At 44.2% G+C, this 72089-nt stretch overlaps 1 protein-coding gene and 1 long non-coding RNA gene across 2 annotated transcripts; one reads left to right on the forward strand and one right to left on the reverse strand.

The window, feature by feature from the left end:
• Window positions 1-461: 461 nt before the first annotated feature.
• Window positions 462-50273, reverse strand: LOC142829947 (uncharacterized). Its single transcript, XR_012904904.1, has 3 exons — window positions 49981-50273; window positions 42281-42435; window positions 462-547 (listed from the first exon to the last, which is right to left on the reverse strand). It is a non-coding gene; the product is annotated as an uncharacterized LOC142829947 (long non-coding RNA).
• ACTBL2 (actin beta like 2) lies at window positions 13186-14296 on the forward strand. The gene is given in 8 exon segments (XM_014580007.2): window positions 13186-13249; window positions 13252-13377; window positions 13380-13578; window positions 13580-13655; window positions 13657-13738; window positions 13741-13960; window positions 13962-14072; window positions 14074-14296. Coding segments are annotated over 8 exon segments (1101 nt in total).
• Window positions 50274-72089: the final 21816 nt, after the last annotated feature.

The following is a 72089-nucleotide window of genomic DNA, read 5'->3' on the forward strand; positions in this document are numbered from 1 at the left end:
TCTGTTTGCAAGGATGATGTGTATGCAGTAGAAATGAAGATATTGCTCTGTAAATTGGATGTTTGTTAGAACTGAGAACGCGGATTCTATACACAAAGAAAGGAAGTGATTTTTCCCCAGTGCCGTACAGAGTATAATTTACCTAGTGATCAGAACACCTTCCACATTTAATACCAAACCTTACATGATAGCGGGATGAATGTTTTGCTATGATTTGCTCATCTAGCAGATCTTGGATGAGCAACTGCTGGTTGAAGCTGAACCTGAGTGAGACAAGCAATGTTGATGGGCAGAGGGAAGTATCTTGAAGAGTTTACAGTTTCCTCTTGTTAAAGGGACACGCATGCACACTCATATTTCCCAAAGTCAAAATGGCACACAGTCCCATTAGTCCAAGCGCCCCACCATGCACGGCTGGACTGAGTTCTACCCCCCTTTCCCAGGCAGGGCTGGCATTGCTGCTTACCCAAGATATGTCTGTCCTCCACACAAGGCTAGGGATGCCAGGTGTCCAGTTTTGAATCGGACAGTCCAGTATTTGAGCTTTCTGTTCGGGAAACAAATTGAGAAAATCTAAATGAGAAAATATAAATTGCCAGTATTTTCTAAATAAGATGTAATGTAGTTTGTGATGTAATGTCCAGTATTTTTGTTGAAACCCAACTGGCAACCCTGCACAAGGCTGGCATCCCGGCTTCTCTGATCAAGTTGACAAGAGCAAATAGGACAAATGCCCACTTTTGCCAGAAAGTCAGGATGGCCAGGACAGGGCTTAAAAAAGGGACTGTCCCAGCCAAAATGGGACATATGGTATCCTTATTCATGGCCAGCAATAGTCTGGCTCACCTAAAAGTCACTGGAGAATAGAAGACACTGACTCAACCTGTGCAAGTCTGTGCTGTGGAAATCTACTGGTTTGGGAAACATTTATTAGTATTCAGACTTGTTCAGGTGACTGAGCTAAATCTCTTAACTACTCTGTGCCTTTATTTCCCCATCAGTACAATGGAGATGTACAATTAATCTTCACAGGGACGTATTGAGGATTCATTGGTTAATGTCCTGACAGTACTTGGATGATTAATATCTCTAGGTAGGGGCTTATTGACTCAAATACCATGAATAAGAATACTTTGCAGTGTATTATCTTATATGCATCCCCTCTGCCAAATTACCTGCATTTTGTGCTTTTTTTTTTTAAGTGCTTTTCTTTTCTTTCTAAAGCCAGAGGCCAGCCATGCAGAGACATTCCTGCTAGTATATGTTTTATTTATTTATTTTTGCTCCTTGCACAGAGATATCTAAAAGGGGATGAGGCGGAGCATGGATGTATTTGAAATAATCAGGAACAAAAAGCTGCTCTATGCTGCCCCTGGGAGAACAGCTAGGGGAAAACACACTGTGGCATAAAGCCATCTGCATTCCCTCCACGAGAATGGTACTGGGCAGTTTGTCAAGGCTATAGGATAGATGTGCTTATGTCTTGTAATAATTTTACATTCATTTTTATTAATCGCATAGTGCCACGTAATGTAGTGTTTAGGGAAGGGGAGTTCTGAGCTGTATTCCCTACTTGGCCATGGAGCTTCTGTGGCCTTTCTGCCTCAGTTCACTCACCCATAAACCAAGTGACTTAGCTACTTCCTTCTATGGCTGTTATGAAAAATAATTAATGTGTCTTTGCAAAGGCCTGCAGATGCAAGGTACCATCAGTGTAGGAATTATCAGGTACACAGAAGAAAATAAAGGTAGTAAACCAGACACATAAACAACATTAAAAACCAGACACCAAAAGTCTGTGCACAAGTACTAGCAGTAACTTTTGATCATGAACTCCTATTGTACTGGCTTTTTTCCTGTCTGCTACTACTCAGGTACTAGGAAAGGGGGAGTGTTTGTGCCATCTAGTGGATACTAACAATCACATGGACTGAAACAGCAGCTTAGGTTACAGCTTATTCTTTAAAATGTCATGTCTTACACATACACTCGTTCTCTCAACATTTGTGTTTACACTAGCAGTACTCAGCCTTTTGGAGCTGGAGAGCTATAAAGGCAGTTCAAGGAGCTGTATACAAACACAGAGGCAGAGTTCTGACATCACAGTGCAAAATTAAGTCAACATGAATTTGCCTAGATGCAACACAACTAGGGTGCTAGGATGGAATCATAGAATTGCAGCGTCAAGACATCATGCCCTGAATGTGGTGGTGTTTCTCTGCAAACCCATTCAGCCTCTCTCCTCTTTCTCGCCTCCTCTTCTGGCTGCTGGGAAGGGGTGTGTAGTTCCCCTTGTCTGCCTCTCACCCTCATGCACACTTTCTGGGTGCTTGCAGGGATAGGAGGGAATCACAATAGAACTGTGTGTTTGCAGAGCCCCATCTGCACTTCACTGAATCATCAGACACTGCTCTGCAGATCTGCACACTGCCTAAAAACAAGCAGCGTGAGTGAAAATGTGAAATGCTGATCAAATTCCTAAAGTGCAAGAGAGCGGCATGTGGATGAAATGCCATTGGTGCAGACATTGCAAATGTTGTCCATATATATTGTACACTAAATGTGTGAGAGAGCTGTGACTCCACATTACACCCCTTTTCCTAATGTGCTATAAAATGCACAACCCCCACTTTTTTCTTGTGCTCTCTGTACAATGGCATCAAACAGAAGTAATGCTAGGATTCAGAGCCAGGGGAACAAAATGTTTTAGAAGTGTGTAAAAGACACAGAGTGAGCGCAATGGTCAGAACTATTTATTTTAGACAGGTGACAAATTATAAAATTCCAAATAGAGCAGAGCTGGTAAATCCTATTCATCCTCCAATGATGCTGTGAGTTAAAGTTGCCAACCCTCCAGCATCAGCCTGGGGTCTTCAGGAATTAGATTAATCTTTAATTTAAGATCATGTCATGTGATTAAATCTCCAGGAATATATCCAACCAAAATTGGCAACCCTGCTATAATTTCAACAGGGCTTCAGCTGGGCACAGGATTCCTGCCCACAGAGCAGCCTGCAATTTCAGGGCAACGGAGGGCTTACAGGACTTATATGGTGCTTAAGGTTTGTTCCAGCCCTCTCTGCTCAGAATAAATTCCACTGCTAGTGAAGGAGTAGAGGATTGTGACTCTCATCCAGCAAGTTGCTGCCAAACTGACTTGCGCCCAAAACTTCTCCCCATCTTACAAATTGCCTTGACACAAATATGCTGGAGAAAGAGAGGCTTGAGCATGAACATTATTGGCTAGGCTCAGGGTCGGAAAAGTTCCCAGATGATCAAAGAGCCAAAGAACCCCCTCCACATGTAGACCAGCCCACTGCTCTCAGCAGCCATCTAGCTCCGAGGTTCCCAAAACTTCATTACACCACAACCGTCTTCTGAAAACACAAACTACATCACAACCCCAGGAGAGGGGCCGAAGCCAGAGCCTGCCCAAGCTCCAATGCCCTGGGTGGGGGTGCCAAAGCCCACGGCCTTCAGTTCCAGGCAGAGGACCTGTACCCTGAGCCCCACTGCCCAGGGCTGCAGCCTTCAGGCTGTGGGTCCTGGGCAGTGGGGATTGAGCTTTGGCTTCAACTCCAGGTAGCCGGACTCAGGCTTTGGCTCTGGCCCCAGACCCTGGCAAGTCTAAGCCAGCCATGGCAATACCATTAAAATGGGGCTGTGGCCCATTTGTGGTCCCAACCCATAGTTTGACAACCACTGATCTAGTGCTTAGCCTATCCAGCCCCAGCTGTGCTTAAAGGGATCCGAATCAAAGTTATAGGATGTAAAGTATTGGTCCCTATGCTCAGGGCTGGCTTGTTGTATGGACCCGGGTGCCTATGCTCCACCAATGTCAGGGCAGGGCTCTCCCCCTGGCCCCACCTGCTGGCCCCCTCACCTAACCTGGGTCCTGGGCAATGAGCCGCTGCCCTGAGCCCTCTGCACTCCCTGAACAACTGTTGCACTACAACTTGGCGACAAGGGAGTAGTGAGGACAGCAGACTGATTGCTGCATCTGCAGAGGGAGGAGACATCTGGCAGCCCCTGTCCCCTGGTAGATGACTGAGTGGATTCCTTCTAGGGTTTGGGTGAATGCCTGCCTGCTGCATCCCAGTGTTTGAGTTCCTAATCCCCAGCCCAGAGCCCTCACCCCGAACCCTCTGCCCAAGCCCTGAGTCCTTTCCACACTCCAAACCCCTCATCCCCACCCCAGAACCCACAGAGGCTTCACCTTCTCCTCAGTCCTTACAAGGCAGTTATGTGGGGTGGGGGGTGCAGGACTTGCACCCAATCTGGGCACCACCAAAAATTATACAAACCTGCCACCCCTGCCTATAACTCTAACGTTATTCATGGATGCACTGTGAGCGCTTGTTAACACTGAAAACCATCTACATAAATGCTAAGGATTATTACTCCTCCTATTGACATTTTTCTTCTTTTACATTAGTCCCAGAATAGGTATACAGGAGAGATGGCAAAAGAATACAGAACCAAGAAAATAGACATCTGTGCAGGAGATGGCTAGATGACTCTAGTCCAAGTAATACTGTAATTTAATTATATTGTGGTATAAACACCCACCAAGACTGGGATTAATCAACTCATTCTCCTTTGGTGCCTTAAGGCGCATTTTAAATCTATCCTCTCTTTACTGGAAATCAGTGCAGCAAGTAACACACTATGTAGCCCTAACCCGCTACCTAGCCAGAACCATGACTTTGAAAAGCAAGAATTCTACCCTGCATTACATGTTTCTGCTAACTAAAAAGCTGTCTGGAGTTTTTAGTCCTATTTCTCCTGATTAGGAACTTTATTTCTGGTTTACGCTATCAAGAGTATGAATTGTCTCCCATAACATTACTATTTTGAATGGTCATTAACAGTTCTGATGCAGTCCAAATTTCATGTATACCCGCAAATACAGGAGTGGGGAACCTAAGGCCCGGGGGAAGGATGTGATTCCCAGCTTGCCTGGATCCAACTTCTGAGGCTCAGGGCTCCTTCCAGCATTGTGGATCCTGCACTAGTATTCCTTCTCTCCACCCACCCACCCACCCCCACACCCACCCGCACACACACAGCTGGAGCACACAAAATCTACTAGGCTGAGCCCCCGGACTCTGGTGTGCAAGGGAATGCAAGGACTGTCTTTCTCCTCCTCAGTCAGGAGCCAGGTTTTTTTTGGTGAGGGGGGTTCCTTTTTGCTTCTCACTTGTATGCAACCCTCAACTGATTTTTCTGTGGGTCAATGGCTCCCAACCCTAAAAACATTCCCTACCCCAGCACTAATAAAATAAAAACAGCTCAGAACTAACATAAAATAATCAATAACCCACATAACTTCATGACAGGATTCATGCCAATGCATTGGACTGCACTATAATACAAAGGGAAGAGATTGCTCAGCAAGGTATCATCTGTTGGGAATCACTGGTAAGTAGGGGGAGGGATTATGCAAATGAAACTGGGTTGCTTTCAGGTATCTGCTGCTGTGGAGGACAGCAAGTTAAACTATATCACCTTGATTGGCCTGTGGTTAGCAATGCCTTAAGGGGAGGGAAAGGAATGATTCAAGTTTTTTGGCCAAGCTGTTGTTTTTCCAATAAAATCAGCACAGTTTACAAATACGGGATAGCATCAGTCTTTGGGGGGGAAGGGAGGAGGAAAGTTTCTTCTGGCTAGTATAATGAGCAGCATTTGAATGTCTCCATAGGTGTGCCCACGGGGTGTGCCGGGTGAGCCCAGGTACACCCTAACATCTCGGGCCGGCTAGCAGCTGCTGGAGGAAGAGGGGGATTCGTGATGGGGTGCTGCAGCCCATCACTTTAAATTCCCCGCAGCCATTTACGGGGCACTGTGGAGCAGAGAGAGTGTATGCGCAGCGTCCTCAAACACCACGCAACAGGTGAGAGGGGAGACGCCCGAGCATGGCATGACGTCATGGCCCGGGACTTTAAAACCGTGCGGCCCAGCTCCAGAAGCAGCTGGGGCCCGATTACAGACGCCAGCCTGAGCCATTTTTGCGGCCCAGGCCCTGCTCAGCCCGGCAGCACTGCATGGTGCTCCTGAGGCTCCCCTGCCCCGGGCCAGCCTGTAGCTTGGGCCAGCTCTGACTCCAGCCCCACAAACTGGAAGGCAAAAGCCGAAGGCAAAGGAGGGGATGGGAAAGGGGGGGAAAAGGAAGGGGTGGGAGAGGAAGGGGCTTGTCTGAGGGGAGGGGGGCAGGTCAGGAGAAGAAAGGGGAAGGCACCAAGGGACAGGGTAGAGGAGACACAAATGCCAGGGGGCCAAGCGGAAACAATGAGGAAAAGGGTAGGAGGGGAGGTGTCAGTGGGAGGGAGGACAGGTTGATGCTGGGAGAGAAGAAGGTAAGGGCATTGAGGGTTGGAGGGGGAGGTGCTGAGAGAAGGCTTGAAAGAAGGGGTGGGCATGAAGAAAGTGGGGATGCAGCAAGTCATATGTGAGGGCACAGAGGCATGAGGGGAATGGGGGCAGAGGGTGGTGAGGGAGTGGGCATCAAGGGAAAAGAGGGCAAAGGGGGAGGCACCAGGAGGGTGCAGGAGTAAGAGAAGGTTCAGGTGCCAGGGGATTCTGGGGGTGAAGCAGAAGGGCAGACACCTGCAGAGGAGGGACCAGCACCAGAGGAGAGAGGCAGGGCAGGTGTGTAGAGGGAGGTGTTAGGAGAGGGGATGAGGAGGGGTAGCTCACATGATCAGAGTGGGGCTACTGGAGGAGTGGGCACAGTGGGGAGAGAAGGGCTGGTGGAGAGTGGCAGGACTCAGCAAGGCTGAGGGCAGTGAGAAGGGCAGGAGTCAGGACAGCAGAGGAGGGTGAGGGGTTGGGGGGAAGCAGGCACCAGGGGAGCTGATGGAGCAAGGGGAGGAGACATGGCAGCAGAGGGAAAAGGCAGAGATTTATGAGCTATTTATTAATAACTTGGGTGCCGCAGTGGCACATCTAAACAAGCCACATGAACTAAGTACTGGTGCACAACACAAAATTCATTCTGCTCATGGGAGGAAACTCTTAGAGGGAACACTTCCCCCAGCCTCTCTGCCCCCGAGTTAATGTCACACACATTGGGTTAATGCAATTGCAGGATAGTTGCATGAGGGGGTTTGTTGAGGGCCAAACTAATCCCTATTGGTAGGAGGATGGTGGGAAAAAGTCCTTATGGGGGGGGGGGTCACATGACACCTTTTACTTCTGGTCATGTGTCCATCTTGCTCCGAGAGTCTTACCACCAGAGGTGTGGCCAATGGGGGTCAGGGGCGTGGTTAACAGGGGTGTGGCTAATGGGAGTCAAAGTACATTTTAAAAAAATTCTTTGGGTGCAAACCCTAATGAAATGTGCTGTGCGCACCTATGATTGGGACCGTGTGTCTAAAGATACACAGCATACATTTTTATGTTTCACACAATATATTTTTAAAAGGTGTGGTCCTGTTCTGGCATGCCCTAGGTGAGGCCCAACTTAATTTCTCCCAAGTACCATATCAATAAAGCATCTTTAAAGTCAAGGAAATGCCAAAACAATCTAACAAAATAGCATATCCCCTGAGACTTATCAGGCCTGTACTCCGGGGAGGGGATGCTCAAAGGGTGTGAACGCATCCCCCCATGTTCCCCAAAGTCAGCCAGAAGGGGCTCCGCAGCCCCCTTCCTACTGGTCTGTGGCTCGAGCTCAGCTCTCTTCCTTCCCCCCACAGCGGGGAGCCCACGTTAGTGCTGCAGCCTTGCCCTCCCCGCCACTCCACAATAGTGGAGGAGTGGGGGAAGAGAAAGCCGCAAGCTTCACTACAGGATCTGACTCAAGGGGAAGAAATATTCCTCCTCCACTCCCCCAGCTGGTGGAACAGCAGCGTGTCAGTGCACTGCCTGGAGACTTTCCCCGCTGTTCCCATTGCCAGAATCCAGCTCTCTTTTGCAGCTTCCTCTTCAGCAGCAGTTTCTCCCTGAATGGCCTTGGAGCACCCTTTTCTGTTCCATGCCCAATCATTTGTAAGGCTTCTAAGACATTTTAAATATTATACAATTAGTCAATCTTCTTAATGTTTACTGAATATAGTACCATGCAATATAGTATAGTTTAGGGGAGCATGGGCCAATAAACAGAGCACAGAATGCTCACTTACCTACAGTATAACCTAAAGCAAGTCACTTCATCTCTCTGTCCTTTTGCATCCTCCCCTACCCTCTTTTTCTTTCTTTCTAGATGTAAGGTTCTTTGGGGAAAGAAGTCTCTCTTACAAACACTAGAGCCATAAACTGAACTGTGGCTTCTAGGTACTCCTGCAATGACAACAGTAATTACTTTTACTTACACACACACACACACACACACACACTGTTAAGAGAACGTGATTATGGTTGCCAAGTTAAGGACACGGACACACACACACACACACACACACACACACACACACACACACACACACACACACACAGTTAAGAGAACGTGATTATGGTTGCCAAGTTAAGGACACACACACACACACACACACACACACACACACACACACACACACACACACACAGTTAAGAGAACGTGATTATGGTTGCCAAGTTAAGGACACAAGAATTAAGAAATGCACAAACTTAGATTATTTGGATAACCTTAATTCTGACCCCTTGGGCATACTCATTATGATACAATCTTAAATTACATGATCACACACTATTTTTTTCCTCAGAATTCCATGGAGTGTTGAGTGAGCTCAATGAGAACAGAGTCTTCAGAGACTTTGTCTGCTACAATCAAAGAAGTCTTTACTGGGCATGTTCAAACTGTGATTTTTCATTTATTTATAATTTTGCCAAATCGGCAGATTTTCAGAGAGATGGCAAAAAGCACATCTTGACACAAAGGCCACCCCCTTATCAAATTCTGAGTCCTTGGTCCAAAGCTTGGGGGAATTAAACCTGATCAAAGAAGGTTTTTAGAATGTTTTAATCTGAGTAAAACAAAATTTTCTCTATCCTTGTTCTTGAAAACAACTGCTCCATTTTGGCTAAAATCCTAAATTTCAGACCAAATAATAAAAGTCTGGCAACGCTGTAAATTGAAAGCAGTCTTATAATGGGAAGTATAAGGCAACCTTAATAAAAGGGACTTTCTCTACCCTGTGTTTAGTAAATACAAGACACTACAGCAGTATGTTCTACACAAGAGTTGCAAACATTTTCCCCCAGGTATAAAATTGATGAATTAGAGTTCAGACAAATCAACGTGTCCAGAAAATAACAGTAAAATTCAGGGGTCCTGAGTCTTCATTGTCTTACACCGTGCATAGCTATTGAAATCTGTTCTAGTGGGTCTCGTCAGAGTCAGCCATTCATACAAGTGGCAATATTCTACACTTCCTTGGTTCAGGGGTAACTGACTACAGAAGGTGAATTATATTGGAGAATCAGAACTGTTCAACATACATACACACAGACATGCGCCTTTTACCCCTAAGAAGGGCTAGAGAGGGGTTCACGATGAAAAATACTCTCACTCTAGCACAGAGCCAGCCCAAGCTACGGGCTGACCAGGCTACTGCCCGGGGCGCCCCATTGTAGGGGGCGCCGCACGGGGGGTGCCAGACCGGGCAGGGTCGGGGCCGCGCATGCACCAGGCACCCGAGGGTGGGGCCACGCATGCGCCGCACTCCCAGGGCCCGGGGTGCATGAATGGCTCTGGCCGGCCCTGCTCTAGCAGCAATCAGATGGCAAGCACTCCCAATACATCTAGCCAAAGTGAATTTTCTTCCTTTTTCTATGAACTGGTACTTCTCTTGCACCTGTCAAAGTTCTAGTGGTCTGATCAGTATTGCTTTTTAAATGCTTCCTCTTCCAGCAGAATTCACTTGCCCACTGACATTCAAAGATCTTTGCTTTTACTGGGCCAGCAATAAAGCAAATATTAACCACTTAATTTCCAGCCCACAGACTGCTGTTGAATTTCAGGATCTTAATCAATGGCGCATTGAAGGGATTAAAGTAAGAAAACTACACCTTATACTCTCCTTGGTTTTCTTGGCACATTCGGTACGTAAAATCCCGAAGACCAATACTTCAAACTTCTTCCTTAAAGTGGCAAATAATAGTATGAATTGCACCTCAGTCTTGTGTGGAATTTTCTATAGCGTGGGGTCCCTAATTAAAGGGACTTGTGTTTTGTGGTGTTCTAAATTTACAGAGGAACACACCATTCTTTTCATGTCAAGATATATTCTGTCTACATTAGCTCTCTGCCAGTCTGAATAGTCTGGCAAATACATATTTAAAAGGTAAATTAATTGTAGATTAAACTTTCCCCTACACTTATAAATAAATACATAAACACGCAAGCAAGCCTCATGAGCTACCAGTCAAGGCCTGCACAAAGCCCTTTCTTAAGCCAAAAAGAAGCCAGCCTCAAAAGATGCCCTAAGAAATTAGCATCTTGAACAGCTGTTTCACATTTTAAAAACAGCTTTTTGGAAGATATAAATTGTCCCTATTCAAAAGCTGAAAGTATGTGACATCGCTAAAGGCTTCAGTTATTAATAAGACAGTTTTCTTTAGGTCAGCAATAAATAATAACCTGAAACCTCTACTTTCTCTCTTGCAGGCTTTTATTTGCCCAAGTCTATAACACAGAAAAGTTCTTCCTTCTATACACATACATTTTAACACACTGTCAGTGTTTGGGGAGCAGGACTAAACAATTTCAAGGTCAAAAGTGCCTCCCAGCCATTAGCTTCCTAGAGAGCACAAAACTGCCTATCTTCCTGCAAAGCTTTAGGCTGTAAAGTAAGAGAAAGATTTCACTAGTGTTAAGAATTCAGTCTCTTCTCCTGACCCGATTGACTTTAATGGGAATGGAATCTAGCTCTCATTAAGTTCCTTAAGGTCAACCTTATGGATGTAATTATCAAGCACTATGCTAACATCAATTATATCATCTGAAGAAGTGGGTTGTGCCCATGAAAGCTCATGATACCATTTTCCTTTTTTTTTTAATCTTTAAGGTGCTACTAGATTTTTTTTTAAGTATTTACTGTTACAGACTAACTCGGTTACCCCTCTGAAGCTTATGCAGTTAGTGTCCGTCTATACCAGCGGTTCCCAATCTTTTCCAGATGGGGACCCATTTTGACAATTCAGGAAGACTTGGTGACCCAAGGCAATTCAAAAACAGGAGGGGTGGGGGCAGGGAGGGCAGAGCCACCTGGGGAGACACTTGGTGACCCCTTTGAAATGTAATAGCAACTCATATTTGGGTCCTGACCCATAGGTTGGGAAACCCTGGTCTATACCTTTTCTCCCTTACTACTATGAATTCACATCACTTCCTTCCTCTACTCATTCCAGGAAGATGGTGTACTTACTTCTTAAGCCAGTAGTCTCCAACCTTTTTACACCCAAGATCACGTTTTAAATGTCAGGACAAGCCAAGATCTACCCCATTTTTTTAAGACCCTTTCCCTTCCTTGAGGCCCCACCCTCTCTGTTCCCCTCCTCTCCATCACTTGCTATCCCCAGCCCTTATACACCCTCACTGAGTTGAGACAGGAGGTGCGGGCTCGGGGGTGGGAGTGAGGGATTTGGGTATGGGAAGGGGTGAGTGGTACAAGATCTGGGAGGGAATTTGGGTGCAGGAGGAGGTGATGGGGCTGCAGACTGGGGAGTGTTGGGGCCAGGTGGAAGGTTGGGGTGCTGAGCAAGACACAGGCTTGTGGATGTGAGGGTGCAGGAGTTTGGGTGAGGGGCTCAGGGCAGGGAGGTTGGGAGTGTGATGGGCTCAGGACACAGATTTGCAGTGTGTGGATGGTGCAGGAGTGTTGTGGCAGAAGACTGTGAACGTGGGGGTGCAAGAGTTTGGGGATGTGAAAGGCTCAGGACAGGGGGTTCCAGTGTATGATAGGCTTAGATTTGGGGTTGGGGTGGTGCAGGAGTGTTATGATGCTGCGGCCAGATGGGGGCTTGGCCCCAATTGGGGGCTTGTTGGCCAGGCTTCATTTTTAAATAAAATATTATGTCAAACACAAAAGGTTTCAGCATTGTCTTTCTTCATGAGAGGAGCAGAAAAGTCAGTCAGAGCCACACAAGTGAGATGCAAAAAACAACCCCACCAAAAAAAACCCAAGCCTCACTAATGTGGCCCTAGCTGTGCTGGTGGAGGCAGGGTGCTGGGTCAGGGTGCTGAGGCACACTGCTCAGGAAGTTTGCTGGGGCGGGGCACACGGTGCTACGGCAGGGAACAGGGTGCTCTTTGCGGGGGGGGGGGAGGATTGGCCAGGGGGAGGGAACAGGGACACCTCAGTACCTCAGGGTCCCGCAGCTGTGCGCCACGTCTGGGATTCAGGAAGCACGTGAGCCGCCCCCCCCCCCAAAAAGCCAGAGGATTTCCTAAAATTCCAGGTCTGTCATCTGCCAGCGACTTCCTTCCCCCTGCTGCCTTCCTACATGTGTGGGGGGCGGGGGGCGGGTAAGAGTCCTGGGACTGCGCCAGCTCCAACTGCTCAGGAAGCGCGCAACAGCAGTCCTGGGAATCTCACTCCCCACATGCAGGCAGGCAGCAGGGGGAAGTCGCTGGCTGGTGACGGACTTGGTGTTTCAGGAAATGCACTGGCTGTTTGGGGGGGAGGGGAGCAGCGCATGTGCTTCCTGAAACCCCGGACATGGCGTGCAGCTGTGAGACTTCTACTCTCTACCCCGCAGGAAGCTGGCACTACCTCCATTGTCACTAGAGGTAGCATCCGTGGGGGCTTCTTCTTGGGGGGAAAAATGGGAGGGCCCAAATGCCTCACAATCGACTGGTTGAGTCCCCAACACACATCGACCAGTCGACCATGATCAATGGGTTGGTGACCATGGTCTTAAGCCCTTTTGTGCAGAGAGAATTGCAAGTGGCTACAGTTCAGAAGAAGAGGTTCAGTTATCCTATTGAGGCCAATAATATTTGAATTGCTACCGCTGATAGTGAAGAAGCTGTTCAAATAGGAGCACAAGCTGCAGCCTACAGAACAATGAACCAGTGGGACAATGATTTCTCAAAAAGATGCCTCCTATAAGGAGAAGTGGGGGAGATTGGTGGGCAGGTTCTTGCTCAAAACCAGCTGCCTTTAAATAGGGGTCATACTCATCCTATTACTTCTTCAGCAGCACTGAATGTGAAAACTCCGTCCTGCACATCACTGACCTGCTTCCTCTGTCCTATTAATAGCAATGGGTGATGATGAGATTGCTGCTCTAGTTGTAGACAATAGCTCTAGTATGTGCAAGGCTGGGTTTCTGGGGATGATGCCCCTCGTGCTGTGTTCCCCTCCATTGTGGGGCATCGTGGGCACCAGAACGTGATGGAGGCAGATGAGCCACAAGGACAGCTATGTTGGGACGAAGCCCAGAATAAGCAGGGCATCCTACACTGAAGTACCTTACTGAGCATAGCATTGTTACTAACTGGGATGACATGGAGAAGAGCTGGTATCACACCTTTTACAATGAATTGTGGGTGGCTCCTAAGGAGCACTCTGTATTGCTTAGTGAGGCTTGCCTCTACCCTCAGCCTAAGAGGGAGAAGATCGCTAAGATCATGTTTAAGACTTTCAGTGCACCAGCTATACGTGGCTATCCTGATTGTGCTGTCCAGCTATGCCTCTGGCTGCACCACATGCATTGTAATGGACTCTGATGCTGGGAGTTACCCTCAAAGCCCCCATCTATGAGGGCTATGCCCTGCCCCATGCTATCCTCCAGCTGGACTTGGTTGGCCAGAATCTAACTACTTCATGAAAATCCTGACAGAGCGGGGCTCCAGCTTCACTGCCACAGCTGGGAGGGAGATTTTGAGTGACATCAAGGAGAAGCTGTGCTATGTTGCCTTAGATTTTGAGCAGGAAATGGCCACATCTGCCTCTTCCTCCTCACTAGAGAAGAGCTATGAGCTCCCTGATGAGCAGGTGATCACCTTGGGTAATAAGAGGTTCTACTGCCCTGAGGCCTTTTCCAGCAGCCTTCCTGGACATGGAGCCCTGCAGCATCCTTGAGACCAACTTCAACTCTATCATGAAACGTGATGTGGATATCTGCAGGGATCTGCATGCTAATATGGTGCAGCACCATGTAGGCAGCCATTACTGATTGTATGCAGAAAGGGCTTGCTTACCTATCACCAAATACCATGAAAATCAGAATCATTGCCTCTCCTGTGTGTAAATTTTCTGTCTGGATTGGTGGCTCTATCCTGCCTTCTTTCTCCACCTTCTAACAGATGTGGATCAGCAAACTGGAGTACGATGAGTCCAGGCCATCCATTATTCACAGCAAATGTTGCTAGTCAATAAGTGCATGAGAGAAAGGTATCGTCCTTTTTAAGGGCTTTCCTCAAGACTCGGTATCCTCTACTACTTTACCAAAGAAAACAGCTTATTTAGTATTAATTCTAGAACAGTGACTAACTCTGATTTGGGGGAGAGGAATTATATCAGGTAGGAGCTCTTCTTTTGTGAGGCTTGGGTGAATTATGCCACTATCTTTGCAGTTCAAAATTCTCCAGCCAGGGATCAAAGCGAATATGCAAGAAGTCAGTTATCCTGACCCAAAGCTGCATGGCCTAATACCATCTGTAAACTGGCACTTGTCTGGGTCTTAGAACATCTGGGTTTTATAGACAAATTCCCAAGTGCCAAGATAGTGAGTTAATGTTGCATATTTGGAGCTGCTAAATGTGCTGTAAGAGTTATGAACTATAATCTTGAGATAACTGGAACAAACCAACACCCTTAGCAGTGGGACTGTGTACTGTAGCAAAATCTTCTAGCTCCTAAACACCATTACATGAAAAAATTGCAAATGGATTCTCAAATGTGAACAATAAAAGGACTAATCTCTAATGTTGTCAAGACCACTTATTTTAGACTCTAAAAACCCACATTTCCTTTGGATGCCATTTCTTACAATACGCAAGAAGTTATATTATGGTAGACGGACTCATCAATCTTTAAGTAGGGTTTTGCAATTCCTCCTACAAAGCAAATGCAGCTGGAGTCTATTAAAACCTTTAACAATCATGTAATTAACTACTTACTGTGTACCTCTATGCTTTTAAAAATCAGAACTTAAAGTGGCTCTTATAATTGTCTGCCTTTTAAAAAGATACTTAGAGTTTGACCTCGAGAATTAGCCCATTCTTCTGCATAGAAACTGTTCAAAGAACAAGCAGAATAATGGAGCTGAAGTTTCCATTCTTCTGTTCCTGGAATGGAGGCTAACGTCCCTAGCATACTGCTCTTCTTTAGGATACAAAATAGTGAGACTCTCTTCCTCTCTAGGAAAAAAGATCACCAATACCTGCTCATTTCTAAAATGAAACCTTCCAGATATTAAATACTTCTGCCCTGCCTAGCTGACTTAGCAAAGATGAGGTGCCCACTGGGACTTGCCATTTCACTTAAACCAAAAAGCAGTTAGCATTCTGGAGAAAGATATGTGGCAATGAGGTGCTGACAGCTGCGAAAGGATGGTTTCTGCCATGACTTACAGATGTCATGGTTTTAAACTTGGTACACCAACTAAAACTAGTTGCTTGCATGACTCCTACACCATGCTGGGTTGATGGGAGACTCTCTCCCATCAACTTGCCTTACTCTTCTTCTCCAGGGTAAAGTGTTGGGGTCAACAGTCAATTTGGCAGGTCTTCACTAGACCCACTAAATCAACCACTAGTACATCTCTCTCAGTTCCATCAATTCCAGATGTAGCTTAGTTTAAATGCCTTCTTTCAGCTGTCCAGCCTGTGAGTTATTGGTAACTACTTGGGTGAGTCATTCAATCAAAATATTTGACAAAAACGGCCTCTTTTCAAAACAAACCTGTTGCAAAAAAAGCTTTCTGGAGAAACCAAAAATGGAATCTGCCCTTTTCTTCTTTTCTTTCTGCAATAGAACTGTGGAGGTTATTTTCACTTTGCTTCTATGTATCTCTTTAAAACTTCCTTGCTTCTTGCAAAGAATAACAGAACTCTGACACTCCTTGAAAGTTGAAGGGCTTCAGAAATTCTGAGTAGTATAAAGTAGACATGCTATTCACTTTGCTGTCATCATGTTGCAAATATGAGAAAATAGGAAGCCACATTCATGACATTTGGGGGAGTACCTCAACTCCCCCTTCCCCCACAAAAATGTTCCATTTCAAATCCTCTGCCATGGAAATCTTCTAGCACTTAAGATTTTCTTTACATTGCCTTTTGCTTTTGAGTTGTTCCAGTAATAATGTCTCCTGCCTGAACATCCAGTCTTCATCCCAGTATTGCAGATGCCTATCGCCACCAAGAATAGAGGACGTAAATGCAGAAGGCTTTAAAATCTCAGAAAAAGCAATATTATGGATTGATATGAGAATCATAATATTGATCGGCTTGAAGTGAGAATGTTTTCCTTTATTAGATATATACCCAGCCTTGCTCTCTGATAAATGCAGCTTAACCATAGCTAAACATTACATGCTACCTTGCTTGAGTCGAAAGGTCTAGACCACTTTTTTTTTATCATTGGAAAGGTTTTTTTTCTTTGTTTGTTTTAAAAACCCTGAAAATTATTGAAAAACTTAGGGGTTTTAAAATTTCCTTTTTCTCCCCTTTTTGTCAGTTTTTCTTCCCTCCTTCCCCTCAAAAAAGGGGCAGGGAAGAGGGACTAGAGTGGAAGAGGGGAAGCTACGTTTTGGTCTTTTAAACCCTACAAAAAATGTAAAACTCTTGTCTGAAACCTACAGAATAAAAATGACACTCCTTTCACAGACTTCCCTTCTTTTTTTCTTTTTGAGCAGTTGTAGGCCTACTCTACAGACTTTTTATAACAATTTAAATTTTTGTTGAGGTTTTTAATTTCTGTCCAAAATAGCTAAACAAGGGGGGAAAAAAACCTTCCTTGAATGGATATAGTTATATTGGTATAACCTTTGCATGTGCCTTATAGTCGTATAACTTATTCCTCTTCCCTTTCTGTACAAGAGACCTTGCATCCTCACAAGGAAGAAGAGAAGGTTGAATTTCTATAACTACAGCACCATAGTTACAGCATGAAAATGTGTGTAGAAAAGCTCCTAATCTTGTTTAATATCCTTAAAGTTCTGAGGAAAATGTGATTCTCGTGCTTGCAAACAGAAGTACTTAGCTGACCAACATTATTTTTAATGTATATTTTCCAATGTTGAGTTCAAAGAAGCACTTTTTTGTGCCTCTAAAATGACAATACATACCTAACAAGAGTGTGAGTATTTATAGCTGATCCCTTGATGATTGTGTTGGTCTGCTCTGATGGGAAGCCCTATATGACTTGCAGTTCTACCACCACAAGCTAAACTTCATGCGCGGTTAGACAGAAGACCTCAAAGGAACAAGATGTTGCTGAAGCCAATAGGAATAGAAGTGAGCACTGCAGCTACCTTTCCTCCCTTCTATGGGAAGTACCATCTTACAAAGAAGATATAAAACAAAAGACCTGCTCACCTATGGCTAATAAATAATCAATGTCACTTTTTGGTAAGACTAACTTTGCCACCACTAATAGGTTTGCGAGGTGTCTGGCATTGAACTGGACAGCCTGGTATTTGCACCTTCCGTCTGGTTAAAAAAAAATCAGAAAATACCAGAGACCTAAAATGTCCAGTATTTTCTGTTTTTCTCAAGGCCCAGATCAGGTGCCCGACGGAAGGCCGCTTGGGACATGCTGGAGTGGAGGGAGGGAGGAGCGACCTGGGAATTAAAGGGGCCACGATTGCATTTGGGCCTTTTTTTTTTTTTTCTTTTGCTCAACAACTTATCCTGCGGCCTTTTTTTCGCTATTTTTTGTGAAACTAGCTGGCAGCCCTATACGCTGAAAACATGTAAACCGAGTAACTGCTTCCCTAAAATTTCCCCTTTTATTTTTGACTGCATCCATTATTTATATTTGCTTTCAAAGACTTATGTACCTCTTGGCTGCATCTAGACTGGCATGATTTTCTGCAAATGCTTTTAACGGAAAAGTTTTTCCGTTAAAAGCATTTGCGGAAAAGAGCATCTAGATTGGCACGGATGCTTCTGTGCAAAAGCACTTTTTGCAGAAAAGCGTCCGTGCCAATCTAGACACAGTTTTGCACAAGAAAGCCCCAATCGCCATTTTCGCCATCGGGGCTTTTTTGCGCAAAACAGTTTTTACCTGTCTACACTGGCCCTCTTGCGCAAAAGCATTTGCGCAAGAGGGCTTTTTCCCCGAGTGGGAGCATCATAGTATTTGCGCAAGAACACTGACAATCTTACATTAGATCGTCAGTGTTCTTGCGCAAATTCAAGCAGCCAGTGTAGACAGCTAGTAAGTTTTTCCGCAAAAGCAGTCGCTTTTGCAGAAAAACTTGCCAGTCTAGACTCATCCAAAATGAGTCCCCAGAAATGTGTACATGTTTGAATACTGGCCCATGAAGTATATATCACATAGCCAAAATTACATGTTTTGATGGAGAGTCCAGAACGCCAGTTGTTTTTGTACCGCTACATTTATGAGGGTATCTGTCTGTGTTTTTTACAAAACTAACGGAATCATCTTGCTAATCACAGATGCTGACAAGCCAGACTGATCTGTTCTGATGCAATATGTCTATCTGCCAGGAGATGTGATTTCCATTTCTTCAGCTGGAATACTGAAGAGGGAAATTATGCATTTCTTGTGGTTTCATGACTTCAGATACCCACACTGCTTTATAGCAAGCTTTGTCCGTTCTTGGTATGCTGACATTTCATAGCCATAGGAAATCTTTAAAAAAAAAAAAAAGATTCCAACTTACTTTAAAAACATGGAACACTCATTTCTCATACTTTAGTGTGATCGTAAACAAACAAGTTAGCAGCAGGATGCATTCCAAGGTGGGAGGCAGGGCTCAAGTGTGACGGAAGGGTAGAAGCACATCAAGGTGGGATGGGTGCGGGCAGTGTGAGAGCAAGGCGGCGGGGAGTACAAAGGGAGGAGAGGAACGTGTTAGGGGGAGGCTGGGAGGTTGAGCGCGTACTGGAGCGTAGGAACTAGTGAAGGGAGCCTGAGCAAGGTTGGTGGGGATAGGAAGCAGCCCAGGGCAGAGCTCACTGCTTACAGCCAGTGGGCTGGTGCATTTTGGCAAGAGCCCCACCAGCCAGACCAAACCGTGACGGTACTGGTCCTTAGAGCCCTGGGCTGGGACCCGTGAGAGAGCGCGGTTCCAGGTCCCCCTATCCCCCACCTGGGAAATCCTCCTGAAGGGAGGGAACAACCATGTCGGCCCTTTATATAACTGAATATGTGGCAGTTTTCTCCATCATTAACTTAGATTTAAGGTAAAGGAAAAATGTTACAACCTGCTGAAACAAGCAAAGAAAACAAAAACTACAAAGAAAACAACTAGAGACCAATTCAGTTATATAAATATGAGTGGACCCAGCAAGAGTTGAAGAGATTAAAACAAAATAATGGAACACCAAAAGGCAAAGCCACATCACTTTTGTAACCAGCTGCAAGAGAAGAAGACAGATCCTGGTAAGGACAATTTGTGCCACTAACTTCATTTCAAAAGATACCACACTGTAGCCTCATTTTCAATCAGACCTACATGATTTCTTCAGTCCTGCAACCACCATATCACTGCCCCAGATTGAATAATTAGTGAGACACAACAGCATGTGGAAGATGGGTGTAGGAAAGGGAAGGCAAATAGTAAATGCTCTTTTAAACAAAAAGTTTACACCCTTTATAACAGCTAGTGAATAACCTTCAGCGCCACCTCATTCCAACTCAGTACTTCTTGCATTGATCCCTGGGAATTAATTATACGCATCTTTTCCATCTCAGGAGTCTACGTGCTATCAAAGGATTTAAATTACATCATTTTATAAATTGCAGTTTGAGCCTTTCAAAAACACAATTCCCCATGCACAGCCAAGAAATTTCAATAAAGGCAATTGATTTTTTCAGTTCAGTCTTAATAACAGAGGGCATTGAGTTGGCTCTGTAGAAGAAAAAAGGCTATTAGGTAGCTAATCACAGTGCTAATATTCTTTAATAGTTTTTTGCTAGTGCTTAGAACCCCAGGTCATAGACCAGGACCCCACTCTCGTAGGTGCAGCACAAACAAACCAAAATGATGACCTTGCTCCCAAAGAGCTAAGAATCTAATCAAGACACTTAGTATTATTTATTATCCTAATAATCCAAGTAAGATATTTGTCAACATTCTCCTCTTTGCACATTAAAAGTCATGGATGGGAAATGGCTGGTCTGTGACTCCTGAAGCACTGCCCTTTTTCACATCATCCTTGCTGAGAAGTGGGGTTGGTGGCAGGCCAGATTTTCAAGAGAGATTTTGCCTCTTGTCCGCAATGTGATGCTGTGATCCTGCCCATCCCCCTCCTGGGAGTAGACAAGCTATAGGGAGAGTTCTTGCTGTTCAGAAGAGCAATGAGTTTGAAGGATTTAGGGGAGCGCACAGAGCAGCAATTCCCCAGTTCTTCCAACCTGGGCTTGGGGATACACCCAATCAGCCAACGGAGTTCATAGCCTATACCAGTGGTGCGCAACCTTTCTTCCACCATGACCCCCATATATTTTTGTCGCGACCCCCCAAGATAATTTGAGCAGCGCGGCGTTTAGATCTGGCCGGCCAGCGGGTGGGCCCGGCCATTGGTGGCCCCCGAGGAAGACATCCGTGACCCCCTTGGGGGTTACGACCCACAGGTTGTGCACCACTGGCCTACACTGTAGAAAGAAGGAAGGCAGTTATGCTGGAGTGGTAGGCCAGCATCTTTCATTAGGAATAGCCTTCCCTTCTTCATTTGGTCACAGTGCGTCATCTCCACCCCATTGTTCCTTCTCTTTATGAGAAGCAGCAATTCCTTTCCTATATGCATTTGAATTCACTCAATACTCACTGTGCATTTGCACTCTTGAGTTGTTGTGGCTCTGCATGCTTGTCTTGGCTAAAGCCAATTGTAGAAAAATCAAAATAGTAGGAGAAAAGGTATGTACATTGCATTTCAAACATTGCTGACACCTAGAACTACCAAAAAGCTTGCTAGAAAGCCTGTTCACATGAGATAGCCTGTCCAGAGTCTAGACCTAGAAAATTCAGATGAGTATTGGATAAAATTGTGAATGTTTATCTGAACAAATCTGAGGTTCTTTCTGCATTAATTACAATGTGGGGCCTGATTCACTACTGTAGTGCCTACTCCTTTACTACACTTACTTGTGCAAAATACCCATCTTTGTAAAGGTGGGTGAAAGGTGCTACTGAAGTGTAAAGTGCTATTGCTTTTTATCCGATAGCTCCATTACTATGTGCTCTGGAAATTCCCATTAATAGAAAACTTTCAGTAACTGGGCCCTTCAGTTTATTAGAGCGGTTTACCCTCATTATGCTGCCCAAACTGAAGCATGTTGGTTTGGATCACTTTCATGAAAGGTCTGGAGCTTCTGATTAGGCCGCAATTAGATATTTCAAGTCCCTACAAATACCAGCGTTTTAACATTTGTAATATCTTCAAGTCACAAATGGAAATGCTGAATACGAAGGGATTTCCTAGCCACAAAAATGAGCAAGCAGTTACTCTAATCTGTTCTGAAGTCAGAAACAGTTCATGGACTGTAAAAAAAGCCACTTGGAGCAAATAAATCATTATTTAGTTTTCTTTAATATAAAATTATCAGCATGACTCAACACTAGCGTGGTTGTGGTACAAATGCAAGAATACCACTGGAAACCTTTAAAAGTAGACAAAATTCATTAGTTCTCAGTTTTCTAGTGGGTCTCAGCTTCCAGGAGAAAAGGGTAACAAAGCTCAGAGGGCCAGGGTGGGTATGTGTGAATACAGGGATTGTTAGACCCACAGTATTCTCTTCCAGACTCACCTGAGCTCCACCATAAATGCTCTGCACCAAACAAAGTCCATGAGAGGGTAGTTAGGAGACATTAGCAGTGGAGGCAGGAGTTAGAGTGGCCTGCCATGGCCCTTCCCTTCCACTAAACCCAGAGGCCAAACCCCTGAAAGTGTAGTACAATTTATTCTCAGTTGTGTCTACAGTGTGCTAGGCATTTTTGAAGCAGAAATGGATTGTCTTATTGTTTGAATAACACCTAACACATTGTATGACAGCTAACACCTAACCCTTCCCTCAAAAATGCTTCACCAACATGTCATTTGCAATGTTTGCCTATTACAATGTAAGTTCTTCAGGGTAGGAACTATCTGTTACTTCAGGTTTGTGCAGTGCCTACTACAATGGAGCTCCATTTTCAGTTGGTCTTAATTTTATCTCATCTACCATCTTTAACTGGAAGAGTTTATGTTCCATCTGTCACAGATCTGGTTCAGCTCCCTTTGCTGGACAGTCACCAGCCTGCTCTGAGGGGATCCAAACACTAAATCCCACTTTCCCTTAGCTCACTGAGGCTGGATAGAGTTCAGACACTATCCCTGGTTTTGGATCTGTAGAAACACACTCCAGGTGTAGCCCTTAAGTTTCCTCTGAATGGATAATAACACAACACTACTGCCAACTCAATGCCCAGGACAAGTTGGTTTAGGTCCAATGTGTATATGCTAAACTTGAACGCTCTCTTTCAGAATAAAGTATCAATGAACAAAGTCCAGTTTTAAAATATAATTAAGTGCATATACATTGCCCCAAGCTTGTCCTGAATCCTGTAGCAAGCTACTTAGATTCTATAGCTCTCTAGTGCAGCAGATTTGAAACCCATAGATAAAAATATTGGTATTTATTTAATATTAAAATGATGATACAAGTGCAATATTCTTTGCATTATTTCATTTGCTATTATATTTAGTTTTACAATGCTCAAAACTTCACTTTCCATATGCTGCAGGATTTTGTAATGCAAATACAGATTTACATTGTAGTAGCTGTCAGGGGGAAATTGGAAATATTTTGGCAAATGGGATGTGGACATTTTGGGCTTTACACAAACTTGGAATCCCGGACGACCCATCATCTCAAGCATTGGCACACTTACAACAGGATTATCTCGCTATACAGACTCTCTCCTCAGACCCTATGCAACCTGTACCCCCAGCTACCTTCGTAACACCACCGACTTCCTAAGGAAACTACAAATCATCAGTAATCTTCCTGAAAATACCATTCTGGCTACCATAGACGTAAAAGTTCTTTACACCAACGTTCCACATGAAGACAGATTACAGGCCATCAGGAACACAATCCCCGATGACACCACTGAATACCTGGTTACAGAGCTCTTCAACTTTGTCCTCACCCACAACCACTTCCAATTTGGAAACTATTTGTATCTTCAAGTCAGCGGCACAGCCATGGGCACCCACATGGCACCACAATATGCCAACATCTTTATGGCGGACCTTGAACAATGTTTCCTCAGCTCTTGCCACCTAACACCTTTACTCTACTTACACTACATCGATGACTTCTTCATCATATGGACCCACAGGAAAGACCCTTGAAGAATTTCACAAGGATTTCACCAACTTCTACCCTACCATCATCCTCAGCCTGGATCAGTCCACATGAGCAATCCTTGATATTATAGTACAATTAAATGATGGACAAATTTCCAACACCCTATACCGGAAACCCACCAACCGCTCCACTTACCTTCATGCCTCTAGCTTCCATCCCAGACACAGTTCTCAATCTATTGTATACAGCCAAGCCCTAAGATACAACCGGATTTGCTTCAATCCCACAGACAGAGACAAAAACCTACAGGATCTATATAGAGCATTCTTAAAATTGAAATACCCACCTGGAGATAGCCAAGAAAGTACACAGACATGAACTCCTTCAAGAAAGGCCCAAAAGAGAAAACAACAGAATTCCACTTGTCATCACCTACAGTACACAACTTAAACCCCTCCAATGCATTATCAAAAATCAATAACCTATCCTGGAAAATGACCCCTCACTCTCAGAGGCCTTGGGGGAAAGGCCAATTCTTGCTTACAGACAACCCCCTAAACTGAAACAAATTCTTTCCAGTAACCACGCAACACAGCTACATGATAATCATCCAGGAACCCACCCCTGCAATCAGCCCCAGTGCCAAATCTGCACACACATCTACACAAGCGCTTTCATCACTGGACCCAACCACATCATCCACCAAATCAGAGGCTCATTTTACTACACATCTATGCCATCAAATGCCAGCAATATCCCCTCTGCAATTTATATTGGCCAAATTGGAAAGTCTCTAGGGGAAGAATTAATGGACACAAATCAGATATCCGAAAAGGCAACAGACAAAAATCTGTTGGAGAACATTTTAATCTTCCTGGACACTCATGAATGGATCTCCAAATTGCTGTTTTGTTTCAAACCAATTCTACAAACAAAGTACACAGAGAAGGATTGGAGCTTAACTTCATTCAAAAGTTTAATTCTCATGCCTATGGTTTGAACTTTCCAAGTGCTAACTAATGGTTCGTATCAGCCTCTTGTAACTACAGTAGACTTCCGATAATCCGGAACCTATGGGACCTAGGTGGTGCCGGATTATCAAATATGCCAGACTATCAGGAGGTACTATAAAATGGTTATATATATACTGTATACATTATATACTGCATATAAAGTGTTCTTAACCCTTTTTATTGTACATACTGTATACAGTATACTGTAATGTTTTAGTTTTTTAAAGCCTTTTTTACCCTTTTTGCTCAGTTCAGCTGCTGCCGCTGTTACCTTGTGACTCATTTTTTGCCGAAGCTCACTCACTAGGCTCTTGTCATTTTGATGCCAGACTATCAGGAGTGCCAGACTATTGGATGCCGGACTATTGGAGTTTTACTGTATTTAGTCTTTAAGATACTACTAGACTGTTTATTGTTTTTTAAGTTTTTCCTGTTACAGACTCACTCAGCTATCCCTCTGAAGCTTATCTACTCAGTCTTTTTTTTCTTCCTCCCCTTCAATTTTTTTTCATTCTTCCCTCCCATCCCCCATTCCCTTATTTATTCTTGGATCTGGACTTCCAACACGCCAGTCATCTGAAGAAGTGGGTTGTGCCCATGAAAGCTCATAATACCATCTATATGTTTTGTTAGTCTTTAAGTGTTACTAAACTACCTATTTTTTAAAAGTTTTTCCTGTTACAGACTAACTCTGCTACCCCTCTGAAGCTTTTGAATTATACAGACACATTCTACAGAAAATTACAGATATGGCAAATTCAAAAATGCATTGCTTCAAAATGGAATGCAGTTTTGTGAAACAACTATTTTTAAAGCAGTTCTGAATATTTAAAAGAATGATTTTGTGTTAGTTCCAGAGACTTTCCAATTTTATATATCAAGTCCCAGTGGTAAAAATAATCTGATGGCAAGCATCCTGGGCAAAATATTGTTTATCTGACCAGCAAGAATAGTTTTTGCTATATATAGATAAAGAACGAGTCTTTAAAAATTGATCCAAGATAGAATAAAAATAAGTTAGGTTGAAATACGTCCAAGAAGGATTTGGGCCAGAACTAACTTATGAAACATGCACAGGGGAAGAGCTCTATTTTGTACATGTAAGGGGACTGTTACCCCTTACTAAAACTCTGTGGTCGAGCTTTTGGGGACTGCTTGACAGTGGAAATAACCATAGCAGGGGTGAGGACCCGCTGTTTGATAGACACTGGCTCAGAAGTCACCACTATTCCTGAATCATATTTCCAAAACTGCTTAAAAGAGAGAGATCTGACCATGCATAATACCCGGTTTGTACAGCTAACAGCAGCTAATGGACTAGCTATCCCTATTGTGGGGTGCCTTGAAGCTGATGTAGGGTATATGGGTCGGATAATCCCGGGAAAATGCATCTTTATCCTAAAGGATCCAGCTTCGGAAAAGACTTTGATGGGGAACAGAGTACCAGGAATTCTCGGGATGAATATAAGAAGAGAGCTGAAAGAATTACTATTAGTGGGGGAAGGAACCCAAGAAATGAACCGGCATGGGGAGCCTAGGATGGAGCCTGCATTGAAGTGGGTACTGGCCCAAGTGGAGAGACAAGGATGTTTTCCGGGTCCCACAGGTTGGCTATGTTAAGGTGGCAGGGAGACAGAAGGTAGTTATACCTCCCTGGAGTGAGAAGATTGTTGATGGACGCTGCCAGGTACTAAGCGGATTCGATGGATACCGGGTGCTTGTTGAGCCAACATGAGGGGCCAGTCTACCTCATGGACTACTGGTCGCGAACGTACTTGCTAATGCTAGCAAGGGAAAAGTGCCAGTCAGGCTGCTAAACTCAAGTAAGAAGGCCATAAAGCTGTACCCCCGCACTAGAGTGGCAGAGGTACACAGACCCGAAGAAGTAGTACCCCCAGGAGGAGTAGTCCTGGAAGAAAAGGGAGATGAGCTGCGAGTGACAAGGTTGGAGAAGGGAGCACAGGTTACCACACCTCAAGAAGCACCTGATGGAGAGTTACTCATTCCAGTTCAAGTGGCTCTCCAACAGTTAACTCCTATGCAGGTCGGCCATTTACGGGCACTGCTGGAGAAACATCAAGAGGTCTTTTCCAGGGATGACCGAGACTTTGGTTACACCACCACAGTGACACACCGAATATCCACTGGAGACGCTGTCCCAATAAAACAGAGACACCGGCGGATTTTACCACAAGTGTTCCAGGAGGTAAAAAGGCATATCCTGGACCTAGTGGCTCAAGGTGTTCTTAAAGAAAGCCACAGCCCCTGGGCATCACCTGCAGTGATTGTAATAAAAAAGGATGGTGGGGTGCGATTCTGCTGTGATTACAGGACACTGAATGAAGTAACACACAAGGATGCTTACCCGCAACCCCGGATGGAAGAGTCCCTGGATGCATTAGGAAGTGCCAGAGTGTTTTCAACTCTTGATTTGACTTCTGGCTATTTCCAGGTTGCAATGGAAGAACAGGACCAGGAAAAGACAACAGTGACAACTCCGTTTGGGCTGTTTGAATAGAGGCATATGCCATTCGGCTTGTGCAATGCTCCTGCTACGTTCCAGAGACTAATGGAAGGGGTGTTGGGAGACTACATCCTAGACACTTTACTAATATACTTGGATGATGTTATTGTGTTTTCCAAAGATTTCGAGAGTCATATAGAAAAACTGGATGTAGTCTTCACACGACTGAAGGAACATGGGTTGAAGCTGAAGCCAAGCAAGTGCTGCCTCTTACGTGAGAGTCAAATTTTGGGGCCATGTGATTTCGAAGGATGGAATCCAGGTAGATGAGGAGAAGACCAGGGCTCTGGAAAACTGGGCAGTCCCGAAGAATGCCAAGCAAGTGCGGCAAGCTCTGGGTTTCATGAGCTATTATAGACTATTTGTTCCAAAGTTCGCACACATTGCTGCACCACTATATGGATTGGTGGGCCAACCAACTGAAAGGAAGAAAAAGGACCAATGCTTTGTAAGGGATGATGCCTGTCAGGCAGCTTTTGATGAACTAAGACACCGGCTGATGACACCACCTGTGCTTGCATATCCTGACTTTAGCCTGCCATTTATGGTGATGACAGATGGAAGCCTACATGGCCTGGGTGCAGTGCTCAGCCAGAAGCAGGAGGGGGTTGAACGTGTGATCGCATATGCGAGCCGAGGGCTGAGGAGGTCAAAAAGAAATGACAAAAACTACAGTGCTTTTAAGCTAGAATTGCTGGCCTTGAAGTGGGCTATTACTGAAAAATTTAAGGATTATCTAATGTACTCTAAATTCACTATAATCTCAGACCACAATCCTCTCCGATACCTGTCCACTGCTAATTTAGGTGCGATTGAACACCGGTGGATGGCCCAACTTGCTGAATTCACTTTTGAAGTACAGTATAAACCTGGAAGACAGAATATCAGTGCTGACATCCTGTCTAGATTGCCTTTGGAAGAGGAATTAGAAGAGGGTGAAGACCCTGAAAAGGACTAACTGGTCATTCCTGCAGACGTTGTGTGGGCCTGTTTGTGGCTAGAGATTCTGAAGCCAGAGGGTGAAGTGATGGTAAAAGAGGTATCACAAAACCTGGTAGAAGGGGAGGATGCAATAATCTCAGGGTATTCATGGGAAGAGATTCGCACCCTGCAAAAAGAAGGGGACCTTGGGCCGGTCTTAGACGCAGTCATGAACAGGATGAGGCCAGACCGGAGCTTTGGGGCCAAATACCCTCAGTCTAAGAAGCTGACCAGACAGTGGGAGCGACTTAGGTTGCACCGTGGAGTGCTGTTCCATGTAATCTGTCATCCTCGTGATGGCAAAGAAGTGTGGCAGTTAGTGGTGCCAGTGTCACTTCGCCAACAAGTTTATGAAGCCAGGCATGACCATGGAGGGCATTTTGGAGACAGAAGCACTCTTGAGGCGATGAGGAAGAACTATTACTGGCCTACAATGGCTAGTGATGTAACAGCATGGATCTGTCAGTGCAATCGGTGTGCCCTAGCCAAGGATGTGTTTCCGCCCACTCGGGCCCCTTTGACCTGCACTAACGTGACTGCCCCAATGGAGGTCTTAGCAATGGACTACACTCGGCTAGAGAAATCTTCCGAGGGGTTTGAGAACGTACTGGTTCTCACAGATATGTTTACCCGATTCACTGTTGCAGTTCCAACTAGAAACCAGACAGCGCAGACAACGGCTGAAGCCCTCCTAAAACACTGGTTTATGTATTATGGTTGTCCAGCACGGTTACACTCAGACCAGGGGAGGAATTTTGAGTCAGGGGTGATATCAGCATTGTGTAAACTGTATGGCATAGCCAAAAGCCGAACAACACCCTATCACCTGCAAGGAAATGCTCAGTGCGAGAGGTTTAACCGGACAATGCATGACATGCTCAGAACACTCCCGCCTGAAAAGAAACAAGCCTGGCAGGAACATCTCCCTGAGCTGGTGATGGCCTATAATAGTCACATCCATTCGTCGACAGGTTATTCTCCTTTTTATCTCATGTTTGCTAGAGATCCCAGGTTGCCATTGGATATTCTGGACAGAGAGGGCCCTGAGGAAGATTATGTGACCAATCTGGATGATTGGGTCAAAAGTCACCATGACAGGCTGAAGAGAGCCTGTGAAGTTGCTCTCAGTACGTCTAAACAGGCAGCCCTAAGCAGGAAGAGGACTTATGATCGCAAGTCCAGGGGGGCTCTCATCAGGCCTCGTGATCGTGTACTAGTTCGTAATCATAGACACCGGGGGCGTAATAAAATACAGGACAAATGGGAGTCGAGTCCTCACATTGTAGTTGCTCATAACAATCCTGACCTACCAGTTTACACCATTCGACCTGAACGGGGAGGTCATGAGAGAACAGTTCATAGAGATCAGCTAAAACATTGCACCTTTAATTCAGTCAGGAATCCTAGGAGGTGTAGATCAGGACGGCCTGAAGAGACTGAAAGGAGTTGGGGAATGGTTCTAGTCCCACAAACTGAATACCAACGGGAACAGAGGGTAGCAACCCCAGACCATAACGAGGATGACCAGATCCCTCAGGCTGACCCAGTATTACCCAAAGACGGGGAAATAGAAAATATGGGTAATGAACCACCTGTTGTAAGAAGGTCCCAGAGAACTAATAAGGGTGTATTGCCTGTTAAACTTAGAGATGATTATGTTATTGGTTCTATGTAATAGCTTAATGAGTGTTCGCATGTCCAGTAGAAATAAGATGTTAAGTATGTGAAATTTTTTTTGTTAATTGTTAATGTTTTTTTATATGGTGTGAACTTTGTGGCTGTGGTAGAATTCTAGCAAGGGGGAATGTAAGGGGACTGTTACCCCTTACTAAAACTCTGGGAGTTTTTTGGTTTGCCAGCTCCCCGTTTCAGAAGGGGAAGGGTTCATGAGACTGACAGACCCCAGAGACAATGGAAAGCAGCCAACACTCCAGCTCAGCCTGATTGACAGGTTGGACAGGCCAGTGAGGAACAGGAGAGGCCAGGCCCCATCCTCCCTGTGAGCTGGGATTGTTCTGGCTCTCTCTGAGCAAACAGAGAGCTGAGACACAGCCCAAGGAGTGCAAGCTGTGTGCAGAAGAAATCCTGCAAAAGGAACAGAGAGCTGAGAGACAGCCCAAGGAGTGCAAGCTGTGTGCTGAGGGGCAGTTTTTGCAGCAGCTGAGCCTGACACACACAGCTCAAGGAGCACAGACCCTGTGTTGAGCAGCAGACTGGCAGTGCTCAGAGAGCCAAAAGGAACAGAGAAGCAATGCAAGAAGCTAGAGACCGGCCAAGCAGCACCCTGCAGCTGGATGTGGTGAGCAGCTGGAAACTGCAAAGTGTGGGGAGAGGCTCTGGACTGGGAGAGGGGTCTGGCCACTTAGAGCTTGAGGCTGTGTGGTCACTGCCAGATCAAGCGTGTCCAGCCTGCAGCCCCCCCCCCTCTCCCCCGCAGCACATCCAAGGCCTCTAAGGGGCCTCTAAGGAAGAGACTGTGGACCGTCCTTACACTCTGCAGGCTGCTGTTTTGATGTCCCTGTGCTACAGAGCAGGGCTGTGTGTTCTCATTTAACCATTCTCATTTTTTCTTATTCTATTCTTTTTAATGAGTTGATGTTTAATAAATTGTATTTGCTTTGAACCTTATGAAGTGATCACTGGGCCAAGAAGGCCTGCAGTGTAAAGAGAGCACCTCGGAGTGGAGACACCCTAACTCCTGCCCCTAGTGACTACAAGGTCGGGGATTAAGCCCCAGGAAACCTGGGCCCAGCCTTGTTGGGGTTTCAAGGGCTCTGCTACTCAGGAGAGTGGAGGGGGAGCCCTCAGGAACAGGGGAGCCGTGGGGTAAAGGAAGTGGGAGCGGGGACTCAGATCCTTTCGCTGGTTCATTTCACCGGGGTGGTATAGAAGCCAGGAAAGTTCCCCACAATAGCGGGATCATTCCCCCGCTTACATACAGAAGGCCTCTGCAAGGAAAGCAGTCTGGTGGTGATGAAGCCAGTAAATAACAAGGCCTCATATGCATTCCCCATGTCTGTTTCAAAATGGAGATCATCTTTCTTTTCTAAATGACATTATCCTGGATAGCACTTCATAAGTATATGTAAATGTAAGTGTATTGCCAATTGCTAACCAGTCTGATTTAAAATAAACAATATGATCCCTTAATAATCCAAGCAGTTAACTATTGATAGATTTGGTGAACAGTTAACAGAAAGAGACACATTGCTGCTGGTCCAGTAACATAACATACATCTGATTCTGCAGTATGCTATTTATGCTCCTGACCTACCTCCTTCTCCAGATTGAGTTTATTTATATTACAAAGATGCACATCAGAGTTTCTTTTTGTTAGATTATTCCATCGTGTATTTATTATTTGAGACAAAGGAGAATTGCAGCATCTAAGTCTGGGGTTTTATATTCCTGGCCAAGCCAATTCAAAAAATAACAGTGTTCAAAAGACAGAGTGAGTGTAAAATGAAATATTTAAAGAGCATCATACTGAGCCTTTGTAAAGGACCTTAATATCTTCCATCTGCAGCTTCCACAACTAGAGAAAGATAGTGGAATATAACTCTGGGTTGGCTTTACATTTGAAAGGAAGAGACACTGCACATTGAGGACAAAGATGGAATTCTCAATAGTACTTAAAGAATTCACATGCACTTGTCTGATTGAAAGTCAGTGGGGTTAGTGCTTCTAATTCACTGAGGTATTTCTGAAAACCTCACCACTGAACCAACCCTATCTGGCCACTGGAATAATCCACCTTGGTGAAAATCCCTTTCAGCCTGAAGTATGGCCATGGGAAGGAATGTGACCTGGACTTCCTCATTTCCCACCAATCACAAGCTGCCAGAAATGGAACAAAGAAACTTACCCAAAATTCCAACAAAGCTCTATGAATTCAATCTTGAGAAGGCCTGAGACTGGGAAATGGGGCAGAGGCAACAAGGAAAATCCAATATAGGAGATCTCTGGAATGTAAGACACTGAGGGGTATTTTTAAAGACACATGAAGAAAAATAGTTTAAATGTCACCTTGCCAGGAAGAAGTGTATATTAGATGGCAATGTATTTATTAAAGCCAGCTTTCTGAGCAATATTGAATTGGCTACGTTATAGTAGAGTATGTCTGGAAAAACAATCAAAAAGAGCCTTGAAGAATGCAGGTAATAGTGGGCCAAACCTCAGGTGAGATTAACATGTGCATGCTATGTACATAAAGCAAGCAAGAGCCCACTCACAGTAACATGTGCTAAATCAGGAGTAACTTGGGGTCAATTGTTGTGCCAGTGTAGAACAACTGAGGCTGAATTACGCTTTGTGTGTAGCCTTCCATGGGGTTATATAAATTGTTCAGCTGCAGCAGGGCTACTCACTTTGGAAGCCCTGGGGGCCACAGTGATACTCACAGCACATGCTGAGGGCTGCAACTTAAGTGGTTGCATGTACATGCAAATACATATGCAGATAGCTTCTTTCACACTGACGGGCATGAATACAAAGATTAAGCCTTAAGTCGCGGTGCCAGACCCAAATGTGGCCAGTGTGAGCCACTCAGCATCTCTAAGGCTCTGCCCACAAGGCTAAGCAGCCAGCACTTCCCACAATGCCCCGACATTCCCAGCACCTCCTTCCTGGGGTCTAGAAATGACACCTTGCACCCGTCTGTTCCAGCCAGCCAGTCTGCTTGCGTCTTTTAATGCTCACCCCCACCTGGGAAATGCCTTGCTGTTGTGGAGCATGTTCCCAGTGGAGACCATGTTCAGAGAATCCTACTAGCGGGCCGCGTGTTGAGTCTCATGTAAACCCAAACTGTACAGTGGGCCACAAACAAATGGGCCATGGGCCGCAGCTACAGTATAATGTATGTATCTAAATTTGCCATCCATAATAAAGCAGAATAGTGGTGGGTGGGATACAGGGACAGAAATAGTGTGACAACAAAGGAGTCAACCCTCTTCTACACTGATCAGTAGATTAATAACCTCTGTGTTGCCCTCAGCAGCTTCATTAGCAGGAGACCTAGAAGACTAGAGACTTGCACACTTCAGATGGAGTATTCAATGGTTAGATTACAGACAGAAAGCCAGACAAATACCAGCAAGATAAGTGTAGGGCAGTGGTCCCCAATGCAGTGCCCGCGGGCGTCATGGCACCTGCCGGGCCATTTCTGTGCACTCATCGAGTGATCAGGGCCAGCCCTGGGCGCACAGCACATGGGCAGCCCTACCCCCGGGCATGCAGAGTATGGGCGTCTGCACCCCTGGGCACTCGGCACAGGAGCGGCGCGCTGGCCCCAGGCATGTGGCGTATGGGCAGTCCTGCCCCTGGACGCCCAGAAGCCCCAAAAGTTTGGGGACCACTGGTGTAGGGCCTGACGTCACTCAGTCAACAAGGCACAGCCAGCCACTGGCAACTCATGCAGAGCTGCTTTGGACAAGTTTATAGGACACTGTAATTAGGAGATTGGTGGCCAGTCTCCACTACTGTTCCCGATACTGGAGCCATCCATTTTTTCTGACAACTCTGGCTTCTTTCTAACAGAATGATCAATGTAGACACTCCTGCAGGGGGTTCATACCCTGGCATATGGCTATATTTTCTTTTGCAGCTGTTGGATCATAAAAGAGTCCTTTATGCTCCTACTAAAACCCTCAAATTCATTTGCAGTTCCAAAAATACATCTTCATTACAGTCAGTGTGGTAGGCACAGTTGCTCTTTGCAGAGTGCTGCACTTCCACGAGGGCTAGGAATCCACAGTACATCTGTCTAGCTTGGGTGCAAAGAAGTCACATTACATAGTTACACAGAGGAAAGAAGGGAGTCAGTTATAGGCAGAACCATCAGAAATTGGCTTGGAGGTCGAGGATAACTTTGCAGTTGAAACAAGAATGATAAATGAGGCAGCACTTACGCCAGCTGGTTCTGGATGCAACAGATTCTATGTTGTTTTGATTATCCGTGATGTTTGACAGTTAGGGAGGGTTGTGTGGGTGTGATGGTAAACACAGCTGAATGAGGGGCCTGATCCTGCTCCCACTCAAGTCAGTGAGGAGATTTCAAGAGGAGCTGGATCCAGCCCCCAAGAAAAATTAGTAACCATATTTAGCAGGCACATAGCTGGGTGTAGTAGACCAACTCTCAAGTTGGCCTTCACCACAGATCTCTGAGTCTCTCCCCTCCTCCCCCATAAAACCCTCCCACTGCTGGGCAATATCTGCTCCCAGAGGTAATTCCTCTCACTCCCAGATTCTAATTATGTCTAGTCCCTGGTGATGCTTCCCAAGTCCCACCACAGCTCATTGGCTGAGAGCAGCCTTCTAAGGTTTGAGTCAGGCTTGTGGTATCAGTCTATCCCCAAACACGGGGGAGCAGGGAGGGAAGGAAAGGCTAACCATACCTCAGGCTCATCTACTCTTGCTACTGGAGCCCACTAGCAGCACAGCTCTTCTCCTGGGAAAATTTACCCCTACTCCAGGGCAAGTCTCACCTTTTTAAGCTCCCCTTCTCCAAGTGGAACATGTTCTGCACATGCACCTAAGGGGAGTAGCATGAATGCTTGTCAGCCTTTCCATCAGTGGGATGGGCTTATGACCCATCACACACAGGTGCAGCTGTGGTAATACTACTGGAGTATAAATATTTCTTATGCTGTGTCAAATTCAGGCCTGAGCCAAAATAAGTTGCTTATGAGAAGGGAGATGAAGAGTTAGTTACTTACTTGGAAGCAGGAAAGAGATGAAGGCCTGAGAAAGAAAAGGGGACAGTTTAAATTGCCTCCTCCCCTAAAGATAAGCTGCTCTTGCAGCAGCCGTGTACATGCAGCCATTTTCAACCTGCTTTCTAGTATAAAAACTGAACTGGGAGCTGCTACATAGGCCAAACTATTTTTATAAAAGACAGTCAGTGGAAAATGGCTGTTAGGCCATAAACTGCTTCTGAAAGGAAATCTGAGTTTGTGGAAAACAAGGAGGAGTGTCAGAGGATCTCTTCAGGCCAACAAAGAAAACAAAAGGTGAAAAAGCAACAACAAATATATATGAGTTGAGAAAAGATCTTTGTGCAAGGATTCTGGAATATATGGTATGGGATGAAATGGCTTTATATCGTATAACTGCATTTACAGATACATTTGATTATTATTTGAATATTCATTATATTGCTGGATTTTTGTTAACCACCGAAATGGGAACTGTCTCTTTAAGAACAAGCTGACACATTTGGTTATAGCCTGTGTTTGCAGAAACCCAGAGAGCAGTGCATATATTTCCAGAATATAGAAGACCAGTCTGTTTATTCTTTTCTAGTTGCCTGTTAAGAGGAGCTATTTTTAAGAGTGGAGCAATACACGGCATAAATCCTCACAAAATTGTCTTTCAGAAGTATTTTTAAAAATGACCTATAAAATTACAAAGCTACTTTCTAGCAGCAATAAGCCTCTCCCTGGGTTAATAACTAGTGATGAACCCTCTGCTGATTGAAAAAACAAGCCCAAAACTTATTCCTCCTTATAAACCCTAGGCATAAACTAATAGCCAGAGAAAGTCGGGGTGGATGAAGAAGTGTGGACATGGGAGCAGACAAACAACATGGAAGTTAGGAAGAAGAGGGGGAAAAGACTATGAACCTGATTCTGACCTTGTGCACATTGCAAATCAGAAGTAACCTTAAAGTAAAATAGGTGCAATAGAGAGGAGTGTGGGACCCATTGACTTAAATTTTGTTGAAGGATAAAGTGTATTCAAGATGTTTTATCTTGTCCCTTTGGTTCTTCTCAAATGTGGAACCGATTTACTACCTAGAATAAAAGACAATGGACAACAGGCAATTTATTCAAAAATTAACTATTTTGACATTGGCAAAAAGAATTGATTGAATAATTTATTCACTGAGTGGTTGAATAATGACCCAAGTATGTGAATAATTTCATAAGCATACCAAAATTAACTGGATAAAATATTAGCAATTAATAATTTGATCAGCTCCAATAATGCCTGATCCATCTGCTACATGGGGACTAGGTCTTATCTTTGCAGAAGATCAACAGGATGCAACTGCAATCTTAAAATCATTGTAGGGCCTATCGATTAACTTATAAAACAATTAAGCCATCAATTTATATGGATATCAAAAATATCCATAGTTACCACTTAATAATAGAAATCAAGATAAGGAAGCAGATTATCCTCTACCTACTCCAGGGTTCTCACTTCCTCTGAAGCATCTGATGCTGGCCACTGTCAGAGACAGGACACTGGATTACATGGCCAATGGGTCTTTTCCTATTTTTTTAAACTTCAGAAATACAGGCAGGTTCCGACTTACGCGGATCCGACTTATGTCGGATCCGCAGTTACGAACGGGGCTTTTCTCACCCCGGAGGACACTGACTGCGGGACCTCACGGTCCCGCCGCCCGTGTACTCCAGGGCGAGAAAAGCTGCTCCGTGTCTCCCTGGTCTGCAGACCAGGAAGACGCGGAGCAAAGCCGCAGAGGGGCTCGGGCAGCCGGGCAGCCCAGGCGCGCCTAGGCTGTCCCACCGCCGGCTTCCCCCGAGGCAGACCAGGGAGATGGGGAGCAAAGCCTCGGAGCACGCCAGCAGTGGGACAGCGTGGCGCGCCTGGACTGTCCCGCTGCCCGCTTGCTCTGCGGCTTTGCTCCGCGTCTCCCAGGTCAGCAGACCAGAGAGACGGAGCAAAGCCGTGGAGGACTTGGGCGTCCCGCCACCCCCGTCTCCCTGGTCTGCTGGGTGGTGGTGCAGCTAGTGCCCCCCCCCCAGCAGACCAGGCTTTTCTTGCCTACCCCTGGGATAGAGCAGCTGGGGGCTGCCGGGTTGGTCCTGCAGCGCCGCTCCGAACCAAACCGGCAGCATCCCAGCTGCTCTGCCCCAGGAGTCCTGATTCAGCCGCTGCTGGTCAGTTTCAGCAGCGGCTGAATCAGGACGCCTGAGGCAGAGCAGCTGGGGTGCTGCTGGGTTGCTCCAGTAGCGCCGAGGAGCCGCTACTGGAGCAACCCAGCAGCACCCTAGCTGCTCTGCCCCAGGCGTCCCCAAGTCAGCCGCTGCTGAAACTGACCAGCGGCTGACTACAGGAAGCCCGAGGCAGAGTTGCTCTGCCCCAGGCTTCCTGGAATCAGCCGCTGATCAGTTTCAGCAGCAGCTGACTTGGGGACACCTGGGTTTCTTAAGTTGAATCTGTATGTAAGTCAGAACTGGCGTCCAGATTCAGCCGCGGTTGAAACTGATCAGTTTCAGCAGCGGCTGATGCCAGTTCCGACTTACATACAAATTCAACTTAAGAACAAACCTACAGTCCCTATCTTGTACGTAACCCGGGGACTGCCTGTAATATGGATTCCAGAATGTATTTGAGTCCCTCTAACCCTCATTCTAAATCATTTTTTAATTAAAGCCAGGCTGACTGCAGAAGCAAATCCAACTGAGGGTTTAGAATTCCTGCCTTCCATCTGCTAGGTTTGCTTATAAATGGCCACAATGGCTTGGCTTCCATGCCACAATTCACAGAGACATAGATAGCTGTCCTTGGTTTGGAGTAGATAGGTATTTTCAGATAAAAGATTAATTCAATCACAAGCCAATGCATTAATGTTGGATCCAAATTATTTTACCCATGTCAGTCAGTGTGTTTCTAAAACCAAAGCCTCTCTCCTCTCATTGTAACACAGAAATGAAGGGAAAGGAAGGTTTTGTTACAGGAATATTATACTGACAATGAATTCAACCTTTTTAATAGAAACTGTATGTCTGCAGCATTGGCTAATTTAATGTTACAACAACCATTGCTGAATAAAATGTTACATTTACTTGGTAGCCTGCTATCCCATAGGTTTTAGATAGGTAGAGAACAGTGTAGAACAAATAAATTGGATCTGTGTGTGTAAAATAAAGTTAAGATGAAATTGTTAACTAAATACAATTGTTCCTTGGCAAAAAATGGAATAATTTCATTGTCAGGATTAGCTGAGATAGTGTACAAAATATAGGGGTGCTACAGTAAATACTTAATCTCACTGTAAGGCATAATGCAAAAAGGCTAACTGCTGAAATTTATTGTTCTTAGATTTCAGTCTACAGACTGTACCTCTATAAACTAGAACCCGCTGGTCTGCAACATCTGTGGTCTGGACCACGGCTGTTCCAGGATCAGACAGTACCGGGGTGCTAGGAGCCCGCTGCTATGCAGGATGGGGTGACACACGGGAGCCAGGAAGCCCATGGGGAGGGCAGGGCAGGGATGACCAGCAGCATGGAGGCCAGAAATGACCTTCCCTAGCCCAGAAAAATCGCTCATCTGGGAGAAGTCAGGTCCAAGGGTGTCGGATCAGGGAGGTCCAAGCTGTATCATGGGGCGCTATGCATCCTGAAAAATCTATTTGGGGACACACAAGCCAGGGATAGCAGTGGATTTTCTGAGGCATTGGGATGGGTCCCAACTAAGTATCAAAGGGTCATGAGAAGGATAAAACCATTTATAAACTGCCACTGAAGTAAATTATGCCAGACTATAGTATTAAAACATGGACAATGTTGGAGGGATGGTGGGAAGGATCTTTGCAACAGTGAGAGTCCCTGGAGCATCAAGTGGAGCTGGTAGGGTTGCCAGGTGTCCGGTATCAACCCGGACAGTCTGGTATTTTCGCCTCCTGTCCAGTAAAAAAATTCAGAAAATACCAGAAACTAAAATGTCCAATATTTTCTGATTTTTTTCCCAGCCAGGAGGGGAAAATACTGGACACCTGGCAACCCTAGCACCCAGGCCCAGCCCCCAGCTTCTCCCCGCCCCCGGACCCGATGCTTACCTGGTTCCGCAGGGAAGCTAAGTTCTGGCTTGAACAAGAACACAAAATGGCCGCCAGCAGAAAGCCTAAAGACCAAGGGGAAGCAATGCCTTCCCTGGGTTTTAGTGCTCAACCACTCCCCTGTTCCTATCCCTATTCTAACTCTGCACTCACTCTGAAAGGGGCCAAGCCGGTTTATTTTTTTTCCTCAACAACTTTGGTCTCCCCTCCCCTTTTTTCCCCACCCCTCAACAGAATTTTTTCCCTGCTGGGTTTTTTTTTGGGGGGGGGGGGGGTGGAGGGGGAAGTGTTCGGTATTTTTGGTTCAACCATCTGGCAACCCTAGGAGCTGGTATCCAGCTGCCCTTCTGAGTGTATAGCAAGTGTTACTCCTATGCTAGGCCTGCCGGGGCCTTGCCCCATCCTATCCCCCACTGTCTTTGGAGAATCTAGTGCCAGCAGTATCACTAGACTAGTTTAAACTCTGTTCTCCCATGCCAACTATGGAGTGCTCCAAAAGGAGTGCCAAGGAGTGGAAGGCTCTTATGTCTTTATTATCTCCACATTTGCACCATGAAGAATAAGCCACCATTATCATTCTTATAGATTGCTTCTTGCAAGCAGTGCCATATAAATCAATGTCCTTTGCAAAGCTGAAAGTGAACAAGAAATCACAACAGCCAGCATCAAAATGTAGCCACCTCTGTATGTAGGATTTGCCAGCAGTTGTATAATAATAGCATCAGCAATGACAATAGTTGCAAGAGACAGCAAGCACATTATTTAATGAGCTGGCAAGCATGAATGCATGCCCTTAACATCTGTCAGCTGGAATCAACACTGCTTAGCTATTTACTAACCTCCTATACTACTAAGACCAAATGGGGATTCTTCTTCTTTTCAAGCAGTGGAGGCCTGTGTTTTGGAACACAGCCCAGCTATCGGCGCAAAGTTACAAATGGCTACTATGTACAATAGGCTGAAGTGTTTGGTTACAACACATTAGCCAACTGAAGCGACAGGGAAATGATGAGCAGAACACAATTATCCAGTAATTATCCAATGATGTTTAATGATTACACATGGTCAGAGGCTTAATCTTATGTCCCATATCAATAATGTATCAAACCAGTCAGTTTTTGATATAATTTTTCTAGTCAGAATAATTGTTCGTATCCTGCCATTATAAAGCTTTCAATGTTTTTGATGCACTGTTTTTGATTTTCCCTGTAACATTTCATTTTCAGATGTCCTGCCAAAACCACTACCCTAAACCCAAACAAACAGAAATAAGGAAACTCTGTATTGTGCTTTCTGCATTTAAATTGTGTTATTTTTTAGCTATATTTGAAAATAGGTTTTTGCAAGATCATGCTTATTCCCTTCATTACACTTACTTTAAAAAACTTGGCTTAAACCCTCTTGGTCTTGAGTCATGGACTTTAAATTTAAAAAGTCATCTGCCTCTATTTAAAAAATGAAAATCATTTTGTTACATTTGATACAACAAAACCTGGCACTGGACTGAACAACAAAAGGCAAACAATGACAACAGCTTGATTGAATTAACCATCAGAGACCCTCTTGACTGAATCACAATCTTTCAATTCCATTCTCTCAGTTCATTTATTTCATGTCGTATATTTCTAGAAAGAAATATGTATCTCCTTATAAATAAAATCTGTCTATTTATCTGGAGAATCCCCCAAAATATTCTTTAAACAACATGAGAATCTAGAACTAGCTAACTAGCATTAAAAACTCAGAGAGAAAATTAAATTGTTATCTTTATGATTAGCTGCTCGTCCATCTTTAATTCACTTCTTTGTGCCTAGAGAAACAGGCGGGGCCTGAGAGCAATGCATGATATTACCTACCATATACTGTAGTAGGAACTGCAAAGTTAAGAGAGGGACTGAGGCCAAAATGTTTCCTTCATTTGGAAAAACTTGCAACAGGAGAAAACTTCCTTGGAAATACCCATTATTTCCAAAGGGGGAAAGGGTACATCTGCAAATGGTAATTGGTATGTGGTTGACAATTCTAATAATGGCCAAAATCTGGTCTCATTTGCAACAATGGGCATCTTGGGTAACACATATTGACCCCCGTTGACAGTCGTGGCGAGCAATGTCCTATGTATGCAGCACAGACGGCTTCTTCACAAGCATTATGCCTCAATGCTGTACAGAAGAGACTCCATGAAGTGAGAGAAAGCAATTTGTCATACTGTTTTCAGGCTCTCTGCTCAGCTGACAACAAGGAGAGCAATTAGTGCAAAGAAGGATGGTGGGTTTTGACATGGACACATCTACAAAGTAGTCAACTCAGTGGAATTACTCCAGATTTTGCACTCATGCAACTGAGATCAGAATCTGGTGCATTATGTGATTGCCAGTGTAATTTTACAAACTATTATTGCACATCATTTTTGTTACATGAGGTCCCACTAAAAGACAGTAATATAGGAACCCACAAGATTTCCTTAGCTTCATGAAATATAATGAAATATTTGTCAGTATTTCTAATATGGGGAAACTGGCTCAGATAACCTTCACCCAAAAGTGGCAGGTTTGAACATACTCAAATCTCATCTCTCTTATTATTATTACATGACCACTCAGCCTCCTTGTGGGTGGAGTAACTCTACTATGCAGTGTCCCCTGAATGATGATGCTCTGTTTAACAAAAGAATGTTGATTCATTATTGGAAGAGAGTACAGAGGCAGCTCCCTGCCTCCAGCTAGTGCTGCTGGTATAACTTACACATTCTCCCTATGCCAGGCAACACTTCACTTCAGCTACCTCTCCAAGTTACTTCCAGACAGGGCATGGGTGCTTTCCATCCGAGAAGCAGCCACGTGCCATACACAGACACAACCAACACAGTAACTTTTAAATTATTATTAATTTTCACATGCCTTTGTCCTGCTGCATTCTGGACAGCGTTTGATGTACCAGTGTCCCCTGAGAAAGGCTGTTGCTGGAATAATTCAAGCAGAACCAACAGCAGAAATTACAGACAATCTTGTGATGCAGCCGACTCTTGCAAGACAATCCAGGCCAATTTTGCAGACCCAACAAGTTCAGATACAATTTGGATAATCAGCTGAAATGCTGAATGCCTGCAGTCTGCCAAGCTATCTGAGGTTCAGCTTTCACGAAGTATCACATAATACTACATAGAAAAAACCGTACATAGAATGCATTGCTCATGCCATGTTAAAAAAAAAAGTTATTGCCAAATACCACTTTCTAAAAACAGATCTCCTTGGAACTTGAGCAAAAAAACCCAAATCTGAAACTCAGACATTAAAAATTTTGTCTCCACCTCCAGACAGTACATCAAACATGGCTTTATGAATCAACACATTATTTTTAATGTTGATCCAAGTTTGTAATTTGTATGCCAAATTTCAACATGATACTATTTAAAACTGCTGAGATCATACCCAGAATCTTGCAAAGCAGTTTGCCCGCTTGTTTACTGTTAATATACAAGCAAAAAAGGAGAGTCTGCATCTTGGATTCAGAGCATTGTTAGCACGGTGGGGGGCCCTACCTGTGGATGGGACTGTCGCTGGCACATCGGAATCAGCAGCCATCGAAGAACACAACAGCGTATACTCTATGCTCTGTAAAGAGCAATGGTGACACTGTCACAAGCAAAATTTCATTGCAGGTTAAACAGATGAGCTTGGTCCAGAAAGGAGGTCTCTAAATAGGAAGTAAATAGGAAGATATTAATTAAAAATCCTTACCTTGGTACATGAAACATCATTTTTACTCCATCACTCAAATATGATCTTGTATTAATAGCAAAGTTACTGAAAGAGGGATAAACAAGGAGATTAGCCTGTCTATAGCACATGATGACATCTCTGCTGATAATAATTACCCAAGCTCGGATCACCCGGTTTGCTTTGTGCTTAGCAAAATGATTAGGCAGAACAGGCCAAGATGCTCAGTTGCTGTGGAGTAGCCTGTGGAGTGAGACAGAAGAGCTGCTGCTAATTTGGAATCTGTGATCTCTCAAGTGTCTCATAACATTTACATTCCAGATCAGCTATCAGCAAAAAAGCCTGGATGATACGGGACATAACCAGGGAATCAAAGAGTGTAAATCAGTGGTCTCCAACCTTTCTAACCACAAGATCGCTTTTTCAGTTAAAGTGCAAATCTACTTCAAACCCAAATACCCTTGGCCTGCTTCCTTCCCGCCCTTTCTTTGAGGCCCTGCCTCTGTCTATCCCTTCTCCAAGGCCTCACCCTGCTCACTCCATCCCGTTTTCTCCTCCATCCTCACTCACTTTCACCAGGTTGGGGAACTGAGTTGGAGTGCAGGCTCTGGTCTTGGGCCAAGGGGTTTCGAGTGTGGGAGGGGCTCCAGGCTTAGCCCAAGGCAGGAGATTGGGGTCCAGGAGTGTGTTCAGGATACAAGCTCTGCAAAGGCGTTTGGGTGCAGGGAACTCACAGGGGCAGGAGGTTGGGTGGAGGAGGAAGTTCAGGGCAGGGACAGTCAAAAACCAAAACTAACCCACTTTGCAATCAGTAAAAGAAGTAACAACCCCTCCCCCCAAGTACGTGTTGAGTTGGGAGATGCAAGTGAAGGGCAGTGTGTGTGTATGTGTGTGTTTGTGAGAATGACAGACACACACACAGTGTATGTGAGTGACAGAGATTTGCATTGCCAAGCTCCCTCCATCCCCTTCTCTCTGGAGTACAGAAATACAGGGAGGAACATCCTGACATCAGCATCTCCCACTCTTCTCCCTCCCATACTCTGCACAGCAAGCAGGAGGCTCACAGGGGGGCAAGCTCCAAGGCAGAGGGCAGGAGCAGCATGACAATAGGGGGCAGGGCAACTGACTTGCCAGTGCTTGAGAACTTCCTGGCCAAACCAGTCAGGATCCCGTCAGAGGCTCCAAGATCTACTGGTAGATCCCAAGTTACTGGTTGGTGACCACTAGTGTAAATCCTTGTGTTAGCCTTTGATGGCATCTCTAATTGCTAAGGTCCAGCACTGCCTGCTCACCAGATCAGCCTGCTCAACACTGTGCTGCGCTTGTCTTCCTGCTTGGAGCCTTTGGTCACCCCCTCCCCATTTCAAACACGAGGGAGGTAGAACTCAAAGGATGCAAGGTCCCATTGACATTTTGCTGCCTAATGAAGAGGGCTCCTCTCTCCCTTGCCCTAGCACTGATACCAGCACCCAGCAAGGTAACTTGAACTGCAATTCTAGGGACGAGATTTCAGGCTTACTTTCCCCAGGACAAGGACCATGTCTCCCTTCATGTAGCACCTGGCCCAGGAAGGCTGTGCTCCTGACAGGGCCTTTGGCAGTACCTCAGTATAAATAATACTAATAAGGGTGGTGCCAGCTTCCATGATTTTATCACAAGTCTCAGATTATTTGAAGTGTTTCTTAAAGTCCCAGTTCGTGGAGTCATGTTTTTACAGAAGAGTCTTAGCTTTCATTTAAAAATTAATTTTTGTAACTTGCATGCCTGTGGAGAAAATCTGAATCATACTGGCTCATAAACCACAACAATTATTAAAAGTGCTTAAGTAGTTTTTTTAAAAAAATCTCGTTATTTTTTCAACCAACTGTGTGACATTCAGGAGCCTGACTTAAAATTGAGTGCTTGGGGAAGACAACTCTGTAATATACATCCATAGGAATGCCATGTTCAGTTAATTAGAATTATAAATAAGAAGATGTCCAGGACACTATGGTTTGACCATTTTAGCTGCTTTAATAAATATGGACTGAAGATACTTTCAAAATACAATGTGTATTAGCAGTAGAGTTCATTGCAAGTTTTCTGTTGAAAGGAAAATGGCTATTTCATCAAAATGGAAATTTTCACAGGAAATCTGCACTGACAGAATTTTTCTGATTTTCCTCAAAAAACAAGCCAAACATTTTTTGTTTCCAGCAAGAAAAGTGAACGGTGAAAAGAATTCATTTGGTCAGGCTAAATGTTTCAGTAAAACCAAAAACTCATCCAAAGTCTGGAAAACACTGTAGAAAAACTTCCATGTATTAATTTTTCACAGGGGACAAAAAATATTTAATCTCTTTTAACTGGCACAATGTGGAAAGAGTTCTAGTTTGTGTTCTACAACTTACATAATATTGTGGTACAAATTTCTGTAATTGAACATCTCTGATCCGACATTCTCTGGTGCCGCAACATCCGTGGTCCATCATGATTTTAGTTAGCTGGATGTCTACCTATCATAGGTGTGGCTAAGTTTCCCCACAGTCCCATAAAGTTTGGTTGCAATCCATAGTCTTGGCTCTCAGTGTTCTATGCTGTTATTTAGCTCTAATTTACCCTACAATGTCTTCTAAGAGCCCAATAAGCAGCAAAAATGTTGGTAATGATCCTAGACAATATTGACATTCCAGGGCTCAGCCCTTTGTTTACATTTTAGAAAATATGAAAAATGGTCATTCAGTACTTCACCCAAAGGAATACCCAGATAACAACTGCATGACCTTCATTATAATCACTAGTCATTCCCAACATAATGCTTGCAATATCGACTCCTGAAGCTTTTCTTCCCAGGACTGTTTCAAGCAAACAAGGCCAGATAATCAGCTGATGTAAATAGACATGGCTTCATTGAGTTCAATCAGTGACACTGATTTTTTTAGCTGAGGATGTGGTCCCACAGTGTGTGATTGCAGGACCAGAAGCATATGGGTAATTCTGATAAAAAAAAAATAGTATCATGCTATTTCCCCTCTTCCCCCCAATAACAAAGGTTCTCTGGATAGTACAAAGTAACTACGTAAATTTTTATATCAATTAAGATGTCCACATGAGGAATGGCATTATCCTACAGAATCACTCATAGCCCAGTAATATGTGGAAGCACCGTAATTTTCTTATTTGCTTACAGCAGCTTACACTTATTACCATTTAGTACAGCCATTAGCATAGAAGGATTATACACATTCACGTCACAACTAGACTTAACAAGATTCAGCAGCAAATTTTATTATGTAGCACTGTCTGCAGGTGAGACTGAGCACTTTCAAATGTCAAATACAATTGAAACCACTAGTTCCAGGAGCTTGCAGAGTTCTTGAAGCTCTGCTGATTTTTAATTTTCAGAGCCAGATCTTCAGCTGGTGTAAATAAAGGTAGCTCCATTGACATCAATGGACTCAGGCTAATTTGCTCCTGCAGAGAATCTCACCCTCTTTCTGCAGAAAGGAAGTGGAATCAGAGATCCTCTAACCTTTCAATTTAGCTGTTCTTTTCAGTAGACAGTGAGGCAAAGTCCTTACCCAGGAATCCCTTCTTCCGCCACAAATCAACCAGAAACCCTCTCTTGCACAAGCACCTCTTCCTTTTAATATTGCCACTCCATACCAATGTCCCACCACCTTCTGTTTGCAGAGCTGTGTTCCAGCAAACTAAGCTAGCCTCTCCAGCTGGCTGGGAGCACACACAACCACTCTCCGGCTCCTCCACTGCCTCTCTGGCTACCTTATCTAGTCTAATGAGGCCCACAGCTGTTTCCCATTGTCATGGGCTTGCTCAGCTGGTTTCAATTGCCTTTTCAGCCAGGTTGTAGTGGCAGAGCTCTGGCTTAGCCAGCAGCCTGTCACAACAATTAAAGATTAAAGAATTTGTGTCAATGCGGTATCATTCCACCCTTGTTTCTGTGCTGCAGCTGCAACTTTCTGCCTTCAGAGCTGGGATCCTGGCCAGCAGCTGCCACTCTCCAGCTGCCCCCCGCTGAAGGCATCACCACTACCATCAACAGCACAAAAGTAAGGGTAGTAGTACTGCAGCCCCCCGCCCACTACAATTAGGCTATGTCTACACTGGCATGATCTTGCTCAAGAACTCTTTTGTGGAAAAGTTCTTGTGCAAAAACTCTTCCAGAGGAGAGCATCTACACTGGCATGTGTGTTTGCGCAAGAGATGTGCTTTTGCGCAAGAACATCCATGCCAGTGTAGATGCTCTCTTGTGCAATAAAGCTCTGATGGCCATTTTAACCATAGGCCTTTCTTGCGCAAGAAATTCATGTTGCCTGTCTACACTGGCCTCTTGTGCAAGAACAGTTGCACAAGAGGGCTTATTCCTGAGCGGGAGCATCATAGTTCTTGTGCAAGAAGCACTGATTTCATACATTAGAACGTCAGCGTTCTTGCGCAAGAACTCACGGCCAGTGTAGACAGGCAGCAAGTTTTTATACAAAAGCGGCCTTTTTTGCACAAGATCGCACCAATGTAGACACAGCTTTGCAATTGTCCTGTAATCCACACAACTCCTTTTTGGGTCAGGATCCCCACAATTACAATACTGTAAAATTTCAGATCGAAATAGCTTAAATCATTTTTATTTGTAATCATATGGCTGTGAAATTGACCATTTGGTAGGGCCCCCAGCACAGATACTAGAATTAAGGGTGCTGGGGGTACTGCTGCATCCTTTGGCTTCAAGCTATATCCCTTATATGCAGGGTTTTACAGTTTGCTTCAATGAACTTTAGTACCTCCATTGTACAAATTGTCCGATACAATTAATGTTAAATATGTATTCATGCATAAGTGGGGGTGTGAGGCAATGTTTGCCAGGCACCAGTACCCCAATGGTGACTTATACCTAAACATGGGTGAATGGTATGATGCTGTATTGTGGTCTGCTATGTAATAAAGGACCATAGAAGATTTATGTATGAATAAGAGAAAAAAAATCTGCCCTGACACTTTGTGGGAGTAATGGGTTGTGCTTGCAACAAGGTTTCAACAACATCCTGACAGTCAAACACAATCTATCAACGATGAAAGCTCACTGTGTCACACAACAAATTGAAAGATGCAACAAGAGTGAATCAGGCCCCCTGAACACATCTTCACAGCAACTGCAAACCTATTTAAAAAGGAGATTTGAGCTGTTCTTGCTAAAATCTCGGGGCACAGTGGAGTCTTCAGTGTATAGCTGAATGAAACTACAAAATGTGCATCTTTCTTAGAGAAACAACAAAAATACATCGAATGCTTCAATTAGATACACTTATGGACATGCTTGTAGACAAATATACATGCATACAAACAGCACAAAAATAGTAAACGTGGTTCTGAAAAGCAACTGTATGTAAGTGGCATCTTTCAGACAACAAATCCTCTTTCACATCTGCTGTCCTAAGCACCAAAAATCATTTTTTGTTGTTTTTAATCATGTTAGCAGTGCAAAGATCAGAGCATGGGTAAGTTAGCTTCAAATTCTATTCCTGCCTGTGACACAGGCTGGGACTTCAGTTCTACAGTCCTGACCAACATGGGCAGCCTTACTGAGTGGATGAGAACTGAAGGTGTAAGCTCTTTGTATTTTCCCCTCCGTGTTACAGAGGAGGAAAACATGGTTGGGAGATGAAGAGAGTTGCCCAAGGCCACACTGAGCAACAGTGGCATATCCAAGGTAAAAACTCAGGCATTCTTGGTCACTGCCTCCCCTACTCCTATGCATTCCTTTAGACCATTCTTTTTCTCTCCTAGCCAGTCAATATATCGTACATTAGGCTAGGGATGTAAGTGACTAAATGACTAGCCAAGCTTTGAAATGTAGCAACAGCCAGGCAAGCTCTTACTACAGTTCAAAGTGGAAGTGTCCTTATCAACTAATTGGATAGTAGATGGAAATTCCATCAACTATTCAATTAGTTAATTAATCTAATTTTAACATCCCTACATTAGGCCCTTAACTGCTAGGCCATTCTTCCTGTCAACAAGTTGAGCTTACTAGTAAGAGCTAAGAACATTGATATGGTCGCAGTTATCTGCTCTTACAAAACAATGCTGATGTAAAGTTAATGTGTGTTAGCAGGTGAGTCTAAGGCTGTGGGGGGAGTGGAGGGAGAAGAAACAGGACAAGTGTGTCTCAGAGTATAAGAGAAAGAGAGAAGTAAAACACTTGAAATTATTGTCAAAACATTTCATTAGCACTCACTTCCCCTTGCAGTGTCATAGCAGCAACAGATAGCACCAGCCCAGGACAACACAGACAGTATAAGCTGCAGAAAGAAAACCAGGACATGACTCTTGATGAGGTTCTGTTCCTGCCGACAGTGAGCCAGACAAATGCACATCAGGTTAAAATATGGACAGTGCCTGAAAATGCTGAGAAGACAGCCCCATTTAGAGAGGGCATCAGTTCAAAACCATACTCCTGCTCAGCATAGCAAAAAGGAAAGAAGGAAAAAGAGGAGGAGGAGTGTGGCAAGGGTGATAAATTTGATAAGAGATTAATTAGCAGAGAAAGGCAAAATGGCTTGGAGAAAAGAACTGAAGTAAATTTTCACCCTAACCCTGTTCTATTGGTCTTACAGGGATCTTGTCAGAGTTCTCACCATTCTTTAAAGCTGTGTAGGTTTAATTCTTCCCTTTCTAATTTAGGGTATCTCCTCATATCCTTGGCTGAGATAAAGTTCCTGTTCTCACCAAAGCCACTGTGTTTCACCTTTTGAAGCCCAGCCTGTTTTTGCAGGGATTGGATATAGATGTCTAATAAACAGCCATTTTGTTCTTTGTTAAGTAGGCTCCTGCTACTTACTTCACTGTAGGCTGGACTGATCCTTAGATTCAAGAACATTCCTGATAAAAATAAATAAATCCTTGGCTTACTGTTTATTCTGAATTCAGAGGCTAATTCTTAAGATTGTTACACCTTGGTTCGGTGATGTGGTGGAAGCCTCAAGGGTTAAAGCCGATTACCCAGTGAAAACTACTGGATGATGGTGTAAAACAAATGATTTTTATTAAGTGGAATTATTCTTTTATCAAAACTAACAATTAGAAAATGGTCTTTTTAACTAACAATTGCCTAATGCTTTTACAGGGTAGAAAACTTGAACACCACTATACCTAACTGATTACAATTCTTAGATTACAATTTACTTATATTAAATCACTATCTCTAATTCGCTTAACAAAAATACAGAAACAAAGACAATATAATGATAATGAAAACTCCGTCTAAAGCCAGCCTCTCTATGGTTATTTTAGGGCAGCTGGTGGAGTTAGTCATAAATCTACTTTTACAACTTAACAACTCTTGGACTTCTATTTCTAACACTTACACTTAACCTAAATACAACACTATTACACAACACAAAATTATACGATTTACACAGTGTGGTTAACAGAACTTAGATACATGTTACAGAATTACACAGTGAAATTAACACAGTTTAACTATTAATTAAACCAATAACTAATACATTTAAGCAATACTTACATATCCAGCATCGATAATAACACAAAGACACACTAGAACTCGGAGCATGCTCAGGACTCGTGCACCCCTATATTTGACTCGAAGGATGGGGAGGCAGCCTCAGGGTGATCAATCCTTTAGCCGGGCAAAAAAAGATACGTGCCCTCAATACACGGAACCTCCATCGAACAAAGGGGTTGAGGGTCTTTTATAACATAACCTGACATCCGGTACCTTATTAGGGTTAGTTCCTTGGCCGGGCCTGATAGTCTGGTAATGAGGTAACGTGAAATACTGCCCTATAGGATTTTTCATGATGCGTGCCTGATGGCCCCGTGGACAGTGCTGGGTGTAGCCATGGTCTGTGTGCATGGCAGTTGCGTCTTATCTCCCTATTCCTACCTCCCTGCTTTCAAGGACTGGTCAAGAGAGTCTTATTTGTCTCTTGCAGCTTGTGTTCTATTTTTTCATGCTCACCTCCCTGTTCTATGATGCCTACAAGGCCAAATCCCGTTTTACAGAAAGCTGCATTGTGCTTCCTATGCTTCTCTGAATATCTCACAGTCTGGGTTTTCTGTGAGGGGCCTTGTGTAGCAGGATGGGCGATACGCGAAGGCCATGGACAGAAAAAGCCTGCTTTCCAACAAAGATGATGTCAGTGCAATATAGAGCTCTGATTCCAAAAGAGGAGCAAAGGACATAAATTAGATTGACTTCAATGGCGTTGCACCTACTTTCATAAGAGCTGAATTCAGCTCATGTCATTGTCTCTCACTATCCATGCCTGTTGTGTTTAAATTGCTAAGGGGTTAGGCGTTCTCTGCTTTTGAGTTTCATTCTCTGTGAAACACTCTACAATCCTCCAGAAGAAAGCTGTTTCTATTACACTGGGTGAGTCTGTGTCTTACAGGCCTAGGGCTACTGCTTTTCATGCACTTAGCTTATGGAATTTGCTGTCTATTAATATAAGAAATGTGGAAGCTTTCCATATTTTAAGACACACTGGAGATTTATTTATTTCCCTAGATTGTTTTTGGTTGTTTTGCTTCTCACTTGCTTTGAAGTTGAGCATTACAAGGGCTGAGAGACTTTTGGGTGCAACACTATATTGAACTGTACTCTGCTGAGGGCAAATCTGCTTTCTTGCTCCCTGAACATATGCCTACAGCAGAATCTGTGCTGTGGAGAAGAATAGCAGGATTTAGGGAACCCTAGCAGGGCATGTGCTCCCTCTGAATCAGTGAGGGGCAACCTAGGCTAGTGAATGGGCTGCGTGAGTGGCACTCCTTCACCACAGTGGGCCGCACAATTGTCGTAACCAAGGCGGTGTGTTGGGATAGGATAGTTTTGCTAATTGCGTTTGCATACCTAGAATTTGCGGATATGCTGATTGAATCATAGCAGTGCTTTGATTGGCTTCAAAGGGAGCTCATGGCTTTTACAATGTAGGGTGCAATCAGCATGCACCTCACTTCACAGAGAATCCCGATGAGCCACTTGCAGCCCTGGGGTGGCAGGTTGCCCACCATTGTGCTGGCTGCTATGCAGCCTAGCTCTCTAGGGGTTTCATGCTGCAGGGACCTGAAGCCAAGAGAAGGAGTCTTGTAGATCTGCATATGTGAAGCCACTAGTCATTCTTTCCCAATGTAGGAGGTGCAAATATAATATAGAGCCAGTGGGTTCTAGCTCGGACTAGAGCAGCCAACAAGGAGCACTATATTGAACTGACCTAATCTTAAGAATGAGCCTCTGAATTCAGAATAAACTGTAAGCCAAGGAGTAGAGCTGTGATTCCACAGCCCAGGAGAGGAGGATTCTTTCCCTCCTTATCTTCCCAGAACCCCTTCACTTGTAAAAATGTTGGATTATACAGAATGTTCATTTGGGCATTGGAGACAAGTGTTTGGGTGTACTACATTACTGACTACAGTAGGAGAAATGGCTGCATTTGACACTCCATCTACCCTATGACATATATGTTGCCTGTGTGTGGCACAAAAAGACTAAGCATGTCCTAAAGAGCAATCAGACATGATTTTCTTTTGCAGTTAACTGCAAGGTAGTGTTTACAACATTTTATTTACTGCAGCAATAAATTTCAGTAGGAATCAGAAAATACCATAATGGTTAATGGAAAGTAATGGCACATGCAGACGGAATGGAATTACCCGAGGTGCCACCACTGAACTGCACTGATGTACCAAAAAAAACTACAGCTGTATTTGTGTTTATATTTGGTTATTAATGTATTTTCAGTAAGTATCAAAGTCTTGTTTTTCATCCCTTGTAAGGGACTTTTAATATGCAGGGATTAGAGAACAATTTATCTTTTGGCACAGTTTTCAGACTGTCTTTCATTCTTTCAGTCTTGCCAAATTAAAAGAAGAATGATAAGATTCTTGGGCCTGTTTTACTCTTTATTAGTAGCCTTGTTTGGCCCTGATCTTGTAAAACTTTACCTTTTTCAGTAGCCCCTATCATATGAGTCAAATCCCATTGCAAGAGAAAGTTCTACTCAGATGGCTAAGCATGTTAAGATCATGGTTTTACAGGCTGTGTGAGAAGACAAACAGCAAGACTAACAAAAGAGCATTAACTCTGTATCTGTGTGTGTGAAAACCTCATATTACAGTAAATGTAAATTTTGGTGGAATCAAGACCTTTATCCTTTTCAAGTATTATATTGACAAATTAAAAAAAAAAGGTTCAATGAATATATTGTTAACATTTGTGGTTTTTTACATTTTAAAAACCAGTGTGCATAATATTTTCTAGACTTGGAAATGTAATAATGCCTCAAGTAAAACCAGCTGGCTATTGGAAATCTGATCATTAATAGTAAATTAACAACATATGATAATTTGACATTTCCAGAGTTCATTACTTTGAAGACAGAGATGAAGTCAGTGTTCCCTGTTCAATAAGTAAATGCAAGACTACTTGTAAAAATGTTAAAGATTTTTTTGAAATCTATCAGAATTATTAAAATGGAGAAACTGCTCCCATGTTATTTTTTGGTTGAATCCAAACGTCACATATAAAAACATCTTCCCCGATCCTTCTAGTATAAACAGCATTGGTTGAAAAATTATGAATATGGCACAGATTTCTGAGGCAAGAACTTTGCTTAGTTGTGGGGGTTTACCATTGAAATGTTGTTTTCAATTAATAATGTTGTAGGCACATGCAGTAATAAATTCTAAATGAGAAAGTCACTTGCTATCAGACCCTGAACTCAGAAATCTGAAACACAGGCTTATGCATAATGAGATCTTTGAAAATATAAAACAATATTCCTCAGAGGTAGATCTGAGTTAAGAAGTTCAGATCTAAATTCAAATTTTCCAGGGCGTTTGAATCTGGGATTTTGGTCAGAACTTACCTTCTAAGACATAGGTTGCTGAGAAATATTAAGGTTTGTATAACTTTACAGTTTCTTCTCACCTTTGTTTTCCATATGAAGAGGCTGATTCTTCCACAGAAGACAATGGGAATGTCAATTGCAGAGGGACCAAAAGCAGACACTGTACTCGGTGTGGGTACTGACACCACAAAATTGATTTATTTTCTTATTAATTATACAGATTTCCCTAACTTCAGAGGGGTAACCGAGTTAATCCGAAAGTGGAAAAAATTAAAAAAACAACGAATGGTCTAGCAGCACCTTAAAGACTAATAAAACATGAAGAAGTGGGTTGTACCCACAAAAACTCATGATAAAAACTACATGTTTTGTTACAGATTTCTCTCTCAGTTTTGCAGCATATAAATAATACAAAACAAAAAATCTGAGTAAATAAATGTAGTCCTTAGAGAACTAGATGCATCTATTCACAGCACATGTAGTACACTGGCTCAGTGTTTCTCAACCTTTTTATATATTTTTATAAAGTACCCCTTTTTCAAATTATATTTGTAGTCCCCTTACTAAAGAGACCTCTCTTTTATTCTAAAAAGACCCTGTCTGCTGCAATCCAGACTACAATTCCCATGAGCCCTTGGAACAAAAGAGGTAGGAGGGACTCTTGTGAGAGAGAGGAGGTCTCTCCATGTGCTTGAAGAAGAGGCCTAGCAGTCTGGGACTCTGCCTTGCAGTTTGGAACCAAAGGGGGAGCCAGGCTGCTGCCAAGGACATTGACCCAGTGCAGGGGCTGTTGGAGTGCAGCTACTACATGCCTGTTGGAACTGGGAGTTAGCAGGCTGCTTCCTATAGGCACAGCATGAGGCAGTAAGTTTGGGCCTTGCTGGAAGAGTGCTGCCTGGGACAGAGCTGCTGTTTAGCCTGGACCAAATCCTCACTACAGCTGCAACATCAGCACCCAATGCAAGCACGTGTCTGGGACTGAGTCTAAGGGTGTGCACACTCTGGGGTGGAGTAACTGTTGTCTAGCTATATAAGCTTCAGTTATTGTTATGTGTTAATGCTATTCCTTGCTAATCTGTTAATCCCTGTGTAGTTAAGTAAAGATGGTTTATTTTAAAGTATTCTATTAGATGTGTATGATTTGTAGTTGTTCTGGAATTAGATCCAGCTTTATGTTGGAATGAGTATATTCCTGGAGGCTCTCAAGGCACCAGTGTGTGTACAAGGCCAGCCAGGTGGAGGCACCGCCACTTTAAATTCATTGCCAGCAAGGGACTGCAGCAAGGGGGTGGATAGGGCTTTCCCCAGCTAAACACCATCACCCCTGGGGTACTCAGGATCTCTTTTTGGGTTAAAACACCAGGCACCCAGGCACACCTGTGAGTGTGACCTGCTCCCCAGTAACCCGGGGAGGAAAAAGGGGGGTTACATATTTTATACACCCCCACCATGCATCCACCCCTCCCCCAGAGCCAGGCACCCCCACCCGCCCGCTCTAACCCAATACCCCTTCTCCTCCCCCAAAACCAGGCACTAGATGTATGGTAATCCTATCTTTGAAGTGCCTATTCCTGCTGCCCGGCCCTGCCTCAGTGGCTTGAAAGCAGGAAGCAAGTGGGCCGCCAGCGCTGGGCTCATCACATGGGCTGTGCGCTCCCACCCTAGCCCAGCACCCCCCAATCGTGGCACCCAGGGGTAACTGCCCCCCCACCTCTCTCACTACATCACTGATGGGGGGGTTTCCTTTGGAGCAAAGCTTATTGTGCCACTTCACTGTCTTTTAGCTCCTCTCCGCAGCGTCACAGGGAAGGGGTGATGGGGATGTGTTGTACTGAGCTGCTGGCGGAGGTGGGGGTAATGCACATCTCCAGATTCAGCCACCTCCCTGCTGGAGCACCCCGGGGAGGCTGCTGGAGAGGAAACAAACTAGGAGAGGTGGCCGTGGAAGTGATTTTTTTTTCTCCCTTGCCCCCCCAACTTGGAACTACCTTGGGTCTCACTGGAGCCGCCGCTGTCATGCGCTTTTCCCACCAGCACTGGGGTGCGTGCGCAGAGCGGCTGTTAACATCCGAGTGCGCAGCTCCTAACGTTCAATTTGACAGGCACGTGCTGCCACCCCCTCCCTGATCCCTTTTGCAGGGCAAAATCCCTGACATTTTTTGCCAAATTTCACTTGTGTTGATTTAACACCCCCCCCCCCCCCCCCGACTTCTCTCACGTTCCCCTGAGGGTACGCGTACCACTGGTTGAGAAATACTGCTGTAGCTGCCATCTTTCTAAGATCACAAACATTGTAACAGGTTGCAGGGGCACAACCTAGTCTCTGGTGAACAAAGTGTTAACTCCAGCAAAAACTCCCCTTGCACAGGTGCTCTGAGGAGGGCTTGGAGAATAGCTTGGAGAAAGTAAGACCAAACCCTCCAGGCACAGATGACTCGGTTCTGTCCCAGGCTGCGCAGGCTTTACATTCTGATTATGTAACGTTACTCTATTTTCTTCCTATAAATTCTAACCACCGAGGAAGAGGAAAACTTGTTTCTACTGAGTGTACCACAAGCTTTTAGTACCAGCTCAAAGATGGCAAAATATAAGGACACGGCTATTTCTATTTCCTGTATCACACTTTATGTCCTTCCTTCATGCCTGACGGGACAGATCCTCAGTTGATATAAATCTGCATAGCTCCACACGAATCAAGGAAGCTATACTGAGCTATGCTACCAGAGGCCTATATTATCTACCAAGCTACAAAGGCCTGGACTACTGATATATAGTTAATCGTGTACAAACCCTATTTCGGCCACAGTTAAACTGATATAGTCCTTCTTCCCATACAGGAGTAAAACACCTTGGCTACATCTAGACTGGCCCCTTCTTCGGAAGAGGCATGCTAATTTCTAACTTTGGAATAGGGAAATCCGCGGGGGATTTAAATATCCCCCGCGGATTTCCCTATTCCAAAGTTAGAAGTTAGCATGTCTCTTCCGAAGAAGGGGCCAGTCTAGACATAGCCCTTTATATCCATCTACCTGCTTCTACACTAGGGAATGTGGAGGTTATTGCTTTCACTATGCTGGCACAACTCTGTAATGTTAAGACCTTCATCACAAATCTAATCACAGGATTAAAAAAAAAAAAAATCTATCCTTTGTTGCACATCATGGCTCCCAAAAATATCAATGGGAGCCATGAATACACTGCCAAAGAACAGAGTTTTTATATTTAAATCCCCACTTCATTAGCAATTTCGGTATGTCTAATTTACATCCCTCTGGTGACAGACGGATATAGTCTAGACATACCCTTAATCCAGCCGACTGAGTCCAAAGGCACATGAGGGTGCAGCATGACATTGCTTTTAAACCCAGCCTGCTGAGTCCAGGGACATATGAGAGGTCAGCTTGTGAGTGCTGATTACCCAGTCCTCTCAGACGTGCTCTGTTAGTGGGTATTAGTGTTTGTGTGCGTTGCTAAGGTGGGAAGAACCCCATCCTGAGGAATCTAATTCCTGCAGGAGAGCTCCAGTGGGAGGGGGAATTGGCAGCAGGGATAATTCAGCTCCATATGAGAGCACAAATAAGCACAAGCAGCACACTGATAGAATTGTTAACCTCACCCCAGTTCCACAAGAGTAACCCTAATAAATGAGCATACCCCAGAGTATTGGGTAAATCTGGTAACAAAAGGGAATGAACCAGCTAGTTTTACCAACATGTATAGACAGTTCCCAACTGTTTCTTACTCTGGGGCCAAAGATATGAGGAAGCTAAGGAAAGTTATTGCTTGTGAAAGTCTAATCATTATGTTTTAATGAAGGAACTCAATTCTCCATGTATTCTTGGAGTCATTCCTTTAAGGGGATTGATTTTTTCATCTATTTATTTTGGCTTAGGCTTTCAAATAAACAAAGATACAAAAACATTCTAAGAATTTCTGACAAACCACCCCAAAAAATATGCTTTTAGAATTATGCATTGTTTTCTATATAGGAGACTAATATATCAGTTCAGATATTTTAAGACTAAACTACATATCGTGCAAAATGGTTAAACCTGTGTGCCTCTTGTTAGGCTACATTAGGTTTCTAACTAGAAGAGGTCCGATTTTCATATATGTAATTTATCAGCAGCTCCCACTAACGTCAGTTGTGCTGCCAGATGGCCAGCAGTTCTGGTAATTGGACCACTTTAATTTAGTTACCTACACAGGCATTTCAGAGAGTGATTTTAGTTCTCAAGTTTGAAAACATTGGCCATAGGTGCTTAGTATAAGGTGCTCAATACTTCATATGAGGTGCTAGGTGAAGTCATGGATGCTGAAAGCTTCACTGGACTTACTCCTAAATACCTGTTATAGAATCACAAAAATGTAGAAGTGAATTGGGATCCGTACTGTTCAATATCTTCATCAATGATGTAGATATTGGGATAGAGAGTACGCTTATTAAGTTTGCAGATGATACTGGGTGGGATTGCAACTTCTTTGGAGGATAGGGACATAATTCAAAATGACCTTAGCAAGTTAGAGAAATGGTCAGAGGTAAACAGGATGAGGTTTAATATAGAGAAATGCAAAGTGCTCCACTTAGGAAGGAACAATCAGTTCCATACATACAAGATGGGAAGCGACTGTCTAGGAAGGAGCATGGCGGAAAGGGATCTAGGAGTCATAGTGGACCACAAGTTGAATATGAGTCAACAGTGTGATGCTGTTGCAAAAAAAGCAAATATGATTTTAGGTTGTATCAACAGGTGTGTTGTAAGCAAAACTCGTGAAGTAATTCTGCCGCTCTACTCTGCACTAGTTAGGCCTCAGCTGGAGTACTGTGTCCAGTTCTGGGCACCACATTTCAAGAAAGATGTGGAGAAATTGGAAAGGGTACAGAGAAGAGCGACAAGAATGATTAAAGGTTTAGAGAACATGACCTATGAAGCCAGGCTTCATGAACTGGGCTTGTTTAGTTTGGAAAAAAGAAGATTAAGGGGGGACATGATAGCAGTTTTCAAATATCTAAAAGGGTGTCACAAGGAGGAAGGAGAAAATTTGTTCCTCTTGGTTTCTGAGGACAGGACAAGGAGTAATGGGCTTAAAGTGCAGCAGGGGAGGTTTAGATTGGACATTAGGAAAAAATTCCTAACTGTCAGGGTGGTCAAATATTGGAATAAATTGCCAAGGGAGGTGGTGGAATCTCCCTCTCTGGAGATATTTAAGAACAGGTTAGATAGACATCTGTCAGGGATGGTGTAGACGGAGCTTGGTCCTGCCTTGAGGGCGGGGGGCTGGACTCGATGACCTCTTGAGGTCCCTTCCAGTCCTATGATTCTATGAAAGGGACCTTGAAAGATTACCCAGAGCAGCCCTCTGTGCTGAAGCAGGGCCTTGTAACCCAAGACCCTCCCAGACATGTTTGTCCAACCAATTCTTACAAACCTCCAATGATGGGGATTCGACAATACGCCATGGAAGCCTATTCCAGAGTAGAACTACTAAGAAGGGTTTCCTAATATCTAACAAATTTTCTTTGCTGCAGAATAAGCTCTTTACTTGTTATTCTACCTTAAGTGGACAATGAGAACAACTGATCACTGTCCTCTTTAAAACAACTCTTAATGTATTTGGCATATTTGAAGACCACCGCATCTTTGAAGACCACCGCTGAAGCAGGTCCCTCCGCATCACCACCACCACCAGTCTTCTTTATTCAAGACTAAACATGGCCAGTTTTAGGATTGGGGTTTTTTAAACTCCTCAGAAGTTAGGTTTTCTAAGCCTTTTATCAACTTTATTGTTCTTTTCTGGATGCTCTCCCATTTGTCCATATCTTTCCTAAAACATATCAGCCCCAAAACTGGATACAGAATTTCAGCTGAGATATCACCACTGCTGAATCACCTCCTGTATGTCTTACATAAAACATTCCTGACAATACACACACCACATATTAGCCCCTACCTCTCAACTACACAGCAGCCATTTTCTTCCCCTTTACCAATTTTTGGAGATTATAATCATGTAGAGTCCAAATGACATCAGCAGGCACAGGGACCAGGGCCGTCCTTACCCATACAGAGAATGTGGAGCTGTGTAGAGCACCCAAAAATTTGGGGCACCACTGGATCTTAATGTCCACCCATCTGCCTCTTCTCTATCCCTGTTCTGTGGCTCTGCTTCCTCTGGAGATGATCTAGTTTCACTTAAAAGTTAAAAATCCTGCCAGGCCTATTAGCAGAATAATGGAACCTGTGAAAGAGCCATTTGAGTGATAATAAAGCCATTTAACAGGCATTTGCAAACCCCAGGTATATACTGTGAGTCTCTGAATGTCTTGTGTTCGTCTACAACAGGACCTTAGTTTAAAATCTGCTTTAAAAATGTTTAATTAGTGCATTGCTGAAGATTATAAAAATCATCCCTTTCCCCAGATGCCATCAGGGATAAGGACACTAATTTAATAATACTACATAGGGCCCCATAAATCCTAAGGACTGCACTGACAGGGGCCCTTCTACATATTTCTCTTTGCAGGAGAAAGGTCTTATTCTGTAACACATTTATTTAGAAGACAAGACAGAAATAAGATTTAGGTGGTTACTGTCGAGTATTTTACACAAATGTGGAAGTTTGAAACAGTCATATTCAAACCTCTTCCTTGTTCCTCATCCTGGAACAACAGAGTTATATTAATCAAATAGGCAAATATTGAGTTCTTCAGTCAGGTACTCTCATAGAAACTATAGGTTAAATTAATTTTCGTATCTAGACTCTTCCATGGCCAATGTCACTATAATACATGTTGAACTTCTCTTCACCGGGACTCTGGAATGGCAACATCCCTGGTCCAGCAGGACCATGGATATCCCAGTACCAGAGAGTCCCATGGAGGATGGTGTCTGGGAGCCCCGCAGCAAGGCTGGAGCCCAGTAGCGGGGCTGCCCTGTGGCAGGGAAAAGGGAGCCCAGCAATAAGGCTGCTGCCTGGTGGCTACATTGCGGGGGTGGGGAGAGGCAGTGGGGCTGAAGCCAATCAGCAAAACTGCCTGGCAAGACCCAAAGGCAGTGAGGCCACCCAGCAGCACAGCCAGGAGCCTGGCATCTCTGCTATCGCCAAGCGATGCAGCTGCCCAGCAGGACTAGAAGGCAGTGTGGCTGCCCTTTGGAGCCAGGACCCTGACCATGGGGCTGCCTGGTGATGGGGCCAAGTATCTGGAAGTGGGACTGTTGTCCAGCGACGCAGCAAAGAGCTTGGCAGCCCCACTGCCACCTACGGAGCTGCGGGGTGAAGCTAGGAGGCAGCGGGACTGCCGATTGACGCTGAAGCCCAAGCAGGGCTGTCACTCAATAGTGCAGCTGGACTCCAGCAGGGGGGCTGCCTTGCGAGGCTGGGAACCCAGCGGTGGGGCTGGGCGTGCCAGCAGCGGGGCTGTGTGTGCCAGCAGCGGGGCTGCAACGATGGGGCCAGGAGCCCTGTGTGCGGAGGGGCCAGCAGCAGGAGAAGCCGACTGGGAGGCTGGCAGTGAGGCCATGGCTGGAGGGGGCGGGGGGAAGCAGTGACAGGAGAGGCCAGAAATGACCTTCCCTGGTCCGGCAAAATCCCTCATTCAGAACTGATCAGGTCCCAAGGGTGCCACACCAAAGAGGTCCAACCTGCACCTGGATGCCACTAGCACTCACATCAGAAGGTTGGCTATAGGAATTACTTCATCCATTGAGAAAATTAAATTAAAAAAAAAATCATGTGTCTACCATAACTACTCACAATTAAACAACACAGATCAAATGGTAATCTGGAATAACCAGCCTTCACAAAACAGGACCTTGATTTTGAATAATTGACTCAAAATATCACTCAAAAAAAAGTGAAATTCATCAGACAAATTATGATTCACTCAACTTTGGTAAATAAGGCAACTGTAAGCCATATAAAACAACAGTACCTATAGAGCACTTTACACATTCTGGCACACTATATCAAAGATGTAATTCTTCATATGATTGAAGTTAAACGTGCTTCAATTCTGTTTTGAATCAGAATATGATTTAGTCTGGTTTCATTAAAAGCAACTCCATTGACTGCAACAGAGTTTCCTAGATTTACAGTAGAGTTCTTCTGGACTGAATAGAGCTGGGTGAAGTGTTTAGACAAACCTGTTATTTTCTTTAAAAAAAAACAACGCGGGGGTGGGGAGGAGACCCCCATCAAAACTCTTATTGTATGTGGGTCAAATTCAGCACATTGTTTTGACCAAAAAAATATTCTTTGATAAAGTTGAAACTATTTCAATTTTTCATTTTGAAACAATATTTCATTTATAAAATGTAGCTGTATTTATTTTTAAAGGGAAAAAGACACTTTAAAGTAAACATAACAAAAAAAGTTGGTTTGTTTGCTTTCCTTCATTTCAGTGCAGATGTTTTTTGATCCAAAACAAAAACAAAAAATGGCAGTTGTTGTTTTTGGCAAGAATAACCAGGGAAAAAAAGTTTTTGGTTCAAACTAAAAACACTTACTTGTTTTAATTTTGAAAAACAAAGCTATCATTCACTTGGCTCTACCTTGTTGATTTCTTCTTTTTCACAAAGTAGCAGCTTTAAATGACAAATCTCAACATGTAGTATATCATTTGGTGAAAACTCAAATATATTTTCTCCTCTTACTTTGGAATAGAGGTGACCACTTCTCCTGTGGACAGCACAAGGAAGTAGAGAAGTCATAAGCCCTCTTGCCCATTACTTTCTTCTGTGGGAAAGTATGGAGCCACCACCAGAGGTATGAGAAGTAAGGTTTCAGGGGGCTGCTGCATCCCTAGGTTTTGCACCTGGCTTCCCCTTGTCCATGGTCCTGCCCGCTCCCAACGTGTCACCAGCCCTGACAGCCCCAGATCCTGCTGGTCCCACAACCCTCCAGGGTCCTGCCGCTTGCTGTCCCTGGCCAGGGCACCATTTCAGGAGGACTGCGGAGGCTGCAGCCATGTGTAACAGAACACTGCTTGCTCTTCTTTCCATCCCCCTCACAATCAGAGGAAAGTACACAGCTTGTGTGCATTCCTCTCACTCCCAGTTGGTGAGGGGAGGGAACAGAGGAATAATTCATGCAAGTTGTGCACTTTCCTCTCACTCCTTGATTGTGAGGGGCACAGGAAGAAGAGCAAGCAGCATTCCAGTACGTGTGGCTGCAGCCCCTCCCGAAATGGTGCTCTTCTCCCCTGGAGACTCTGCTGCCACTTGGGATCTTGCCACCAACCCAGAGCTCCACATCTGCCTCCAGCTATCACTAGGGCTGCCAACTCTTTAACTGGATGCCATTTGTGTCATTTGGCAATGACAACTAGGCCAAGAGAGTTGGCAACCCTATGTGTGACCCTATCCTGGGGCAGTGAGGCAAACAGGGATAAGGGGCCACTCAGTACCCCCACTCTAGAAATAGTTCCAAAGACACTGGCCACCAGCACCGGAGGAGAAAGTAACTCTGTGTAGACCAACAGTGAGCAACCTGTGGACATGGGCTGCATGCAGCCCATTGGAGTTCTTCGTGCAACCTGCATACCTCCCTCTGCCATGTCCCACTCCCTACTGCACTGGGGACCCTGCACTTACCTCTCCCTCCCAGTACTTCTGGAGTACCGTGAATCAGCTGATTCATGGTGCTCTGGCAAAGCTGAGAGAGAGGGGAAGAAGAAGGGATGGGGCATACTTGGGGATGGAGGCAAGGAAGAAGCTTGGTGGAAGACTGAGGGAAGGGGCAGAGTGGAGAAGGGGCCTGCAGTGGAGGGGAGGGTCGAGCAGCCCCAGACAAAATGAGAAGTGACACACATTTAAAGCAGGGGCACATTAAGGCACGTGCTGAGTGCACACAACATTATGAGAGCCATACGCTCCCTCCACTTCTTTATGTTGCTTTTGCCGGCAACTTAATACGCTCCTAATAATAGACCATTTTGTGTTGAAAAGGCGCAATAAAAGAAGGAGATTCAAGTGCAATCTATTTAATCTTATTCATGGAGGTCATGGTTGGGGAAAAGGCCAATGTCAACCTTGCGGCCCACTCATGTTGGTCCACTCATTAGCCACATTGCTGGTGTAAGCCACTATGGCCATTTCTTTGCACCCAGAGGTTGGGGAGCGGGCAGAGCTTTGTAGTTATGCAGGCATATTGGGGTGCCTGTCCTGAAACAAGTTACAGATTAGTATTACTCTCTCTCTGGAACAGCACAGAGAAAAATTGTGACTTATTGACTTACAATGCCTCTCTGTACTGTTGAAAGTGCAGTATGGCCCCACGCTACCTTTACTATGGACTATGCAGTTTGGGATGTACCCTATAGGAGATAGCTTGGCCAAACAATCTGTTGGACAATGTCCAGAAAGCAATCGGGTATCTCCAGGTATCTCCAAAGCAATCAGGTATCATACTTGTACAATGATATTTTAAATGTATAATGCCTAAAAGCATTAATCCAGGTTGCCAATTTTTACTTTTAAAAATTAAATTAAGACTTTTTAAAATGCTCTTGCTGTTCACCAAACACATCTGGTGCCACCTTGGATATTGTTTGAGATTCTTTCTTTGTGCCAGAAAGCAAAGTTAATGTGATTCCAGTGAAGCCACAGGTGTTACCATAGGAATGAACATTGTCTATGGTTTAGAAATAAGAATAACTGATATATACTCTTTGAAAAATGAGGTGGGGGGTGAAATCTGCTCTGTGGCTGAAAATCTAAATAGTAATTTAGATTCAGCCACAATGTAACAAAGTAATTGAGTGAGGAACCTCTTTGAAAACGGATTATAATGGGAAGAGCTCCAGACCTTCAAATTCAATGTGCTAGTGAGTACTGCTATGACGACATTGAATCCTAATAATAATTTTTTGTGAAGTGGTTGCCAGTTTCATAGCCATACAGTATGGTATCATTCTCCAAATTACTGAACAAAGCACGGTTTGGAGGAGGGCACAATCTATAACTACACTTCAGCAAATATTTTCCTTAATCACTATGGGCATGTCTACATAGCAGGGCTAAAGCCAAAATCAGCTACACAACTTGAGCAACATCAATTGCATAGCTGAAGTCAAAGCAGCTGAAGTCAAAATAGCTTATTTCCACTTTTGGTGCTGTCTACACAGCAGAAAGTCCAAGAAAGAGTACTCTTCCTCCGACTTCCCTTACTCCTCGTAAAATGGTTACAGGAGTCGAAGTAAGAAGTCCTTCAGCTCAACATTATTTTGACATTATGTCAAAATAACTGCTGGTAGTGTAGACGCAGACTAAGTTATTTCAGAATAAAACTGATGTTATTCTGAAATAACACTGCTATGTAGACAGTCTGTGGCCTATTGGAGCGTGCTTCCATAAAACACGTAGCTCAGACCGCACGTTGGACAGACAGGGCTTGAATCTCTCATTTGCTGATTCACAGCTTCTGACCTCAGCACAAGTGCTGCACAGACCCAGGCCTAATTTACACCACTGGTGTAACATCCCTCAGGACTGATGCTCTACCATCTGGCTTACCCCATCCCACATCCTAAAATACTCCTGATGTGTCACACTCCTCTGGGACTACTGCCTCTACCTATGCATGAAGTGGGCAGCTGGTACAGAAGTGGCAGAGATGCCTCTGTCAGATTGAGGAAATTCTTCTGCACAGAGGGAATTCTCCACTACCCATCTCTAGCCATTTTTCTCCCTTTAATTTGTATCACAACGCTATGCTGAAACACCAGAATACAGAAGCTTAAAACTAAGGGTCATGTATTCTCGGATAGTTTTTTGTCTCCTGCTAGGAACACGTCATCTGGTCTGGTGAAGACTTCATGCTCTTCTGTCATACTCTTTCTCAGTAGGGAGGAAACAATGGAGAACAAGAGTTGATGCTGGAACATTACCTCATATTGCAGTGAACCCTGGAGACAAAGAAAATGACCTAAGATTTCTGACTCTCTCTAACATTGCCTGACAGAGGACAAACTAATCAATTAGCTGGAAGTTTCTGCTAAAATAAAACAGCAGTAAAATAGATGACAAATGTTGATATTTAAATAGTCATTTGTAGTAGGAAGGAATAAAGAGAGGAAAAAGATTAGCTTTTGGCCAAATAATGGCACATTTCAGGATATATTCACGTTGTCTATGTTTTCAGAGTCAGTCAATAAGGAAAAAGAAATACCACCAGCTGACTTATATTACAAATCAACACAGCCCAAATTGTGAGTATGTATATTGAACCACTGGCAATAGAACAAGTCAATAATCTTTTATTTAGGATATTCACAACAATTTCAAACAACAAATGCATCCAGAATTTTGCACTCAGTAGAAAACTGGTTACACTAATTTCTGTGTTTATCTCAAGCAAATAATTCACTGTGAAATAACTCAGCTACAAGCCTTAGAGCTGACATCCCACTGAGATGAATAAGAGTACCTTTCAAAAGCCTTCTTTACTGCATAAGTACAACTTCTGCTTTCAGAATGTAAAGCCATGTGCACAATATATTCCATTGTTTCTGTGAGGCATCTTAGAGGAAGATTTATGCCTAAAATTAAGAGTAAAAAGCTTGATGCCATTCTAGGGTCACAATCCAGCTTTGCAGCAGCTACATTCAGTTTTTTAGTACTGACACAATTTGGTATCTAAGACGACAATTGACTTGGATTTGTTTACACTTAAACTCTATAGCAGCTGCACACTGTAGTACTTCAGTGTAGACACTCTTACAGCAAGGGGACAGGTTATTTCATCAGCGTAGTTAACCCACCACCCAAAAACGGTGGTAGCTAGATCAATGGAAGCTTGTCTACATTACCACTTAAGTTAATGTACATTACAATGCTCAAGGATGTGAAAAAGCCACACATACTCCAAGCAATGTAAATTAGACTTAGTGCAGTGCCTAGATTGCTCTACGTTGGAGAGAGATGCCCTCCGTTAGTATAACTTCCACCTCTCATTGAGGTGGAGCAATTATGCAGATGGGTTTGAGCTCTTCACCAGACACATGACAGTGGCACTGCTGCATCAGTGACAAGGCAGGACAAAGCCAATCATTCACATAGATGAATAAACCTGAGAGAAGAGGCTTATGGGGAAGTCAAGTCCTGTTACCAGATACTGACTGGTTGCTTTAGTGATGACTGCCTGCAAGAAACATTCTATGCGGGTACTGAAAATTATTGGTTTACTAACGTCTTTTAGCTCTGTTTCACCACAAGCTGCGTCTGAGGTAGAGTGGGGGATATGACAGCACGACTCAACCATGTGATGCATCATTCTAAACAATAAGTTGCTCTTGATGAATCAGTTATTTTGTAAACATCATCATGGACTCATCAATAAAAGATAAACGCTGTGGATGACTCAACACCTCTGAATCATCCATGTGAGCTTTGGTTTGTTTATTAAGAAGCTTTCCACTCCTCCCTTGTTTTCAAATCCCTCCACGCTATGCATGTGTCACCCTGCCTGGCCTCCATTACAGCCAGCTTGTGCTATTTGATCACGGAGGAGCCACTCAAACCTCCTTCCATTCCCTGACGCTGGAATTCTCTAAATCAGATTTGCTCCCTCACTTGCAACTAATTCTTTTCAGCTGCAAGATTCACGCCTACCTGGAAAGACTGCAGGACCCAACATCTCCCTCATCCTGCTCTATTAACTGATAGTTTGTTGGGACACAGCTCAGGAGGGGTGGTGACTGACCACTGATGGATAAACCCATGTGGGACTACTGATGAAGTTCAAGAAAAAAAAAAATCAAAGTCTCTTGGGACTCACTGGAACTGTTAATTGCCTCTCCCCTAGTTAGTTCCTGCACACAGTACAAGTTACAGGAAAGGAGGCATTTGGGACCCTGAGGTAAAGTATTTTAAATAAAACTGGGGTGCTGCGCCCCCTGCTTGCTGAGCTTGCCAACCCCCCGTCGTGGGAAGTAGGCAACCCAGGCTGGCCACCACCCTCACGCCAGACTACCGGTGAGTGCCAGCCAGGGTCCATTCCCCCCAGTACTTTCTCTTCCTTCCTCCTCCCCCACTGCGCGGGTCCAGCTGCCGGTGCATCAGAGCAGCTGTTTGTAAAACACACACAGCAGTCGCCAGCCACGTGGAGAGTGCCAGAGCTCCAGCCAGCCACTGTGTGCCGGGGCACACCCCAGTCCAGACCCACCCCCCCTGCACCGGCAGCACCGCTGCCCACTCGACACGCGGTCCTGCCCACCTCCTCCCCTGCAAGCCCAGCCGCAGCATACCGGCAAGGTGCAAGGAAGGCGAGTGCTGCTGCTGAGGACTCAAAGAGCCACGTTTAGGCTCACGAGCCATTGGTTGCCGACCCCCTTATGGGGTCAGCAGCAGGGAAGAGAGAGAGAGGAGGCTGGGTGGCTGAGGTGGGGGAGGAGCCGGGGATGACATCGCCTTGTCCCACAGGGAAAACTTTTGTATGGGTAAAAGATGTATATAGGCTCTGAAGAGAAACCACAGAATAAAAAACTCCAAGACCCATTTAATCTAAACCACTTCCATAATAGAACACGTGTCTAGTATTGGAAAACCAAAAGCTAATGTCAGGCTTTAGGAACCAAACCCCTCGACCTGAAACAGAGTTGACTGAAAACTGGTGGAGTGGAAAGAGAAGCATGTGGTCACATTTTCAACCTTTTGCCCAAAAAAAGGGGGTGGGGGAATGTGTACATAAATAAACGGACGTCATTTTCTGGAAACAAATTTTATTTGGGTGAACCCCAGTTTTATTAGAAAAAATACTTTTAACTAGTCCTATCCTCCACCATAATTTTTCTGGATATCAGAGAAGGCTACTTCAAACCTAGTTTTGATTGGATTTAATAAAGGACTTCTATCTTTACAACAGGTTAAAAAAACCCTACTTGCCCAACCACCAAAACATTGCTGAGCTTGACGTTCAAATCTAGATTTGAATGTTGTAGCTCAGATCCTCTCTAGTATTTAAGAGAAGATGCAGGATATGGTGCTTGCTACACATAGCCTGGAGATGATCTCTTGGCTATTTCACTATTGTAAACAAGACAGCTTTCAAAACAAGTAGAAGCAGCCTCCAATTCAATTTCAAAACCACAGTCTCACTGCAGTACTTGAAATACAAAATATTTCAGTATTGAATAGAAACTGCCATTTAAAACCCTTGAAATACAAAGTATTAAACAGAGCACCTCAGAGGACCTTTCAGATTCTACTATGCATAATATGTCAAACTATAATTTAGGGACCCCATGAGTTCATGGACGCTACCATTATTCCAAAAAAGAGAGTGATTCATCCGGACAGAATCACAAAGTTTTATGTGCAGTCAACAGCTTGCCTGTATTCCTCCAAGTTTGGAAACTGCACCTGCAAATAGAATTTCTTTACTACTGTCACTGTGACAACATTAAGCCCTAATAAGTGTCAGTAGCTTGAAGTGAAAGAAATGATAGTAGTGTTTTTCTCTGAAAAGATACAAGCCTATCTAACGGGTAATTAGCAATAGCCCATTAGTAGCCTGATTTCCTCAGCTGCAGCTTTGAGCTTAAACGTACTAAGCCATTGGGGGGGGAAATGTGGACTATTCATACATTAGGAACTATATTTTGCTAGACTCATTCACTGAATAAATCTACTGAACACAATGAATGAACACACTGATAATAATGGGATTTTACATCAGTACATTTTGGTTCTCAGTAGTGTGTAAAGAAATCTCAACAAGCCAAAGTGTGGCTTTTAAAGTCCATGTCATTCTAATATGTGGATGGTGACTCCCCTAATCTTTAAAATGGTGCAGCAGTCCACTCTGATCAAGATGTAACATTGAATGCTGGATCATTCAACCATCAAGGATTGCATTTCCATTTTAAGACAAGGGTAGGTCACTTAGATCATACATAAATTAAGTATGCCCTCAAGATGAAAACAGATTGTCAACATGTCCTTCTGAGTAATGAAAAGTTTGAGCCCTTGGGCTGGCCAGAAAACAAGAGCTCCATTTCATGAACAATTTTAAGGTTTCAAATTTGTTTACATTAGAATGAAAACCACATTCAAGTTCCTGCTTTCATTCAGGTAGTGTAGGAATTTGAATCTGGATCTCTCCATTCCAGGTGAAAGGCCTAACTACTGGACTAGTGATATTCTGGGAGGAGAAGACTCTCACAAATAATTCCATCATAGGTTGACAAAATGACTTTTTTTTTCAGAAAAATAGTTGTTAAAAAAGTTCTGACCAGCTCTCATGAGCACCCCTGAGTCAAATCACTGAACAGTAAAGCATTATTTATAAATACTTCATTCTAGTTCTTAAAATACAACATTGTACTATATTTCTAAGGAGACAGCTGAATATTTACTGGCAGCAAACGTTTCTGTTTCCTTCCCAGCTTTCCCTCCCAACCTGAAATCCACGAGCTATCCAGTCATTGACCCTGTCTGCTGAGGAGAAAATGGAAATTCTGCTGAACAGTGATAAACTGAGATATAGCTTAGCAAGACATAAAGTTGGTTTGTGTGTACAGATAGAAATGCAGATCTATGCATATTACAGATGGACTGAGACCTTGGTGTCTCATATGATAAATAGTGAGCTAAAGCTATCTGATCAATAACAAATAGGCCAGTGGAGGAGATTCGGTCAAAATGGCACAAGAAAGGTTCAAGAGGCTTGTTCAGGAATGTTGGAGGGAGAGGTTACAGGAAGAGGGAGAGTGAGCAGCACTAGTGGTAGAAGGGGATGGGAGAGGTTTCCTTGCACTAAGAAGTTTGGTGGTAGAGGGCAGGAGCAGGTGAGGCATCCTTCTTGCATTGGGGAAAAAGTGGTGGGAGGGAGATGCAGTACATTTAAAATGGCCACTACCCCAGAATGGCAGCCATTTTTATTATTTGCCATTCATAGTCAGCTTTGGACTTGTATTTCCTTGAATGCCATTAAAAGGTCTGGATTTTGTGTACATCACATACTTGATTGAAACGTTAGTCACATCCATACTACACAGAATAAGCAGACAGAGTATTTGATTTGAGATTGCATGAATGTCACAATATTTGGTAGAAGAACTGAGATGTTAACAGTCAGGAAGGTTCTTAGAGGAAGACAAACAACACCTCTAAGTCAGTCCAGCCTTAACTGGCTCCAGATAAAGGGCTGGCTCAGTGCTGCAGCACTCTCTGTACACATTAAGATTATGGATCATGATAATTGTATCCAGCTGCATCCATTTTTTTTTTAAATCCAGCAACTGACTGTGGCCAGAAAGAAAGAGAAATGTTATCTCTTGTGCTTTTACTTCTGACTACACCACACTGAGTCAGGCAGAACAAGACATGCAAAAAAAATTACCTTGCTTCTATTCACCAGGATCAGCAGCACAGGAAAGAACAACCATCCCCTTGTACACTTGCTACACATCCCAGATAGCAGCAGAAATGAAAGAGCAGCTGCTGCCAATTGACCACTTCCTCTCCCACCCAGGTGGGGGAAGCAGGGACAGACAGTGGGTGTAGCCATTGGTTCCATTCTCCATCAGTAAATTTGCTGGCACAGCTGAGCTGGCACAAAGAAGATACAAGCTACATCAGAAAAGCTGGCACTGCTTACTCTTTCAGGGAAGGGAGCAAGAACCAAACTGTGACACTGATTTGCAATTTGGCCCAAGCTCAGGGACAGGACCGCAATCTGCTGGGCCTTACCCAGGGCAGATTGCAATCTAGCCTCTGTTTAGCCTGCTGCACATCCTATTGCTGGCCAGAAACACAACCCAGCTGTTAGAGAGGGGATTGGGAATGCTGGATTCTAGCTCAAAGTCTCCTACTGCCTTGCTATGTGACTTGGGTGAATTCCTTAGGGTCACACTTTCAAAAGAGCTCAACTCCCATGTAAGCACTGTCAGTGACTAGCAGCTCCCATTTGTCTTTCAATCTTTCTAAATCAGGAGCAACTTCTGGATAGTTGTGGTAGAGGGATCACCCCTACACAAGTCCCAAAGGTACCGTGTTTGTCAGAGAGGTGCATTGAACCAGCACATCCAGGGATTCATAAAGCCTAATTGCAGATGAAGCCCAGGTACAAGAGGACTATAAAAAGAGGAAATTGGTAGGTAGAGAGAAGGCTGCAGGGAGAAGCTTTGCGGTCGCACCCTAGAGAGGAGAAAGAGGCAGCTGCAGCAACATTGGCTAGGGAGGAGAAGTTCTTGGAAGTGAATAAGCCCTATGAGTCTGCTGTGAATTACATATGGGCCTGAGGAGCAAGTGAAGCTCCAGTGGCAGTGGATCAGTTTTTAGATTGGGAGTGCTGAGCTGTGTCCCATCCTACCCCTGTCTGTGCCGTTCACTGGACAGGAGGAGGGCCATGGCTCCAGAAGGGGGATGCAGACAGGGTAAGGTGGCCAAGGCTGGGGCCAGTAGCTGAGACTCTGGGAAAAACCTGAGGGAACTGCAGCACCTACTGCACCCTTAGGTTACATCTACACTGGCACATTCTCACACAAAAACTCTTTTGTGGAAGAGTTCTTTTGCAAAAACTCTTCCAGAAGAGAGCGTCTACACGGGCATGTGCTTTTGCACAAGAGCATACATGCCAGTGTAGACCCTCTCTTGCGCAAGAAAGCTCTGATGGCCATTTTAACCATGGGGCTTTCTTGCACAAGAAATTCATGTTGCCTGTCTACGCTGGCTTCTTCTGGAAGAGCTCTTGTGCAAGAGGGCTTCTGCCTGAGCGGGAGCGTCAGAGTTCTTGCACAAGAAGCACTGATTGTATACATTAGAAT

This window comes from Pelodiscus sinensis, chromosome 6 (assembly GCF_049634645.1).
Source record: "Pelodiscus sinensis isolate JC-2024 chromosome 6, ASM4963464v1, whole genome shotgun sequence".
NCBI lineage: Eukaryota > Metazoa > Chordata > Testudines > Trionychidae > Pelodiscus > Pelodiscus sinensis.